Raw genomic sequence first — 72,089 nt, forward strand, 5'->3', positions numbered from 1 at the left:
AAAATTTGACTTTTGAATTTGAAACTTGCTTGACTTGGATCCTTTCGATTTATATATGGAAAACATATTTACAAATATATTTACGAAGTTGTCCCAATTTATTGATTCATACTAACCCTAGATTCTTGCCTTCGAGAAATAGATCAATGCTTTTTATTCAAGCTCCATCATGTACGATTTACATCACCCAAAAAAAAAAAAACTGAGAGTTCTATTGAAATAAAAGAAATGATGTCGAGTCAAGAGCACTTTCATTCCTCTATAATTCTTGTCTAATAAAAAATGGTGGATGTAAGAATCCATAACGGATCGTGTCCTTCAAGTCGCACGTTGCTTTCTACCACATCATTTTAAACAAAGTTTTACCGTAACATTCCTTTAGTTTGGAACCAGTATGTAATTGATTCAATTATGGAATCATGAATAGTCATTGGCTCGGTCGGTACATAGTAATCTATACTTTTTTCTTTCTATATGAAATATGAATGGCTACGTTCTAACGAATTCTCAGAACGAATTCAATTTAATCCCCAACACCCAATACATATATTTATTTTAACATATATTTTATTTCATTATTTATTTATTTAATATAATAAAATATAAATACCACGAATAGCACGAATCAAATAAAAAATTTCTTTTAGAATCTGCACCATCAAGTAACTTGATAGTGATAGGATAAATTTACCAATTCACACTTCTTAGAGTACTATGAACTCATAAGAAATCATCAAAAAGATTTTAGTGATTAAAAATTTTCCGAACTCGAGATCATTATTTGAATAACATTTTAAAGTAAGGACCACATTTTAGCATCCTAAGAGAAATCATATTTGAATTAAACCATCAACGATTAAAAAACTAGATAGCTAAAAAATCCAATTTATTTTTTTAGTGAACTAGTGGATAAAGACTGGTCTAAGGTAAGGTTGTTGTTTTTTCATACTGATTTCTAAAATTGGAATCAAAATAACAATAATACCCCTATACAGATAGACTAAAAAATTGTTACTGAAAGGAATTATAGATATTTTATGTTAAATATTTAACATTTAGGGACCATAAATGGATCCAATTATATCTACGTATAATTTGAACACGATTCAATTTGTGAAAAAGATATGATTCAGAGAAGAATTATTAAGAATACTAATAAAAATTTTACAATCCAATATTATACTCTTAAACATAAATGTATTTTATTTTAAAAGACAATCTTTTTTCTGATATATAGCATTATATATATTACAATGCTATAATGGGTTAGGCATGCTCTAGGATGGAAGGATTTGAACCTCTAAATAGTGGGACTAAAACCCGTTGCCTTACCACTTGGCCACACCCCATTTCTATTCGAACCTAATGAACACTAATATTGATATTGGTTGTTCGTCAACTCCAGTACAAATATCTATAAAATATATAGATTGTTGCTAGAATTTTAATATGTGTCGATATAGAATTAAATTGAATTTATTGATCATTACATAGAGTTCAATTAAGATATTGTATGAAAGTATGATTTATTCTATTCTCTTTTGATTTGAGAATTTAAGGATTTCTCATTGGGGAAGTTCAAATCAAAGAAGGTTTTTGGGGTCTATCTTATTTAGTTTTATTCATTTTTCCCTTCCATTAATAACTAAACTTATTAATAACTCAATCAAAATAATAAAATTATCTTCAATAACAAAAATAACAAAATATCTGCCCTTTATTCAAATGTTTTTTTCTTCGCCAAATTACGAGAGGCCTACACTTTTTTGAATCCAATCGTAAAAGTTATGCCAGTAATACCTGCGCTATTTTTTCTCTTAGCCTTTGTTTGGCATGCTGCTGTAAGTTTTCAATGAGATCTTTAATAACATCCTAGCCAAATTCATGATTGATTTGAAAAAAATAAAATGAAAATTCTAACATAATGCTTTGTAAGATTAGATAGGTTTTATAGTATGAACTCTTGATTCCAATATTGAAATTTTTGTACAGCCACAAGAAATTTGGATAAACCCATTTCCTTATTATGACCTTTTTTCCATTGAAAGGCCTTATTGGAGTACTCACAATGTCAAATTGTGGGTATGAAAGAAAATTTTTGGTAATGAAAAACTCCACTTATCCACTTATATTATAAATATTACAAATTTCTATTTGAAAAAAAAACTTTATTTCTTGGTGTCAAAATACAAAATAAAGAGTAGGGTATGCGGTCTAAAATAAAATAGCAAATCTATTCTCTTTTTTCCCTAAAAAGAATTTTGGAGATTGTGTAATGCTTACTCTCAAACTATTTGTTTACATGGTAGTAATATTCTTTGTTTCGCTCTTTATCTTTGGATTCCCATCTAACGACCTAGGGTGTAATCTTGGTAGTAATATTCTTTGTTTCTTCCTTGATTTTAAAACGTTCTTAGCTTCGTAGGATTTTATCTATTCCACACTGAACTCGCAAGAAATTTGAAAGAAAAGAACAAGACATCGATGAAAACAGAAAGAGAGGGATTCAAACCCTCGATAAGAAAAACCTATACAACGGATTAGCAATCTGATGCTTTCGTCCACTAAGCCATCTCTTCCCCAATTGAAAGGAGGTAATTACTATGTTACATCACAAAAATAAGGCTTGAAAAAAGCCCTTCTTCTTTTTTTTTAGTGTTTTTTATATTTTTTATTATTTATTATTTTATTATATATAATATATATGCAATAGTTTATATAATAGATACGGAATTATAATAATAAAGAATCAAATTCCATTTAGACCATTTAGATAAAATAAATGCATTTATATTATATAATTAGATTATACAAAATGTATGCATATATGTTATATATAATTCTATAATCATATAACATATGTATAAAGATATAACATATATGTATAAAGAAAAGACTTTAAAGTGATATCAACAATCCAATCTACACAATCTACAATAGTCCAATATATAAATCCACTATAAATGAAATAAATATAAAAAATCCAATATAAATCAAATCTAAAAATGGAATCTATATTTGTTAATATGTTTAACATAGATTTTTTAGATTTTTTGAATAGATTTATATAATTAATATATGTTTAATAGATATATTCGGTATTTTATATAATATATAAGTAGAAAAAATAATATATAAAAAGAAAAAAGAAAAAATAGAAATAATGAGAAATATATATATATTAATAATAACAATAATAAAAAAACTTCTTTGCGTTCATCCGAAAAGGCCCTTTATTTCCATGGCTTGGCCTGGTCAGTACCTAGCCAGGCTGGACCTCTTTTGTTTTGTTCAATCATAATAAGATAAAATGATTTATTTAATTTGAAAAAAATTAATTTGAAACCAAAACAAAATGGCTTGTTATTGAAACAACAAAAGTCATAAAAAGACCTATTTTGATATAGAATCAAAGCGAGATTTTAAATCTTCTTCATTTTCTTTTTTTTTTTTTTTTTTGTTACTGAGGTTTTACTGAAATAAAAAAAAATAAAAATATGTATATAATAAGAAACGGAACTATGGATTCGTGCACAATGCATTTTTTTCTGATCATATCTTTTGATTGCACCTCAGTTTCTTGTTCGACAAAAAGTCCATTTATATACAATAATCGGATTGGAGCGGGTATAGTTTAGTGGTAAAAGTGCGATTTGTTCTATTAAACCCCGAATAGTTAAAGGATCTCTCGGTTTGATTAATATTCCATTCCGAGCAAAAACTTTATGTCTTAAATTGATTAAATCATTTACCTTTCAATGAAAAATTCGAGGAAGAATATATATTCTCGTGATTTGTATCCAAGAGTCAATTAGAAATTGAAAAATTGGATTACAAATTACGAAACATAATTTTTTCTTTTTTATTGGATCAATCAATATTTCCAATTGAATGAGTATGGGTAAAGGGTCGATGGATAAAGATAGAAAGTGTATTTCTAATCATAACTAAATCTTTAATTTTTCTTTTTTGTATAGGGAAAATTGAAACAAAATAGGTAATTAAACAATGACTTTGATTTAATAGAGACATTGAAAAATTGTTTTACCTCAATGGAAACAAAATCCTTTTCCTAAAGATTCTTTCAAATAGAAATAGAGAACGAAGTAACTAGAAAGACTGTTATAATCCCCTATTTTGTACAAGGATCGTCTAGAACATAGGTAATTTTGAATGCATTCAGATCGAAAAGCTGACATAGATATTATGGGTCGAATTTTTTTTTTTTTATTTCATTGATATCTGGAAATTTATTTATCTTCCATAAAGAAGCTAAATGAAACCAAAGTTTCACGTTCGGTTTTGAATTAGAGACGTTAACAATGATGAATCTATGTCGACTATAACCTCTAGCCTTCCAAGCTAACGATGCTGGTTTGATTCTCGCTACCCGCTTTTGCTTACTTTCTTTTATTTCTATTCAATATATTTCAACATTTTTTTCTATAGTCAAAACCTATAAATCTATATATCTAATATATATTTATATATTTTGATATGTATTAAAATATCAAATTTCTAAGAAATATGTTTTATAGAAATATAAAAAAATGAATATAATTAACGTTGGGCATAGTTGAACAACCAATTCCAAAATTCTTTCACATATTCGTTTCGTCCGAATAATAAATGTGAACAGAAGATAAGTATAAAAAAAATTGGAATGCAAAGTGTCCATGGTCTAATGGATAGGACAGAGGTCTTCTAAACCTTTGGTATAGGTTCAAATCCTATTGGACACAATTTATTTCCATATATTTTTAGATTTCCAAGTCAAGAAAGATCTTTTAAATAATTTGAATAAGAGGTGTTCTTATACACTTAGAACTTGTAATATAAGTATAATCTAGTTTATATATGATTTCCATTTATATATTATTTCCATATATTTTGCATGTACTATATATGTAAATATATTATATATTTAATCTATGTTAATATATGTATTTAATATTAATATTATAATATAGAAATGTAATATATTATTATTTCTATATTATTATAGAAAATAATTACAACGAAAAACAAAAACTTTTATATTTTATAATTTTTTTATATTTTATTTTAAAATAATTAAAATAATTATTAATTATATAATAGAAAAAGTATATAATTTAATTATTATTATTAAAATTAGTATTAAATTTTAAAATTAATATTAAATTAAGATTTAATTAATATTGAATTAAGAGTGATAAAAAGTGATCAATTTCTTTTCTTTGTACTTGTTCCTGAAGTAGAAAACATTCCAGCTGTTCCTAAATAGCTACTTTCAAAATGGCTTCAGCTTCCTCGGTAAATGTCTTGGTAGAAGCTATGAATTCTTGGAACTGAGTTTTATTCATTTTTAAGTAAGTACGTAACTCAACGAGAAATTTCCTTACCTGCCCAATTTCTAGTAAATCTAGATAACCACTTGATACGAACCTAGGACGACCTGCTCCTAAACCTGTATTATATTAGCCCGGATCTTTAATTAAGTTCAAGTTCTAATTGAATGGACCTCAACCCCTAACCAACCTGTGGTTAGAAACCTTGGTATAATGTAGACGCCACAATAGGGGATGGAAAACCTATTGATAAGTCAAGCTAAAACAACCAATTCTCTAATGATGTTTTAGGTGTTCTCAAAGAACAAAGAGATAATTAATCTGACAAGTATTTTCTTAATCAACTCAAAGTTGTATTATTATTGAAAAATAAGCCTTTAAATAGGCTTGAAAGAAACAAAACAAACCATAAAAAATTAATTCAAAACCGGACTCCTATAGGAATTAGGAAACTTGACCGAATTCTAATATGTCCTAAACTAAGTTTCCTAAACTAAAATTGATTAATTAATTCCTTTATTTTGAATTAGGAATTAATTAATTTACAATGAAAATAATAAAATAATAACTTTCCTAAACTTATTTGTCCAGAAAATAAATAAATAAAAACTAAAAAGTAATGGTAGTTTCCTAAAACAAAAATTAGAATAAAATTAGGAAACTATAATACTAGCTTTTTGACTAATTTGACTTTGACCAATCTTTGACCTCTTTGAGCTTCAAATCAGCTTCTAGATGCTTTTTAGGATGCCAAATAATCTGAATATGAAGTCCCACACGTTGCCCATGCTTGGAAAAATAAGAAAAGGCTAATACAGTAAAATGCAGTAAAGCCAGCAAGCAATACAGCAAATTCGGCCAAATTGTTGATGCTGTCCGTACAAGCCCTTTTTGATTGCATTTGAGGCTGCTTTAACTTGATTCCATGACCTCTTAGGCATATGTATTGAACTCATAAAGCATTGGAACCATTTCAAGCTTCCCGGACTCAAAAAATGTACCAAAACTGTCACCCGGGTCTGTATCGGCTTCCACCATTTGGATGCTTAGAATAGGCTTTGTCACCCGGGCCTAGTCTTGAGACAAAGATTGAAGCCTTTGATGCAGCAACCTATGGTAATGGGATGGCACAAACCGCTTCCTCATCGCTCCTTTCATTTGTCGCCACGTTGTAATTAAGTCATCACCAACTCTCCTTCGGGTGCTTTGCTCATTTGTCCACCATTGGAGTGCATAATGGCCAAACTCCATTGCTGCCAACTTCACCTTCTTACCTTCCGAATAGTTGTGGCAGTCAAAGATCATCTCCATTTTTTCTTCCCACTCCAAATAAGCTTCGGGATCACTTTTACCCATAAAAGGTGGGATATTAACCTTGATATTTCCCAAATCATCATCTGTATCTTCCCTCCTATATCTCCCACGGCCAGCACTATCTTGGACAGCAAAGGTTTCGTCCATACCTTCCTCAAAGTCGCCATCGAATGGCTCCTCATCAAATTCCTCTCTCGGCCTCTCGCGACCTCCTCGTCCTCGGCCTCGTCCTCCATGGAATTCTTGCCTATTTCTTGTATTCGGCCTTCCTTGTGAGGCTTCTAGTCTTCCCACTTTTTGATTCACATGCTCAACTTGAGCACTAACCCGCTGTATTGATTCCAAGACAGCTCTCATATCCACTTGGTCTTCACTCCCGGTAGCTCGGTCATCGCCATGGAATGCTACGGACTCTTCCTCATTGATCCTCAAGGGTGGATCCCCTCTTCTTATTCTAGAATCTGCCATGTTAGTAAAATACTGCAAAAATAAAATAAATCCTCACAATATTCACTCCCTCACTTGTTTCACTCAAACAAGGTCTCGACACTCGTGTTTGCACACTAGTTTCGGCTTTTACCCTCTGTTAAGCTCTCACACTCTTGCCTTTTTCCACTCAATGAATTATCTCAAAGTTCTAATTAAAACACCCACAAAACAGCAATTAGATCACTAGTATGTTTTAGTTCAACTTATCAACAAAGCAGTAGCAAAAAGTAGGCAATACCGAAAGAATCCAACAAATCCTAATTTTTCGGCTTTCTAGACAAGAAAACACAAAATAATGGGAAAACATTGGAATATTTTAAAACTGCACCAGATGGTAGTAGATTATGAGTTCAAGAATAAAATTCCAGAAAAAGAAATTCAAATACGAACAAGAATCAAAGAGAACAAAATTATAGAAAAGTGTTGGTTGTTGTTCTTGTAATTCAAGTTTTGTATCAATTCCTTTAACTAATTTTAATCCAAAAAATTTAAGCACCCAAAATCCAAATATCCAGCAGCAAAAATAATTTCCCAGCAACTCAAATATTGAATAAAAATCAAAAAACCAGCAGCTCCAACAAATTTCCAGCAAACAAATCAAACTCCAACAAACCGAAATATTTTTCTTTTTTTCTTTTTCTTTTTTTTTTAAATTTGGCTTTACCTCTTGTTTTTTTTTTTTCTTGTTTTTTTCACTCACAGAACATAAACAACTGCAGTAGCAAGAATAATTACCAAAATTGCAATTCCAACTCCAAAACAAACACCAAACCCATGACCTCCAAATAAACACAAATGTGCAGTTTTTTTTTTTTTTTTTTAATGTTGCCGCAAACTCTTTTTTTTTTTTTTTTTTTTGAATATATGAATGAAAATTTATAAGACTAAAACAGCAAAGGAAAATCAACAAAAACCAAAATTATCAAGAACAATGATAAAAGACAACCAACAAATTAGGAAACAAAAATACGATAAAACTAGGAAACCTAATTCAACTAGGAATGAATTTTTATTTTTTTTTAAATGCAGAACGTGTATAGGATGGATGCAACCTTAACCTAATGCTAAAATTGCAAAATAACACAAAAACAAATAAGGAAAATAAAGATAGATCAAACCTGAACAAAATTTAGCTCTGATACCAAATGATACGAACCTAGGACGACCTGCTCCTAAACCCATATTATATTAGCCCGGATCTTTAATTAAGTTCAAGTTCTAATTGAATGGACCTCAACCCCTAACCAACCTATGGTTAGAAACCTTGGTATAATGTAGACGCCACAATAGGGGATGGAAAACCTATTGATAAGTCAAGCTAAAACAACCAATTCTCTAATGGTGTTTTAGGTGTTCTCAAAGAAAAAAGAGATAATTAATCTCACAAGTATTTTCTTAATCAAATCAAAGTTGTATTATTATTGAAAAATAAGCCTTTAAATAGGCTTGAAAGAAACAAAACAAACCCTAAAAAATTAATTCAAAACCGGACTCCTATAGGAATTAGGAAACTTGACCGAATTCTAATATGTCCTAAACTAAGTTTCCTAAACTAAAATTGATTAATTAATTCCTTTATTTTGAATTAGGAATTAATTAATTTACAATTAAAATAATAAAATAATAACTTTCCTAAACTTATTTGTCCAGAAAATAAATAAATAAAAACTAAAAAGTAATGGTAGTTTCCTAAAACAAAAAGTAGAATAAAATTAGGAAACTATAATACTAGCTTTTTGACGAATTTGACTTTGACCAATCTTTGACCTCTTTGAGCTTCAAATCAGCTTCTAGATGCTTTTTAGGATGCCAAATAATCTGAATATGAAGTCCCACACGTTGCCCATGCTTGGAAAAATAAGAAAAGGCTAATACAGTAAAATACAGTAAAGCCAGCAAGCAATACAGCAAATTCGGCCAAATTGTTGATGCTGTCCTTACAAGCCCTTTTTGATTGCATTTGAGGCTGCTTTAACTTGATTCCATGACCTCTTAGGCATATGTATTGAACTCATAAAGCATTGGAACCATTTCATGCTTCCCGGACTCACCCGGGTCCGTATCGGCTTCCACCATTTGGATGCTTAGAATAGGCTTTGTATCTTCAAGTATGGACAAAGTCTGCTGAGATTGATTACCCCCTGTATAAATACTCCCAGGTTTTCCTTAAATCTCTTAATTTGAGCTCTTGTGATTGGCCTAGTCTTCATCCGTGTCGAGTCAGCACCCCAGCGGGTTATCGGTTGAGCGGGCTCGGGCGGAATCACATCACCACTGGTTCCAATATAAATAGTCATTATCTATTCTTCCACCGTGAGAGAGGTTGATGGAGATTGTTTGAGCAACTTAAGTAATCGTTGACCACTTGCCAATTCATTATGAGTAGCTTTATTGAGATCAGAAGCGAATTGTGCAAAGGTTTCTAAATCTGTGAATTGCGCTAATTCCAATTTTGATTTGCCAGCTACTTGTTTCATGGCTTCAATTTAGCTTTAACCCTGTTAACAATCCCACATTATTGGTTGATAGAGAATCAAAGTAGATTAACCAATGAATCATGAAATGTTATGGTTCTTAAATATGATTTCTTAATTTATTCAGAAGTAATTCACAGAATCGTGCACCTGTTCGAGTTATGAAAAAAAGTGCGGTTGGTTGGATCCAGCCTATTCTTGAAATAAACAACTCACACACACTCCCTTTCCAAAAAAAATCAATACACCAAAGACTGCACTTAGATTTACTAGATTTGTTGCTAAAATATTAGTATAAAACTCGAAACTCCTGGCGAATGGCCAATACCCCAAGGAAAGGAAAGACTCAGTTACATTTTTCATATGATCTCCTATTTCTTATTCTTATAGATAGACTAATTATCTATGTTTTTTTATTCTATTATTTTTCTAAATTAGATAGGGATAGGGTAAAAGTTTAAAAGAAGGGATTCACAAATAAAAGCACTAACGCCACAACCAGTCCATAAATTGTTAAGGCTTCCATAAAAGCCAGACTAAGCAATAAAGTATCTCATGTTTTTAGCTCTGCTTCTGGTTGTGTGGCGATTCCCTCCACAGCTTGGCCCGTGGCAGTACCTTGCCCAACCCTAGGTCCAATAAAAGTAAGCCCGATAGCCAATCCAGTAGCAATAACGTAAGCGGCAGAAATTAGTGGATTCATGATAAATTCCTCACAAAAAATAAAGAAAATGAAGAAATAGTTAATAATACAATCAACCAATGAATTATGGCTTACTTATTCTATCGCTATGATTTATCCATTCAAAGTCACTAAAAACCCCGAATTGAAATAATAATATTCTTGAAGCAGCAGAATTGCTTCGATATTCTCCTATCCACGTAATTTTTGTTAATTCGTATGAATTTCGTTCGGCCAGTTCTTTCTTTTTTATTTTTTCCTTCCGAACCATTCTTTGAATTCTTTGTTCTTTTTCATGATTTAAATTCATTCAATATTAAAAAAAAATGACAATCAAAATGGAAGGACTTATATTGGAATCCCTATCGAAATTCATAACATAATAGTAGGGCAAATTAATATATCTTTAATTCATATATACCTAGTTAATATCGAGTATCACATATGCATGTCTTTCCCCCATAATGTAAACCAACTATTCATATCTTAGATTCACTCAGATTATAGAATCATTCTTCGAAACATACATAAGAATTGTTTTATAATGGTTAGATTACATACAACTAGTTCGACCCCCTCCCCTCCTCCTCTAACCAAACCCCTTTTTTTATAAATATCCTTTTTGTAAACCCTTATCTTCTATTTTTATTTATCATTATCCCCCATGAGTACAATTAATCTAACTGAAAAATTCATTAGACATAATCATTGCATAGAAATATCAGGATTGAGTTGATCGAAGTTCATGTAATTTATTATTTATTAATTTTTTTAGGACAATCGGTGAATTAAATGAACAAAACAATATCAATAGAAAGGGAGTATTCATTGGAGGGTGGTATGAATAAACCAAACAGGAATTTAAAGGAAATGATCTTTTAGATCTCTGTCCTTTTTTTTTTTTTTTTTTCTAAAGTTCCTTTACTTAATATCATAATATTCTTTTTACTATTACTCTAGATCGTATATACTTTATTTTTATTTCGATCTTATTTGTATATTTTTCTTCCTAAGTCTAAGTGGATTACTTTGAGACACGTAGACATGCTGCAGGCTAAGCTAAAAAAAAGACTATGTCAAAAACTAATCAATGATGACCTTCCATGGATTCACCAATGTAAGCCGCAACTAAGGTTGCAAAAATAAGAGCTTGAATGCCACTTGTAAATAATCCAAGGAACATGACAGGTATAGGGACCACTTAAGGTACTAAAGAAACAAGAACAGCAACTACTAATTCATCAGCTAATATATTTATGAAAAACATCGAAAACTAAGCGATAAGGGTTTTGTCAAATCTTCTAAGATGTTAATGGGCAAAAGGATTGAGGTTGGTTGAATGTATTTACTGAAATAACCTAATCCTTTTTTTGAAAGGCCAGCAGAGCAATATGCTACTGACGTGAGTAAAGCTAAAGCAATAATAGTATTTATATCATTTGTGGGCGCAGCTAACTCCCCATGAGGTAACTGTATGATTTTCCAGGGTAAAAGAGCCCTTGACCACTTCTAAACAAAAATAAATAAAAACATAGTTCCAATAAATGGAACCCAGGGACCATATTTTTCTCCAATCTGCGTTTTGCTCACGTCTCGAATGAATTCAAGGACATATTCAAAGAAAATCTGACTGTCAGTTGGAATGGTTTGTGGATTACAAACAGCTATAATGGCTGAACCTAATAAGATAGCAATTACGACCCAAGAAGTAATAAGTACTTGGCCATGGACTTGGAAACTTCCTATTTACCAATAGAAATGTTGGCCTACTTCCTCACCGGATAGATCGTATAACTCTTTTAGTGTGTTGATGGAACATAATAAATCATTCATATTAACCTCAAAAAGAAATAGAACTTTGAAAGGAATTATTGTGATTCAACCATCTCATTTTCAATTTGCATACTTGCATTGGATATTTTAAATACCTACTAATCGAATAATATCCTCAGTTATTTTTATCTATTTTCTGCGAGTTAGAAATAGTAACTGATTCAATAAATCTATTCTATGGAGTTCCAAAAATAATTTACTTATCTTGTTATTAATCAAGAATTTCGTATATAGCTAGAACGGCCCTAAAAAATAGCAAATACTAATTTGTTAAGAATGAATCGAATTGAAGCTATAGCTTCATCATTTGCTGGAATCAAAATATCTACTAGATCTGGATCACAATTTGTATCATTGGAATGCCCAAAGTCATGCATTCATAAAGAGCTGTAGATTATTCTTGTTGATCAACAATTATTACAATATTGGGCAATCCAGCCATATATTTAATCCCACAGACATATGTTTGCAAGTGAGATAATTGTCTTTTCAACACAGCCTCATCCCTTTTCAGAAGACGACTGAGTCTCTCGGTCTTTTGTTCTATTCTCAAGTCCCAATATTGCAGCCCGAGCCTTCATTGCACCGAGCCTTTGTTGTAGCCCGTGCTATTCAATCCGCTGCTTTATTTTTGGTACCAACAAGTAAGAATTGTTTTCCCCTACTTGCTGCATCAAAAATTAAATCATAAGCTTATGCCAAAAACTGAGTAGTTCTAGTAAGATTTATAATATGAATACCTTTATGCCTTGCAGAGATATAAGGTGCCATTTGAGGATTCCATTTCCTAGTACCATGACCAAAATGAACTCCAGCTCCCATCATCTCTTCCAAATTGATGGTCCAATATCTTCTTGTAATTTCTCCCCACATTTCTTCTCTTTTTTATTTTTTCATTGAAAAGAAAAAAGAGAAGCTAAAATAGAAATAAATAATTATTCCCACATAACCTTCTCTTCTACCGAAGATTGGCCATTGATAGACGATCCAAACCATTCATTTCTTTCTATTCGTTATTATCTTTATTTCTATCACCAAATTAAAGGACCACAACACAAATAAAAAAAAGGATGAATTTGCTTTTAGGAATCATTAAATCCTGGAAATGATTGTTCTGATATATCATTTAAATTCTTTGAAACGCAAAAATCAAATAATTCTTTGTGGTCCAACAAAATGTCTATCATTTCCCACTTGAATAAATTCTTCGTTTTTATTTCCAAAAGAATGTTGTGATGTTGCCTTGAACAGTGCACTAATCTTTTGAATCCAATCCCAATGAGTATCATCCCCCTAGAACAACATCCTCTTTCAAGCTTTTCAACCAATCGATACGACCACGTAGAGCAACTTTGGTAAAACACGAGCAGTTTCTTGAAAACTCGCTTCAGATATGAAATGTTGAGTATTTAAAGATGCTTTCGTTATTCCCAATAATATGGCTTTGTAACAAATCGCTTATTCCAAAGCACGCCCCGTTCATTCCGCTCCAAACAATTGAATTGGTTCTCCCTGTGAAAAAACATTGGACATTCCATCTTCTGAAATCAGCACTTTTGATGTTATTTGACGTACAATAATTTCTATATGTCTATTATGGATATGCACCCCCTGTGATTGATAAACCTTTTGGATCTTATTAACCAAAGAGATACAAGTTTGCACTATAGTTAGCTTAGCACCAATCAAGAATCCTTAAGGAATTCTAAGAACTCTTGTAATATGTTCGTTCCAGCTCTCAACCCTCTTTTCTAGGTTCATCGATATTGAATCAATCGAACACACTTCTAAAACTTATTCCCCTTTTGGAAGACCCTGCGTTATATCATCGAATCTCAATTTTTCATATATAAATGTAATTAATGTATCTCCTTTGGAAAGTATTTCTCCATAATGGCCATGAACAGTTGCTCCTGGAGTGGCCAAATAAGGCTTTGCTGATCTTATTATTACAGAGTCAATTTGAACAATTATAACTTCGCCTGATTTTAGGTATGGCTCTTTTTTAGCTATATATACATTTTCACAAATAAACTGCCCTAGGATAATAATTGTAGGTATTTCTACACAATAATTATGATCATAATTATGATGGAGAAAATGCCAATTTAAGTTGAATGGATGTTATTGCATGGAGCGGAATTATAAATTCTCCCATTTTCATCCATTAAACAATATTTAAGTACTTCAAAACTATATTTTAAATTGTCAAGTTCTAAATATTTAGTTACCAAGATCTGATTATGAGTATTTAAAAGGTAATTATCAATTTGAGAGGTTGTTCCTAAAGGGCCTAACAAATTCGTAATTGAAGGATCTCTTTTAATTGATTCTTTTATTACATTGTAATATTTTACATCATTAAATGGACCCATTTGAAAACAATTAAACGATGACAAAATTATCAAAGATTGAGATTCCTTACTTCTATTCAACAACGTACAAATAGTTCCTTGATTTTGGCTAAGTGATTGTTGAATCCTTTCCTTGGAATAAATATAATGAAATGGATTGGTACAGTTTGACCTATTATCAAATATAGTTCCTCTTTCTGAGATATGAAATATGGGATTTCATTAAGTTGATTCTTGGGAAATCACGAATCAGACCATTTGTCCTTACTTCAACAAAGGAAGTGTGGGCCTCTTCGATAGAACAAGTTTTTTTGTTTTGGTCCTAATTCAACACTAAACAAGTCCGAACTAATTGAATCCTAGTGCCAAAAATTCCCTGAATTGGTTTGTCATTTCCATAAAGAATATAATTTACAACTCTAAGTTCTAGGTTATCACTTTCCTACAATGGGTCCTAGGGAAAAAGTGTTTCTAAATTATATCGTCCGATATTTCATATATGATTACAGGTCGAACCAAAACAAAATATTTTTTCTTGGTATGTGTGATCCATTGGACATAGATCCAAATTTTCAATTTTTTTTATTCGTTACATTCTTTTTTTTACCATTCCCAATGGTATCAAGATGCTGCTGTCTCGAAATATCTTATCCATCTCTATAGTAAAATGGATATCTCCAGAAAAGATTTTAAGTTCAATATATTTTTTTTCTCTCCACTTGCACCAATTCGCTTGCTCAACTTCTTATATTTAAAGTGATTCATGTATCTACTCCAATGATACTATTGTTCTGTACCATTCTGGAAGAAGATTCAGGTAAAATATGCACTTTATCGGGAATGAAAAAAAAATTCGATCTACTTTCATTTGGTATTTTGGCTTAAATTCTTTGACTCCTTGATACTCAAGCAAATCCATTTTTTTTTTTTTTAGATTGAATACAACCCTATTGATGTGATTCCGCCCGAGGCCGCTCGACCGATAACCCGCTAGGGTGCTGACTCGACACGGATGAAGACTAGGCCAATCAAAAGAGCTCAAATTAAGAGATTTAAGGGCAACCTGGGAGTATTTATACAGAGGGTAATCAATCTCAACAGAGCTTGTCCATACTTGAAGATACAAAGCCTATTCGAAGCATCCAAGTGGTGGAAGCCGATACGGACCCGGGTGATGGTTTTTGATGTGATTCCGCCCGAGCCCGCTCAACCGATAACCCACTGGGGTGCTGACTCGACACGGATGAAGACTAGGCCAATCACAAGAGCTCAAATTAAGAGATTTAAGGACAACCTGGAAGTATTTATACAGGGGTTAATCAATCTCAATAGAGATTGTCCATACTTGAAGATACAAAGCCTATTCTACGCATCCAAGTGGTGGAAGCCGATACGGACCCGGGTGACGGTTTTGGTACATTTTTGGAGTCCGAGAAGCATGAAATGGTTCCAATGCTTTATGGGTTCAATACATATTCCTAAGAGGTCATGGAATCAAGTTAAGCAGCCTCAAATGCAATCAAAAAGGGCTTGTACGAACAGCTTCAACAATTTGGCCGAATTTGCTGTATTGCTTGCTGGCTTTACTGTATTTTACTGTATTAGCCTTTTCTTATTTTTCCAAGCATGGGCAACGTGTGGGCCTTCATATTCAGTTTATTTGGCATCCTTCAAAGCATCTAGAAGCTTATTTGGAGCTCACTTTGGTCAAAGATTGGTCAAAGTCAAATTAGTCAAAAAGCTAGTATTTTAGTTTCCTAATTTTATTCTACTTTTTTTTTTTAGGAAACTACCATTATTTTTAGTTTCTTTTTATTTATTTTCTGGATAAATAAGTTTAGGAAAGTTTTTATTTTATTATTTTCATTGTAAATTAATTAATTCCTAAATTCTAAATAAAGGAATTAATTAATCCAAATTAGTTTAGGAATAGGAAAGTTTCGGCCAAGGTAGAATTCTTCTTTGTGTGGCCGGTTTTTCCTAGGGTTTTTAGGGTTTATTTTGTTTCTTTCAAAGCCTATTTAAAGGCTTATATTTCATTAATACTATAACTTTAAGCTTTGATTTGATTAAGAAAATACTTGTGAGATTAATTATCTCTTTGTTCTTTGAGAACACCTAAAACACCATTAGAGAATTGGTTGTTTTAGCTTGACTTATCAATAGGTTTTCCATCCCTTATTGTGGCATCTTCATTATACCAAGGTTTCTAACCACAGGTTGGTTAGGGGTTGAGGTCCATTCCATTACAACTTGAACTTAATTAAAGATCCGGGCTAATATAATACGGGTTTAGGAGCAGGTCGTCCTAGGTTCGTATCATTTGGTATCAGAGCTAAATTTTGTTCAGGTTTGATCTATCTTTATTTGCTTTATTTGTTTTTGTGTTATTCTGCAATTTTAGCATTAGGTTAAAGTTGCATCCATCCTATACACGTTCAGCATTTAAAAAAAAATAAAAAATTTCATTCCTAGTTGAATTAGGATTTCCTAGTTTTATCGTATTTTTGTTTCCTAGTTTGTTGGTTGTCTTTTATCATTGTTCTTGTTAATTTGGTTTTTGTTGATTTTTCTTTGCTGTTTTAGTCTTAAATATTTGCATTCATATATTCAAAAAAAAAAAAAAAAAGAAGTTTGCAGCAACATTTAAAAAAAAAAAAAAAAAAACTGCACATTTTGTTTATTTGGAGGTCACGGGTTTGGTGTTTGTTTTGGAGTTGGAATTGCAGTTTTGGTCATTATTCTTGCTACTGCAGTTGTTTATGTTCTGTGAGTGAAAAAAAAAAAAAAGAAAAATATTTCGGTTTGTTGGAGTTTGATTTGTTTGCTGGAAATTTGTTGGAGCTGCTGGTTTGTTGATTATTTATTCCATATTTGGAGTTGCTGGGGAATTATTTTTGCTGCTGGATATTTTGATTTTGGGTGCTTAAATTATTTATTCCAACGTTTTCCCATTGTTTTGTGTTTTCTTGTCTAGAAAGCCGAAAAAATTAGGATTTGTTGGATTCTTTCGGTATTGCCTACTTTTTGCTTACTATTTGTTGATAAGTTTAATTAAAACATACTAGTGATCTAATTGCTGTTTTTTGGGTGTTTTAATTAGAACTTTGAGATAATTCATTGAGTGGAAAAAGGCAAGAGTGTGTGAGCTTAAAAGAGGGTAAAAAGCCGAAACAAGTGTGCAAACACGAGTGTCGAGTCCTCATTTGAGTGAAACACGTAAGGGAGTGAAATTGTAAGGTCCTATTTTATTTCTATTGCATTATTATACTAACATGATAGAATCAAGAATGAGGAGAGGAGATCCACCCTTGAGGATAAATGAGGAGGAGTCCGTAGCATACCATGGCGATGCCCGAGCTACCGGGAGTGGAGACCAAGTGGACATGAGAGCTATTTTGGAGTCAATACAGCAGGTTAGTGCTCAAGTTGAGCATGTGAATCAAAGGATGGGAAGGCTAGAAGTTTCCCAAGGAATTCCGAACACAAGAAATAGGCAAGAATTCCATGGAGGACGAGGTCGGGACAAGGAGGTCGCGAGAGACCGAGAGAGGAATTTAATGACGAGCCATTCGGTGGAAACTTTAAGGAAGGTATGAATAAAACTTTTGCTGTCCAAGATAGAGCTGGCCATGGAAGATATAGGAGGGAAGAAACAGATGACAATCTTAGCAATATCAAGATCAACATCCCTCCATTCATGGGAAAAAGTGACCCCGAAGCATATTTGGAGTGGGAAGAGAAAATGGAGATGATTTTTGACTGCCAAAACTATTCGGAAGGTAAGAAGGTGAAGTTGGTAGCAATGGAGTTTGGCCATTATGCACTCCAATGGTGGATAAATGAGCAAAGCACCCGAAGGAGAGTTGGTGATGACTTAATTACAACATGGCGACAAATGAAAGGAGCCATGAGGAAGCGGTTTGTGCCATCCCATTACCAAAGGTTGCTGCACCAAAGGCTTCAATCTTTGTCTCAAGGAAGTAGGTCCGTGGAGGATTATTACAAAGAGATGGAGATGCTAATGATGAGGTTAAACATGAGGGAGGATAGGGAGGCAACAATGGCAAGATTTCTTGGAGGGCTAAACCGAGACATTGCCAACCAACTTGAATTACAACAATACTTGGAATTGGAGGAGATGTTGCATGTAGCCATTAAGCTTGAGAACCAATTCAAGAGGAGGGGTGTTAGTACACGGTTTGGAGGAGTTTCTAGCAGTGGAAGGATAAGTTCAAGTGGCTGGAAAAACAATTCCACTTATGAAAACAAGTTGAGGCCGAAATTAGGAGAAGAATCTCCCAACCGGCCAAGAAGGGAGGTCAAGACCGAATCTGTCCAAGCACTTAGAGGTAAGATAAAATCTGATCCTAAACCTCAAAAATCTAGAGAAATAATTTGTTTTAAGTGCCAAGGAAGAGGACACATATCCAGCCAATGCCCAAATAGAAGAATCATGGTATTAAAGGGCGATGGTGAGCTGGAATCCGCAAGTGAAGAAAGTGGGGCTGAAACCGAGCAAGAGGAGGCTTGTAATGAAGATGAAACCGAACCTGTAGATACATCTAATGCCGAGTTAAGCTTGGTTTCAAGGAGAGTGCTTGCTGTCTACAAGGATGAAGAGCAGATACAAAGGGAAAACATCTTCCACACTCGCTGCGAAATACAAGGTAAAATTTGTAGCATGATTATAGATAGTGGGAGTTGTACTAATGTGATAAGTAATCTTGTAGTTGATAAATTAGGCTTGAGAACAATTAAACATCCAGAACCTTATAGATTACAATGGCTTAATGATAGTGGTGAGATGAAAGTAAACAAACAAGCCAAAGTAAAATTTAATATAGGTAGTTATGAGGATGTAGTTTTATGTGATATTGTGCCTATGATTGCCGGACACATACTATTAGGTAGACCATGGCAATTTAATAAAGATGCTACTCATTTTGGTCGAGAAAATAGTATTGTTTTCAGGTTTAAAGGGAAGAAGATCAAGCTGGAACCATTATCTCCTAAAGAGGTTTACAAAGACCAATTACAAATGCAACAAAGGAGAGAAGCCGAGAAGCTCAAGGAAAAAGCAAGTATGGCACCAATGGCCTCACCATCCTTTCAAGAAGGTAAGATTGAGGTTGCTGACCAAGGTAAGGGTTCTAAGGTTCATGTTGAGTGGAAAGACCAAGAAAAAGCTGAGAGAGAGGTGAGAAAAGAGAGTAAACCCGAAAGCATAAAAAAACCGGAAATTTCCGCCAATGAGAGCCAAACTGAGGAAAGAAAAAGAAAAGAAAGAAAAGAGAGGAAAAACCAGAATTTTTATTTGAGTTTAGGGGATATTAATAAGGTTATTGAGTGTAAGAAACCTTTGCTGGTCATGCTTTACAAAGAAAATTATTTAAATGATCAAACTAACTTTGAAGAACTTGAATGGCCAAGTTCAATGATTTCTCTTTTGAAGGAATTTGGAGATGTCTTCTCAAATGAAATTCCAAGTGGACTACCATCCAATCAAGAGGGAAAAGGTGAGCTTGCTATCCAAGGTAAGTCTTCTAATACTCAGGTTGTGTGGAAAGATTTTAATAAAACCAAGAGTGAAAAATTTGGTGCAAAAGCCGAGAGTGAGGAAGGTGAGATGGCATTGAGTGAGAAAGGAAAAGGAAGACAAGAATGGAAAAATATTAATTTTTATCTTAGCTTTGGTGATGTTAGTAAAGTAATTATGAATAAGAAATCATTGCTGACCATGAATTTTAAAGATACTTATTTAAAGATGTCTTTATTGCATAGAACTTTATCTGCATTGTTGAGAGCTTTACTTAGTGGCAATTTGAAAATTTGGGAAATATTGTTTGCTAACATTAAAAAATGTAATTTTTACCATAATGAGCATGTATTTCTAGATTTTGTTGTAATAGTGTTTGACCCAGGAGGATTGGTTTGGTTGCACTTATAAAAGAAAAGGTTTCCTAAACAAAGAAAGTCAAAGCTCACGCCGCCTATGGATGGACTTTTTCAAGTTTTGGAGCCAAATAACAAGAATGCCTACAAGCTCGATTTACCGGGTGAGTATAACATGAGTGCTGCATTTAATGTTGCTGATTTAACTCCTTTTGCTGCAGGTGATGATCTTGATTTGAGGACAAATCCTTTCCAAGAGGAGGGGAATGATGTGATTCAGCCCGAGCCCGCTCAACGGATAACCCACTGGGGTGCTGACTCGACACGGATGAAGACTAGGCCAATCACAAGAGCTCAAATTAAGAGATTTAAGGACAACCTGGAAGTATTTATACAGGGGTTAATCAATCTCAATAGAGCTTGTCCATACTTGAAGATACAAAGCCTATTCTACGCATCCAAGTGGTGGAAGCCGATACGGACCCGGGTGACGGTTTTGGTACATTTTTGGAGTCCGAGAAGCATGAAATGGTTCCAATGCTTTATGGGTTCAATACATATGCCTAAGAGGTCATGGAATCAAGTTAAAGCAGCCTCAAATGCAATCAAAAAGGGCTTGTACGAACAGCTTCAACAATTTGGCCGAATTTGCTGTATTGCTTGCTGGCTTTACTGTATTTTACTGTATTAGCCTTTTCTTATTTTTCCAAGCATGGGCAACGTGTGGGCCTTCATATTCAGTTTATTTGGCATCCTTCAAAGCATCTAGAAGCTTATTTGGAGCTCACTTTGGTCAAAGATTGGTCAAAGTCAAATTAGTCAAAAAGCTAGTATTTTAGTTTCCTAATTTTATTCTACTTTTTTGTTTTAGGAAACTACCATTATTTTTAGTTTCTTTTTATTTATTTTTCTGGATAAATAAGTTTAGGAAAGTTTTTATTTTATTATTTTCATTGTAAATTAATTAATTCCTAAATTCTAAATAAAGGAATTAATTAATCCAAATTAGTTTAGGAATAGGAAAGTTTCGGCCAAGGTAGAATTCTTCTTTGTGTGGCCTGTTTTTCCTAGGGTTTTTAGGGTTTATTTTGTTTCTTTCAAAGCCTATTTAAAGGCTTATATTTCATTAATAATATAACTTTAAGCTTTGATTTGATTAAGAAAATACTTGTGAGATTAATTATCTCTTTGTTATTTGAGAACACCTAAAACACCATTAGAGAATTGGTTGTTTTAGCTTGACTTATCAATAGGTTTTCCATCCCCTATTGTGGCATCTTCATTATACCAAGGTTTCTAACCACAGGTTGGTTAGGGGTTGAGGTCCATTCCATTACAACTTGAACTTAATTAAAGATCCGGGCTAATATAATACGGGTTTAGGAGCAGGTCGTCCTAGGTTCGTATGAGTTTTAGTACATATTTGGAGTCCAGGGAGCATGAAATGGTTCCAATGCTTTATGGGTTCAATACATATGCCTAAGAGGTCATGGAATCAAGTTAAAGCAGCCTCAAATGCAATCAAAAAGGGCTTGTACGGACAGCTTCAACAATTTGGCCGAATTTGCAGTATTGCTTGCTGGCTTTACTGTATTTTACTGTATTAGCCTTGTCTTATTTTTCCAAGCATGGGCAACGTGTGGGCCTTCATATTCAGTTTATTTGGCATCCTACAAAGCATCTAGAAGCTGATTTGGAGCTCAATTTGGTCAAAGATTAGTCAAAGTCAACTTAGTCAAAAAGCTAGTATTATAGTTTCCTAATTTGATTCTACTTTTTGTTTTAGGAAATTACCATTACTTTTTAGTTTTTATTTATTTATTTTCTGGAAAAATAAGTTTAGGAAAGTTATTATTTTGTTATTTTCATTGTAAATTAATTAATTCCTAATTCAAAATAAAGGAATTAATTAATCCAAATTAGATTGGGAAAGGAGTGAGAATTTCGGCCACCATAGAACTCTTTATTATGTGGCCTGTTTTACCTAGGGTTTTTAGGGTTTACTTTGTTTCTTTCAAAGCCTATTTAAAGGCTTATTTTTCAATATGAATACAACTTTGATTTGATTGAGAAAATACTTGTGAGATTAATTATCTCTTTGTTCTCTGAGAACATCTAAAACACCATTAGAGAATTGGTTGTTTTAGCTTGACTTATCAATAGGTTTTCCATCCCATATTGTGGCGTCTACATGATACCAAGGTTTCTAACCACAGGTTGGTTAGGGGTTGAGGTCCATTCCATTAGAACTTGAACTTAATTAAAGATCCAGGCTAATATAATACGGGTTTAGGAGCAGGTCGTCCTAGGTTCGTATCATTTGGTATCAGAGCTAAATTTTGTTCAGGTTTGATCTATCTTTATTTGCTTTATTTGTTTTTGTGTTATTCTGCAATTTTAGCATTAGGTTAAGGTTGCATCCATCCTATACACGTTCAGCATCTTAAAAAAAAAAAAAAAATTCATTCCTAGTTGAATTAAGATTTCCTAGTTTTATCGTATTTTTGTTTCCTAGTTTGTTGGTTGTCTTTTATCATTGTTCTTGTTAATTTGGTTTTTGTTGATTTTTCTTTGCTGTTTTAGTCTTAAATATTTGCTTTCATATATTCAAAAAAAAAAAAACAAGAAAAAAAAAAAAAAAAGAAGTTTGCGGCAACATTTAAAAAAAAAAAAAAAACTGCACATTTTGTTTATTTGGAGGTCACGGGTTTGGTGTTTGTTTTGGAGTTGGAATTGCAATTTTGGTAATTATTCTTGCTACTGCAAACACGAGTGTCGAGTCCTCATTTGAGTGAAACACGTAAGGGAGTGAAATTGTAAGGTCCTATTTTATTTCTATTGCATTATTATACTAACATGACAGAATCAAGAATGAGGAGAGGAGATCCACCCTTGAGGATCAATGAGGAGGAATCCGTAGCATTCCATGGTGATGCCCAAGCTACCAGGAGTGGAGACCAAGTGGACATGAGAGTTGTTTTAGAGTCAATACAGCGGGTTAGTGCTCAAGTTGAGCATGTGAATCAAAGGATCGGAAGGCTAGAAGTTTCCCAAGGAATTCCGAACATAAGAAATAGGCAAGAATTCCATGGAGGACGAGGCCGAGGACAAGGAGGTCGCGAGAGACCGAGAGAGGAATTTAATGAGGAGTCATTCGGTGGAGACTTTGAGGAAGGTATGGACAAAAATTTTGCTGTCCAAGATAGAGCTGGCCGTGGAAGATATAGGAGGGAAGAAACAGATGACAATCTTAGCAATATCAAGATCAACATCCCACCATTCATGGGAAAAAATGACCCTGAAGCATATTTGGAGTGGGAAGAAAAAATGGAGATGATATTTGACCGCCATAATTATTCGGAGGCTAAGAAGGTGAAATTGGCAGCAATGGAGTTTGGCCATTATGCACTCCAATGGTGGACCAATGAGCAAAACACCCGAAGGAGAGTTGGTGATGACTTGATTACTACATAGCGACAAATGAAAGGAGCCATGCGCAAGCGGTCCTACCATCACACTATCATAGGTTGCTGCATTAAAGACTTCAATCTTTATCTCAAGGACATGGATCCGTGGAGGATTATTACAAGGAGATGGAGATGCTTATGAAGAGATTGAACTTGAATGAAGATAGGGAAGCAACCATGGCAAGGTTTCATGGTGGTTTGAATCGTGAAATAGCCAATCAACTAGATTTGCAACAATACTTGGAGTTGGAGGAGATGTTGCATGTTGCATTAAGCTTGAGCACCAATTCAAGAGGAGAGGTGTAAGCTCATGGTTTAAAGGTGTTTCCAACAGTGGAAGGTCCAATTCAAGTGGCTGGAGGAACAATCCCATCTATGAAAGCAAGCTAAAGCCGAAAGTCAAAGAAGAAAGTTCAAACTGGCCAAGGAAGGAGACTAGAACCAAATCTGTCCAAGCACCAAAGAATGAGGTAAAATTAGATCCTAAACCTTCTAGAACTCATGATGTTGTGTGTTTTAAGTGCCAGGGAGGAGGACACATTGATAGCCAATGCCCGAATAGAAGAATCATGGTGTTAAAGGGCAATGACGAGCTAGAATCGGAAAGTGAAGAAAGTGAGGATAAAGCCAAGCAAGAGGAGGAGGACTTGGAGGATGAACCCAAAACCTTGCAAGCATCCAATGCTGAATTAAACTTGCTTTCTAGGAGAGTACTTGCTGCATACAAAGATGAGGATGAAATTCAAAGAGAGAACATCTTCCACACCCGATGTGAAATTCAAGGTAAGATTTGTAGTATGATTATTGATAGTGGAAGTTGTACAAATGTAATTAGTAACATTGTAGTTGATAAATTAGGCTTAATAACTATTAAACATCCAGAACCTTATAGATTACAATGGCTTAATGATGGTGGTGAAATAAAAGTGAATAAACAAGCCAAAGTAAAATTTAATATAGGTAGATATGAGGATGTAGTTTTATGTGATATTGTACCCATGATTGCTGGACATATACTATTAGGTAGGCCATGGCAATTTGATAAAGATGCTACTCATTTTGGTCGAGAAAATAGTATTGTTTTCAGGTTTAAAGGGAAGAAGGTCAAGCTGGAACCATTATCTCCTAAAGAGGTTTACAAAGACCAATTACAAATGCAACAGAGGAGAGAAGCCGAAAAGCTTAAGGAAAAAGCAAGTATGGCACCAACGGCTTCACCATCCTTTCAAGGAGGTAAGATTGAGGTTGTTGATCAAGGTAAGGTTTCTAAGACTCATATTGAGTGGAAAGATCAAGGAAAAACTGAAAGAGAGGGGAAAGAAAGTGGCAAACCTGAGATCTTGGAGAAGGAAGGGAAATCCGAAGGTTTGTGCCAATCCAAGGGGGAAAAAGAAAAAGAAAGAAAAGAAAGGTCAAGTAGCAACTTTTATTTGAGTTTAGGGGGTAGTAATAAGGTTATTGAGTGTAAGAAACCTTTGCTGGTCATGATTTATAAAGAAAATTATTTTAATGATCAAACTAACTTTGAAGAACTTGAATTGCCAAGTTCAATGATTTCTCTTTTGAAGGAATTTGGAGATGTCTTCCCAAATGAAATTCCAAGTGGACTACCATTCAATCAAGAGGGAAAAGGTGAGCTTGCTGTCCAAGGTAAGTCTTCTAATACTCAGGTTTTATGGAAAAATTTTATTAAAACCAAGAGTGAGAAATTTGGTGCAAAAGCCGAGAGTGAGGAAGGTGAGATGGCCGTGAGTGAGAAAGGAAAAGGAAGACAAGAAAGAAAAAATATAAATTTTTATCTTAGCTTTGGTGATGTTAATAAAGTAATTATGAATAAGAAATCATTGCTGACCATGAATTTTAAAGATACTTACTTAAAGATGTCTTTATTGCATAGAACTTCATCTGCATTGTTGAGAGCTTTACTTAGTGGTAATTTGAAAATTTGGGAAATATTGTTTGCTAACTTTAAAAAGTGTACTTTTTACCATAATGAGCATGTATGTCTAGATTTTTTTGTAATAGTATTTGACCCAGGAGAATTGGTTTGGTTGCACTTACGAAAGGAAAGGTTTCCTAATCAAAGAAAGTCAAAGCTCATGCCGCCTATGGATGGACTTTTTCAAGTTTTGGAGCCGAATAACAAGAATGCCTACAAGCTTGATTTACCGGGTGAGTATAACATGAGTACTGCATTTAATGTTGCTGATTTAACTCCTTTTGCTGCAGGTGATGATCTTGATTTGAGGACAAATCCTTTTCAAGAGGAGGGGAATGATGTGATTCCGCCCGAGGCCGCTCAACCGATAACCCGCTGGGGTGCTGACTCGACACGGATGAAGACTAGGCCAATCAAAAGAGCTCAAATTAAGAGATTTAAGGGCAACCTGGGAGTATTTATACAGAGGGTAATCAATCTCAATAGAGCTTGTCCATACTTGAAGATACAAAGCCTATTCGAAGCATCCAAGTGGTGGAAGCCGATACGGACCCGGGTGACGGTTTTACTACATATTTGGAGTCCGGGGAGCATGAAATGGTTCCAATGCTTTATGGGTTGAATACATATGCCTAAGAGGTCATGGAATCAAGTTAAAGCAGCCTCAAATGCAATCAAAAAGGGCTTGTACGGACAGCTTCAACAATTTGGCCGAATTTGCTGTATTGCTTGCTGGCTTTACTGTATTTGACTGTATTAGCCTTTTCTTATTTTTCCAAGCATGGGCAACGTGTGGGCCTTCATATTCAATTTATTTGGCATCCTACAAAGCATCTAGAAGCTGATTTGGAGCTCAATTTGGTCAAAGATTAGTCAAAGTCAACTTAGTCAAAAAGCTAGTATTATAGTTTCCTAATTTGATTCTACTTTTTGTTTTAGGAAATTACCATTACTTTTTAGTTTTTATTTATTTATTTTCTGGAAAAATAAGTTTAGGAAAGTTATTATTTTGTTATTTTCATTGTAAATTAATTAATTCCTAATTCAAAATAAAGGAATTAATTAATCCAAATTAGATTAGGAAAGGAGTGAGAATTTCGGCCACCATAGAACTCTTTATTATGCGGCCTGTTTTACCTAGGGTTTTTAGGGTTTACTTTATTTCTTTCAAAGCCTATTTAAAGGCTTATTTTTCAATATGAATACAACTTTGATTTGATTGAGAAAATACTTGTGAGATTAATTATCTCTTTGTTCTCTGAGAACATCTAAAACACCATTAGAGAATTGGTTGTTTTAGCTTGACTTATCAATAGGTTTTCCATCCCCTATTGTGGCGTCTACATTATACCAAGGTTTCTAACCACAGGTTGGTTAGGGGTTGAGGTCCATTCCATTAGAACTTGAACTTAATTAAAGATCCAGGCTAATATAATACGGGTTTAGGAGCAGGTCGTCCTAGGTTCGTATCACCTATCGTCCCATATTTAGTAATTCCTGAACTTTTTCTTCAATATTGAGGATCATCAAAATAAGTAAAAATAATATTTCTACGAAAAATACCATTTATCGATGTTTCAATCGAAATAGTGGGACGAGGCATTAGTTCTTTCTCTCGTTTTTTAATCCACTGGAATGGAATAATGAATCTATTTCATCGTCTCTTTGTCAATAAAAATAAATCAAAATTCTCATGTAGAATAGAAAAAAATATGAAATTACAATGAACTTTATATATGATTAGATTAAATGTTGAATAATCCAAAATGATACTTTCTTTTTTACCAGAACGACCCAAAACTAAAGAATTTGTGTTTTACTTGACCATTATTTATTGGATTTCCTGAAAGGCTAGAAAACATTTTTCCTTCGGCAGAAATAAAATGAACATTCGTTTGATCTTGATCTTTATGCAGTGAAAGGGGGATGACACTGGATCGGCACGAACCTCTTGAGAATATCCATAAATGACTTGTTTTTGGCAAGAAATGGACATTACTATATGTAAATTTTGGTGCATGGTATACATCGATACTCCATGGCATTTCTCCCTCTGAGTCATAATAAATATGTTTTCGAACCTTTTCTTTAAAATTTAAAGTGTATGTTCCAACGTGAATTTTAGCAATAACTTGTTCGGATTCTACATATTGATCATTTTGAACTAAAATAGAACTTTTTGGTTACATACACGTCTATATAACATAGCAAAGCGGGATGCCCATGATGTGTACATGTAGGATGAACCAAATACTCATTGAATTTTATTTTTCCATTAGAAGGGGCTCGTACATGTTCTGCAGTATTCCCTGTGAATACTCCACTGGTATGAAAAGTTCTTAATGTTAGTTGAGTGCCCAGTTCCCCAATATATTTACCCGCAATAATACCTATAGCTTCTCCCAATTTGACCAAGTCACCATGAGTAGGGCTCCAACCATAACGTAATTAGCAGATCCAAGACGTGCTCTTACAAGTAAAGGGAGTTCGGATAGATATTGGTTGTGTTTGAAAGGTAATGAATTGATTGACAAGTCCAATCCCAATATCTTAAGTTTGGATGGCAATACATCATGGGCCTATACATATATCATCTACTAATACATGACCAATCAATGTTTGGATAAAAATTCTTTCCCGCATCATCCCATTGCGAGAACTCATAGAAATACCTTGGGCGCTATTATACGTACAGCAATGTGTTGAACTACTTTAACAAGTCTGCGTGTAAGATATCCAGCAGTTGATGCTCATGCAACAGTATCCATAACTCATTTGCGGTCTCCGTAACAAGAAATGATATTTCTATTAAAGACAGTCATTCATGTAAATTGCTTTGGATAGGTAAATCAATCATTTGTCCCTGTGGATCTAACATTAACCCTCTCATACCTGCTAATTGGTGTACTTGAGATGCATTTCCTCTAGCTCTCGAAAAGGACATTATATGGACTGGACTAAAAGGGTTAGTCATACTAAAATTAGGATTCATTTCTTATCACAAATAGTCACTTGTAGCATACCATATCTCAATAGATTGTCATAATTTTTCTACCACGTGTACATTCCCATAATGATGGTGTTTTTCCAAAATCTAAACACCCAAAAAGAAGCGAGCCACATCTGAGTGAAAATTGGAGATGAAAGTTGATGGAATTTGGTGTAGGTTTATGTTGTTGTACCCTAGAGCACAATCATTCAAGGTGTTAGTCAAGAATGAATGTTGTTGGTTCTTGATTTTGTTTTTTTTTTTTTTGATTTGTTAAGGTTTTGTTTCTGGTTTTAATGGAGGTTTAGGGTTCTTCAGAAGGTTGTTAGCTTTTGGGAAGAAGAAGAAAACAAATGTAGTAGTTGAGAGAGAGAGAGAGAGAGAGCCAAAAATGTTGTTTTTCAAAATTTTTTGAATATTTCTTCCTCACATTTTCATTACAATTTTCATACTCTTAAATACATCAAAAAAGGCAATAAGACATGCTGCCATATTGAGCAATAAATACAAAAGCATTAAAAATAACCAACCAAGCCAAACTACCTCAACTAACTCTAATCAATGTGCTGGGCATGCAAGAAACCTTCTTTAATGGGCAGTTTAGCTTGTCTAAGGCATTTGAATTTGAAAACCAGCTTCATTTGAATATTGAAATGTGTTCTAGCCAAAAATTAGATAAAACAAAGTCCATTTACCCATTCAAAAATAATCAAACCCGAGGCAGTTTTGTCCAGATTTCTGGGCAACAAAACTGCACAAGGGTCAGATTGTTTGGGGCTTAACTGAGCCTTGCTGCTTCTTCTGTGTTTCTAGTTTATTATATCCAAAATTCAGATCCAAATCCCAAACATTCTTCAAACGGCATCCAAGGAAGTGGACTTATGTTGCTGGAAATACAATTCCAGCAACTAGACAAAAAGCCCCTAAGCTTAGTTAATGAGCTCAGGGCATTACAAAAAGGATATTGTTCTTAAACATTACAAGATAAAATAAAAATGCATAAACATAAATAGTGTTTGGTCTTTGATGTTGCAAAATAAAGAGTGCAAGTGTAACCGAACTACCTTGCACATTGTGGCAAGATCACCACATTTCAACACTCCTCCTTGGTGTTCTTACTTGAAATATTGAGAAAAGATACCCCGAAGTGCTCTTCATATCTAAGCACACGATCTAATAGATCCTTGTATCAAGTAGTTGGATCATAGTCTCTTACCATAAAAATGGCTGCGTGCATAGCATCACCAACTATGAGAAAGCCACCAATCCACATGTGATGTCTGAACAATGAAAGTTATATACCATAGTCAGTAGCTATATATGGATAAGGGGGCATCGAATACATATGGTGAGCTACACAACAGTTAAAGAGCCCAACATAGCTAGGTTAATAGATAATTGAGCATGCCATGATGTTGTTAGGATCTCATATAGACCTTTACGACCCTGGCTGGTAAATGGGCCTTTATGAGCCTTTAAAATATCTTTTATGCCATAACCAATGCCCTAGTTGGTCCTATACATGTGAGCTGCTATTAGGAAAAGAATTGCAATAGCTAAATGATGGTGTGCTATATCGGTCAGCCATATACCCCTGGTTACTGGATCTAATCCTCTACGAAAGGTAAGAAATTCCGCATATTTTGACCAATTCATGGTGAAAAAGGGGTTGCTCCCTTGGAAAAACTGGCATAAAGTTGAGCCAAAAGATCCAAGTGGACTCTCTTTCGGATCTACTCCAGCATTTAGAGATTGATTAATTGGTAAAGATACATGTACTCGATGCCCTGCTTAAAAAAGAGACCCAAGTCCTACTAGCCCTGTTAAATGATGATTCAACATAGATTTTACATCTTGGAACCAAGCCAATTTTGGAGCACCTTTGTACCAACCAGAAAAAAGCATTAAGCTTGTAAAAAGCAATGCACCAACTGCAGTATAATAGAGTTGTAATTCACTAGTTATTCAAGATGCTCACCAAAGCTTAAAAAAACTGGAGGTTATTTGTATTCCTCGGAAACCACCGCCTGTATCACCGTTCAATATTTCTTGACCCACTATTGGCCAAACCACATGGGCACTAGGCCTAATGTGAGTAGGATCGCTTAGACATGCTTCATAATTGGAAAAACGAGCATCGTGGAAATATTACCACTCAGCCAAAGAAAAATGATGGAGAGTTGGCCAAAATGGGCACTAAATACTTTTCGAGAGATCTCCTCCAAATCATTGGTATGGCTATCGAAATCGTGAGCATCAATGTAGGTTCCAAATCTAAGTGTAGTATCCGATCCTTTAGCTATTGTTTTTGAGAAATGACCTGATCTGGCCCATTCCTCGAATGAAGTTTTTACGGGATCCCTATCTACCAAAATTTTAACTTCTGGTTCCGACGAATGAATAACCATTGAGTCCTCCTCTTTTTAGTTAATCTATGAGAGATGTTTAGACTTACTTTTTTATCTTCTATCTCCCATCTATCTATTTTCTTTAGTTATTCACTAGAGCAATTATGATTTAGAAGTCGATCCGAGGCAAGTGTTCAGATCTATTATGACATAGTCGGGGGGCGCTTAACGGATCTTTTTAATCATATAAAATTTTTTTGGGGGGCTTTGAATTGACTCAATGTATTCATATCTAATGTATTCATATCTCAATTAGAAGTTCCTAAATGAAGAGACTTTATGTCTTATATAGAATATATTACTATTACTCTATTCCAAACCGTGTGAACAATCATTAGTCATTACTAAAAGACATACCAATATTTCTATTTAGTCATTCGAGGGTCTCTTTTACTTTTATTAGTTATTATTATTAACTGCAGAAAAGAAATATATTTTCTAACTTATCTGTATATCGTTTATCCCTACGAAATGACAGACGATATAGAATGATCTTAGAAGGAGAAAGGATATAATGAATTTTTTCGATTGGTTGTTCCTAGAGAAACGATCCATTTTATTTGACTGAAAGAGACAACAAACAATTCATTGTAACAAATAAAAAAATAGTTGGAATAAAACAGTGTTCTTATTCGAAATGCCTTGTGATCTTCAACCAATTTTGTGCTTCAATATAATTCCCAAGAGTAAGCACTATAGCCTGTTTCCAATACTCGGCAGCTTGGTTAAACCAAGCCTCCATAATTTCAAAATCTCCTTGTCGAATGGCTTGTTCTCCCCAGTCAGAATAGGTGGGCAAATTCCTTCCCTTAGAACCGTACTTGAGAGTTCCTGACCTCATACGGCTCATCAGTTATATTCTTTTAGTATCTCATTTTTTTAATCTACCATATATAATTGAATAAGATTTCTTATGGATCTATCCCATTTTTTTCTCTCAAGTTAACGAAAAGAGGTTATGAGTTTTAAACTTTAATTTTGCTTAATGATTTAAGTAGTTCTATATTTTCTCCCACCTTCATAAAGCATAGGTATTTCTGCTATCATTAGAATCTTCTGAAGGGTAACTATCTCGGTTTCATATATAAACTTATATAGAATCTTTAAAAAATACTTTCTTCATAAAAAGGAAAAGACTTACTATCTTTGGGATCTGATGCTACACCCCTGCTTAATACATTATGGGATAAACTCTATTACATAAGTACATTCCTAACTTTTATCTCATATCATGACATAAGTAAGTAGTTGTTATTGTATCGGCCCAAAATCTCATGAATTTATCTTTACGGTGCTTCCTTTTCAATTAGACCCTTTATCCATAGCATGAAGTATCTAGGCATACCAATTTAGTCATATTTCCACTTCTATAAAGTGCATTTATTTACTACAGCTGATAAAAATCGTTGTTTTGGATGCTACATAATAGAAAGCCTATTTTTTCTAGTATTTATTAACGGATTTGCTCTTTCTTTCCCTTTCTATAGTGGAGATAGTCACACGTAATGAAGATCGTGGCAATATTATTAAAAGCTTATGGTAAGAATGGGCTCCACTCTAGTGCTCGAAAATAATATTCCAAAGCTTTCATATGTTCTATGTTCGTTGTCTAGATAAGGCCTAAGTTATAAAGTATATAACTTCGATCATAGGGATCGATTTCTAGCCGTATAGCTTCATAATAATTCTGTAAAGGTTTTGCATAATTTCCTTCGGATTTAGTCGACATCCATTACGGTCGTCATTCGATTCAAAGAATCTCCATTTCAAAACCGTACATGAGATTTTCATCTCATACGGCTCCTCCTTTATGTGCATAATGAGAATAATATATGGAATCCACAAGATTGAAATGAAATAGTCTCATTATTAACTGAGTGGGGCTAATATTTTTACAAGAAATATCTAGCCAACCTTCTTGTAAAAAACATTTCCTTAACATCAACCATGTTGGTACTAGATAAAATAAAAAAGGGTGACTCCAACAATTTCTTTGTTTTTCAATGCCTCTTAATTTCTAGGAATTAGTCACTTCAACAGTCTTCGATGGTTATATGGGTACCCAAAATACGAACGAGATGGATGTTTATTGTCCCAACCATTCTTGTTACTCCTGATCCTAATAAAGGAAAGGTATAATTTTTACCACAGTTTTCATGTTGTTGATTCCTAGGAGTAGTGCCTCTTCCCCTATGCCCCATATTGGTACTAGTAGAGTAGGTTAGACCTAACCCGAAGGGTAAACTTTCGCTCAATACACTAAAATCGACAATTGAAGCATCTGAAGCTGCATTAATCGGGGATACACGACAGAAGGGCTTGTTTTATTTACAAACTTCACTTTTAACAAGCGTAGATTTATTTCAATAAATTTTTTTTTCTATTCTGAGTGCCTTTCTCCTAAGATTGACAACGGTAAAATAAAAAAGTATAAGTATAAAAAAGAAAAAATTAGAAAAAATATAAAAAATATATATATATATATATAAAATTGATTTATAACTTAATAATTGATAATTGTAATTTACTATAATTATATAATTATTTATAATTATAATAAATATATTAAATATATATAATAAATATATTATTTATTAATTCTAATTTATCATAATGTAATTAATTAATTTATAATATAATTAATTTATTATATATTTTTATAATTTATTATAACATAATATTTTATAATATAATAACCAATATAATAACTAAATAAGAAAGAAATAATAAAAAAAAACAAAGAATCAAATCGCACCATCTTGATAATAGGTGAATGCCATTTTCTCTCCTGAAGTTGTTAGAATTATTCACAATAAGATATTGGCTACAATTGAAAAGATCCTATCAATAAAATTTCCATTTGTTCCAGATCTAGACATAGGCAAGAATCCATTCTATAATATCTTTGAATTACCCTTCGTGTTGTGAGAAAATAATTCCCAAACAAATGGAATTGGACAATACAAAATAACATAAAAACAGACTCATTAAAAAAGAAGACCTACTCAAATTCTTTCTTTTCGTTTTGATAAGAGTCAATAAAAACTAAGAAATATTTGAATCCAATTATATTTCATTCAAATGTAAATATAGTAAAATATACTAATAAAAATATAGTAGTACTATAATAGTAGTAGTAAAAGAATGAAAGGAACTATTCCTTTTTCAGCGAAGTTGAAGAATCAAAGAATTGTTCCTTCAGATTTTGATAATTAGAGAAGTTTTGATCGAACTATGATCCAAAAAGAGAAGAAAAAGAAGCGAATAATCATTCTATGATGAATGAAAATAGACTAACCGTCCACTTTGTGTTGTGTGTATTGTGTGTATAATGGGTATACGCTCTACAATCAAATATAAAAGCCCCAGGATGTTTCCTAAATTTGGAATAAATCTATGGGTCCGAAGTTAGGATAAAAGGTTGAAACATCAAAAACTAGAAAGTCATTTTAGAATTTTTATGAAAATGGACAAATAATCTAACCTAAATATAATAATGATCTAAAAGTATCCCTTAAACATAGTCTCAAAAAATAGATTGCTTGGTGTATTCGTTCCAATTGAGTGATTTAATCAGGTATAAATATTATTAAAGGCTGGGTGCTGTCTTCGCAAACATAAATCTTTATCTATTGTTTTTCACAAAAAATATTATTTTTCCTCAACATCGAAGGAAGGGTTTATCTTTAATTTAATAAAAAATTTTCTATTAAAAAAAAAATAGAGTGTACATACCTATCCAAAAATCGAATATGAATAACTCAGTATTCACTTGGTTTCTAAACCATAATCGTTATGTAGGAGAGATGGCCGAGTGGTTGAAGGCATAGCATTGGAACTGATATGTAGGCTTTTGTTTACCAAGGGTTCAAATACCTCTCTTTCCGTACCCTTTACCTAATTCACCAATGTGATGTGATTCCGCCCGAGCCCACTCAACCAATAACCCGTTGAGGTGCTGACCCGACACGGATAAAGACCGGGCCAATCACAAGAGTTCAAATTAAGAGATTTATGGACAACCTTGGAGCATTTATATAGGGGGGAATCAATTCTCAACAGAGCTTGTTCATACTAGAAGATACAAAGCCTATTCTAAGCATCCAAGTGGTGGAAGCCAATACGGACCCGGGTAGCAATTTTGGTGCAAATATGGACACCGAGCAGCATGAAATGGTTCCAACTCTTTATGGAGTCAATACATATATTTAAGTGGATATGGAATCAAGTCAAAGGCATTCAAAAAGGGGTTGTACTGACGACTTCAAATTTGGCCTATTTTTACTGTATTTTGTGCTGGTTTTACTGTATTTTGCTGAGCTAGCTTTTTCTCTTTCTTCCAAGCAAGGGCAATGTCTGGGACTTTATGGTCAGCTTATTTGGCATCCTAAAAAGCATATTAAAGCTGATTTGGAGCTCAAATTGGTCAAAGAATGATCAAAGTCAACTTAGTTAAAAAGCTAGTATTTTAGTTTCCTAAATTTTATTCTTGAATCCTTAATCTCCTACCATTTGGTCTAATTCTTAACAATTCCAAAGATTTCTCCTTAATTTGCTTTACTTTGCCTAGAAAAGCCGAAAACTAGCTCTTGTTAAATTATTTCGATATTGCCTACTTTTTGCTACTGTGTTGTTGATAAGTTTAATTAAGACATACTAGTGATCTAATTGCTGCTTTGCGGGTCTTTTAATTAGAACTTTGAGATAATTCATAGAGAGGAAAAAGGCAAGAGTGAGTGAGCTTAAAAGAGGGTAAAAGCCGAAACTAGTGTGAAAACATGAGTGTCGAGATCTTGTTTGAGTGGGACACGTGAGGGAGTGGATTTGGTGAGAATTTATTTTATTTTTGTATTATTCATACTAACATGGCAGATTCAAGGGTGAGAAGACGAGATCCACCTTTGAGAATTAATGAAGAGGAGTCCGTAGGATTTAAAGGTGATTCCTGAGCTACGGGAAGTGGTGAGCAAATGGACATGAGAGTTATATTGGAGCAATCGGAGCGGATGAATGCCCAATTTGACAATATAGATCAAGGGATGGACATGATTGAAACATCACAAAGAGGGCCGAATATAAGATTGGATGCTCATGGAGGACGAGGTCGAGGGCGAGGAGGCCGAGGGTGACCTAGAGAGGAGTTAGAAGAGGAAAATTTTGGAGATGACTTTGAAGAAGGAATGGATGAAACACTTACTATCCAAGAGAGGCTAGGCCGTGGGAGGCATAGGAGAGAGGATGTAGATGATGATCTTGGCAACATCAAGGTAAACATCCCACCATTCATGGGTAAAGTGATCCAGAAGCATATTTGAAATGGGAAGAGAGAATGGAGATGACCTTTGATTCTCATAATTATTCGGAGGCTAAGAAGGTGAAATTGGCAGCAATGGAGTTTGGCCATTATGCACTCCAATGGTGGACCAATGAGCAAAACACCCGAAGGAGTGTTGGTGATGACTTGATTACGACATCGCGACAAATGAAAGGAGCCATATGGAAGCGATTCATACCATCACACTATCATAGGTTGCTACATCAAAGACTTCAATCCCTATCTCAAGGAACTAGGTCCGTGGAGGATTGTTACAAGGAGATGGAGATGCTCATGATGAGGTTAAACATGAATGAGGATAGAGAAGCAACCATGGCAAGGTTTTTTAGTGGTTTGAATCATGAAATAGCCAATCAACTAGAATTGTAACAATATGTTGAATTGGAGGAGATGTTGCATTTGGTTATTAAATTAGAGCATCAATTCAAGAGGAGGGGTATAGGCTTATGGTTTGGAGGAGTTTCTAGCAGTGGAAGATTAAATCCAAGTGCTTGGAGAAATAATCCCACATTTGAAGCAAGACAAAAACCGAATCTAGGAGAAGAAAGCTCCATTCGTCCAAAAAGGGAGTCCAAGCCCGAATCTGTTCAAGCACCTAAACATGAGGTAAAATCTTATCCTTAACCTTCATGATCTAGAGAAATTATTTCTTTTAAGTGCCAGGGACAAGGACACATCGCTAGCCAACGCCCGAATACAAGGGTCATGGTGTTGAAAGGTAATGGTGATCTAGAATTGGAAAGTGAGGATGAAGCCAAGCAAGAGGAGGAGGACTTTGAGGATGAACCCGAAACCTTGCAAGCATCCAATGCCGAATTAAACTTGGTTTCTAGGAGAGTCCTTGCTGCATACAAAGATGAGGATGAAATTCAAAGAGAGAACATCTTCCACACCTGATATGAAATTCAAGGTAAGATTTGTAGTATGATTATTGATAGTGGAAGTTGTACAAATGTAATTAGTAATCTTGTAGTTGATAAATTAGGCTTAACCACTATTAAACATCCAGAACCTTATAGATTATAATGGCTTAATGATAGTGGTGATACAAAAGCGAATTAACAAGCCAAGGTAGAATTTAACATAGATAAACATGTGGATGTTGTTTTGTGTGATGTTGTGCCTATGCATGCCGGACATATTCTATTTGGTAGACCATGGCAATTTGATAAAGATGCTACTCATTTTGGTCGAGAGAATTGTATTATTTTTAGATTCAAAGCTAAAAAGGTCAAGCTGGAGCCATTAACTCCAAAGGAAGTATACAGTAACCAATTACAAATCCAACAAAGGAAGGAGGCCGAAACACTCAAGGAGAAGGCTAATATGGCACTAACGGCTTCACAATCCATCCAAGAAGGTAAGTCCGAGCTTGCTGTCAAAGGTAAGCATTTTAAAACACAAATTGAGTGGAAAACCCATGAGAAGGCTGAAAGTGGGGTGAGAAGAATGGAGAAACCCGAGAGAAATGATGAGAAAACCAAGAGGGAGGAAAAATGTTTGGTGGCCGAGATAGAGAAAGGAAAAGAAAGGAAGCAAAGAAAAAGTAAAAAATTTTATTTGAGTTTTGGGGATGTTAATAAGGCTACCTTGGGTAAGAAACCATTTCTGGTTATGAATTATAAAGATGATAATTTAAAAATGCTTTTGTTGTATAGAACTTTATCTGCAATATTAAAAGCTTTACTTAGTGGAAAATTGAGAATTTGGGAGATATTATTTGCTAATATTAAAAAGTGTGATGAATTTGTATTTCTAGTATTTTTTATGATAGTGTTTAACCCAAGAGATTTTGTTTTGTTGCACTCAACAAAGGAGAGGTTCCCCGAACAAAAAAACAAAAAAAAAAAACTCCAAGCCTATGCCGCATATGGACGGATCTTTTCAAGTTTTGGAGCCTAATAATAAGAATGCCTACAAGCTTGATTTACCGGGTGAGTATAACATGAGTGCTGCATTTAATGTTGCTGATTTGTTCCCTTTTACTGCAGGTGATGATCTAGATTTGAGGACAAATCCTTTTCAAGAGGAGGGGAATGATGTGATTCCTCCCGAGCCCACTCAACCAATAACCTGTTGAGGTGCTGATCCGACACGGATAAAGACTGGATCAATGACAAAAGCTCAAATTAAGAGATTTATGGCCAACCTGGGAGCATTTATATAGGGGTAATCAATTCTCAACAGAGCTTGTCCATAATAGAAGATACAAAGCCTATTCTAAGCATCCAAGTGGTGGAAGCCGATACAGACCTGGTTAGCAATTATGATGCAAATATGGACACCGAGCAGCATGAAATAGTTCCAACTCTTTATGGAGTCAATACGTATGTCTAATAGGATATGGAATCAAGTTAAAGGAATTCAAAAAGGGGTTGTACAGACAGCTTCAAATTTGGCCTGTTTTTACTGTATTTTGTGCTGGCTTTATTTTATTTTGCTGAGTTGGCTTTTTCTCTTTCTTCCAAGCAAGGGCAACATGTGGGACTTTATGGTTGGATTAGTTGGCATCCTAAAAATCATATTGAAGCTGATGTGGAGCTCAAATTGGTCAAAAAATGGTCAAAATCAACTTAGTCAAAAAGCTAGTATTTTAGTTTCCTAATTTGATTTTACTTTTTATTTTAGGAAATTATCATTACTTTTTGGATTCTATTTATTTATTTTCTGGAAAAATAAGTTTAGGAAAGTTATTATTTTATTATTTTCATTGTAAATTAAATAATTTCTAATTTAAAATAAAGGAAAGGAATTAATTAATCCAAATTAGATTAGGAAGGGAGTGAGAATTTCTGCCACCATAGGAAACCACTTTATATGGCCGGTTTTCCCTTTGTTTTTAGGGTTTTATTTCATGACTTTGTAGCCTATTTAAAGGCTTATTTTTAAATAAGAATAACGCTTGAATTTTATACAGAAAATTATTTGTGAGATTGAATTCTCTTTGTTCTTTTGAACACCTAAAACACCATTAATGAATGGGTGTTTTAGTTTGACTTATCAAAAGGCCTTCTATCACCTATTATGGTGTCTTTATTATATACCAAGGTTTCTAATCACAGGTTGGTTAGGGGTCAAGGTGACCATTAGAACTTGAACATAATTAGATCCGGGCTAATATAATAGGAGTTTAGGAGCAGGTCGTCCTGGGTTCGTATCACAATGTTACTGATTGTAGTGTAGCAAATAACAATGGATACCATTATTCCAACAATTAACCCTCTCTTTGATATAGATTCTCTATTCCTAATACCAATTTCTATGGTATGGAGAATACTGTAATGTAAAGGAGGGACAAAGAATGAAAATCACCCTACTAATCTATGATACATGAAGGGGAGAAAAATCCCCGGATCAAAACTGTTACCTCGGGTCTTTTTACATAATAAGGGGGTGTCCAAACCCCTGTTCTTGTTATTTTATTTCGGTTTAGGTCTGACGAGAATAATATTCTACAACTAAGAATTCATTTACTATCTGTTATTTGATTGATCAATCCTTTACATTGAAATGGGTGAAGCATTAAATGTTTTGGCAATTCCTTGTTGGGGTGAGAAGGTTATGACCAAGAGCAAGCTAGCTTGAAGTGTTAGCAACAAGCAAGCTTTCGGTTATGCTCTTGGGAATGGTTGTGTGTGAGTTGTGTTTTTAGGTTTTGGTTATGGTGTTTTCTGGTTTTTAGGGTTCCTAAAGTGTTCTAAGGTGTTGAAGAAGAGATGAGAAGAAGGGGACCACGTTGGGTTTTGAAAATGAGGCTTGGATGACTAGCCATTTCATTCATTTTACAATATAAGCTTGAAATTACAACTAGTTCACACATGCCAAGCATGTGAGCTTACAAAATGAGTAAAGTATTTGAAATTTAAAAAGTAAAATGGTCAACACCTAACTTTTCATACACAAAAGAGTCAAAAACCAGCTGCAACATGTCTATTCCAAATATAGTAAAAAGTGGCACATGGTTTGAACTAAGTTCCTATTGTTTAACTAGTTTGGGTAAACAACCAAACTAGCTTCACCTACTTAGTTCCCCTTTGTATCTGCTTATGAAACTTGGTTTGAAGCATCCTTGGTCATCAATACATATTGTTCCAAGAGCTAGGAAAGTTCGGGAACCGGATCATGGGCCAAACAGCTCCAAAGTTGACCCATACTCTGCATACTGGGCCCATCAGATACAGCAATCTGTTTGGAATAGAAAATGGACGTTCCCATGTCATTTGGACCTGAAATGTGAACCATAGTCTTCTATATATGTTTTTAGACATCCCTCAAAATTTCAGCCCAAAAAACCATTTGCAACCTGAGATATACGATAAATAGTGGAACTATGTTGCTGGAAATTATGAATCCAGCACCATAGGCATTTCAAGCATAACATTCCTACTCTTTTGTGCATACTTTTGCCCATAATTTTGCATAGATAACTTAGGCACAAAACATTATCAAAATATACCTTGCATCAATTAAAAACATACAAAGAAATATAAACTCATAAAAGGAAAGGATTTGATACCAAGGTGTGCATGCTAGCCGATGACATGCACCATCAAGTGGCAAAATTGCCACACTTCAACACTCCTCCTTGGCAATTTTGTATGAGATATTGAGAAGTCCTCTCAATATCTCAAAGCTCTTCTTTCCCAATGGCTTGGTGAAGATATCCGCCAAGTTCTCCTCGGAAGTCACATACTCCAACTTCACTTCACCACTTGCTTCAAATTCCCTTAAGGAATGATACTTGACCGGTATATGCTTGGTCCTCCCATGTTGGACTGGATTTTGTGCAATTGCTATTGTTGAAGTATTGTCACACAATATTACCGTGGCTTCCTCTTGCTTCAAGCTCAAGTCCTCCAATAATTTCCTAAGCCAAACACCTTGATTAGCACAACTTGAGCAAGCAATATACTCGGCTTCCGCGGTGCTTTGTGCAACGGTTTGTTGCTTCTTGGAATTCCATGAGAAAGGACCATTTCCAAGAGTGTAAATGTAGCCCGATGTGCTCTTGCTATCATCCAAAGAACCAGCCCAATCACTATCACTATAACCAAGCAAAGCTTCATTCATGCCATCCTTGTACCATAGACCAAAATCACTAGTACCTTTCAAATACCTTAGGATTCTTTTTGCACAACTAAGATGATTTTGTGATGGACTATGCATAAATCTTGACAAAACAGCCACACTAAACATGATATCCGGTCTAGTAGAGCATACATATAAAAGGCTACCAATTAAACTTCTATAGATGGAAGGATTTACCTTTGGAGAATCATCATCCTTCACCAACTTGGTGCCTTCATTCATAGGTGTGGCAACGCTATTACAATCGTCCATGTCAAACTTCTTGAGCAACTCCTTCACATAGCTTTCTTGAGATATGAAGATGCCCTTGGATGATTGGACAACTTCAATTCCAAGAAAGTATTTCATCTCTCCAAGGCTAGACATCTCAAAGTTCAATTCTAGCTCACTTTTGAAATTGCTCACTTCTTTCTCATTACCACCGGTCACTAGAAGGTCATCAACATAAAGAGAAACCAACACCATACAACCATGAGTCCTAATATACAATGTAGGCTCATTAGGACTCCTCCTAAATCCACGCTTTGTTAAAAAACCATCTATCTTGGCATACCATGCCCTAGGAGCTTGTTTAAGGCCATACAAGGCCTTGTGTAGCTTGTATACCTTCTCTTCACTTCCTTTCTTCACAAAACCTTCGGGTTGCATAACATAAACCTCCTCCTTCAATATTCCATTCAAGAAGGCTGACTTCACATCAAGTTGATATACTTTCCAAGACTTTTGTGCCGAAATTGCAAGGAGAAGTCTTATGGTTTCCATCCTTGCAACCGGTGCAAAAGTCTCTCCATAATCCACACCGGCTTGTTGTGCATATCCTTTGACAACAAGCCTTGCCTTGTGCCTATTTATGGACCCATCCGGATTGTACTTGGTCCTAAAGATCCACTTCACCCCAATAGCATTCTTTCCTTTCGGTTTTGTTACCAAGCTCCAAGTGTCATTCTTGTTTATCACATCAATTTCATCTTGCATGGCTTGTCTCCACTCTTTTCTTGCCATAGCCTCATGGACATTGATTGGATCACTCAATGCCACATTACACCTTTCATAAATCTCATTAAGAGGTCTTGTGCCTCTCACACCATCACCAATCTCCAAATCAGCCCCTATGGAGATTTCTAGCTCATTCTCATCATATTCATCATCATGGGCAGCACCTTCATCATTTCCTTGTTCCTCATCGTTATCATGAGCTTCAAGCCGATTGTCTTCATCCATACTAGCCAACTCCTCCTTACCACAAACCCATTTAGCTTCCTCATCAACTTTCACATCTCTACTTATCACAAGTTTCTTGGTTTCCAAGTTATACACTCTATATCCCTTGGTCACATCACTATAGCCAACCAAGACACTAACTTGTGACCTTTCATCAAGCTTTCCTCTCTTCTCTTGTGGTACTAGGATGTAACAAATGCTTCCAAATACCCTTAGATGATCAAGAGAAGGCTTATATCCAAACCAAAGCTCAAATGGGGTTTTACTCCTCAAAGACTTGGAGTAAAGCCTATTTTGGATGTAGATGGATGTATTAACTCCTTCGGCCCAAAACTTCTTTGGCAAGCCACTTTCAAACAACAAACATCTAGCCATCTCCATGATGGTATGGTTTTTCCTTTCACATACACCATTTTGTTGTGGTGTGTATGGTGTAGTGAATTGATGAACTATACCATGATCCTTACAAAGTTGTTTGAAAGCCTCACTTGTGTATTCCCCACCATTGTCCGTCCTTAACACCTTTATAGTGCAACCGGATTGATTTTGCACTAACTTCATAAATTCTACAAATTTCTCCAAAGCTTGTGATTTTCTTTCAAGGAAATACACCCAACACATTCTTGAGTAATCATCAATGAAAGTTATGAAATACTTGCTGCCATTTAAGGATGGAACACTCATAGGACCACAAATATCCGAATGTATAAGTCCTAACTTCTCCTTTGATCTCCAAGAACAAGATTGAAATGCTAGCCTAGTATGCTTTCCTTTTTGACACACTTCACACACATGTTCTTGCTTCTCCACCAATGGCATGTCTCTAACAAGTTCATGTGTGCCTACCAATGACTTAAAGCTAGCATGGCCTAGTCTTTTATGCCAAAGTTGAGAGATGTTCTCAACTTTGGTGTTGAATGCAACCGATGCACCATTTTCATCCATATTCAACCTAAAATTCTTGTTCTTCATTCCAACACACATTAATTCATTTCCATGTGGATCAACTATAGTGCATGTCATGTTTGAGAAGTGTAATGCATATTTGTTCTCAAGCATTTGACCTACACTAAGTAAGTTCTCACATAAAGAAGGTACATAGAGAACATCATGGATAGTTTTGATACCTTTGGTGGTGTGTATCACCACATCTCCTTTGCCTTTCACTTCCATCAAGGCTCCATTTCCAATTTTGACTTTGTTGTGGCTGCTCCTATCCAAGTTTGTGAACCACTCATGCTTGTGAGACATATGGTGTGTTGCTCCACTATCAATGATCCATCCTTCATCATTCTTGATGCTACTAAAACAAGTAGCAACAAACAACTCTTCGGATTCACTATCACTTGCATTATCTTTAGCAACATTTGCTTGTTGCTTATCTTTCTTGGTTTCCTTACATACTCTCTCCACATGACCCTTTTGTTGGCATTTATGGCAAAATGCATCCGGCCTCCACCAACACCTTCTTGGATGATGACCTTTCTTCTTGCAATGGTGACAAGGTTCATAGGACTTCCTCTCGGGTTTGCTAGTTTCACCTTTCTCCTTTATGACCTTAAGCTTGTTCTTCTTTTGATTTTGTGTCTTTTGATGTTGTTTAGACACAAATGCAGCCTCCATTGATTCTTCATGTCTAATCCTCCTCCTTTGCTCCGTAGCTTGCAAGGCATTCACCAACTCGGTCAAGGAAATTTCATTTAGGTTCCTTGACTCCTCCAATGAAGATATCTTAGCTTCAAACCTCTCGGGCAAGGAGACCAACACCTTCTCTACAATCCTTTGGTCACTTAATCTTTCACCTAGCACCCTAATTTGATTCACCACATTAAGAAACCTTGTGGTGAACTCCTTAACCGTTTCTTTGTCTTTCATCTTGATGGTCTCAAACTCCCTCCTTAGGTTAAAGATTTGCATTTGCCTTGTCCTTGCACTCCCTTGGAACTCATCTTGAAGTTTGTCCCAAGCTTCTTTGGCACTCTCACATGCCATTATCCTTGAGAAAATGGTATCACTAATACAAGAATGAATGGCGGTGAGAGCCTTGAAACCTTTAGCCAATTCCTCCTCATGGTGCTTGATTTGGTTGACCGTTGCCCCTTGTCTCAAAGGCTCGGGTTCTTGGGAATTTATGGTGACCTCCCAAAGACCATAAGCCTTCAAGTAGGCTTGTATCTTGATACTCCAAATGTTGTAGTTCTCCCCATTGAAGATAGGAGGAGAAGGAGTTGAAAAACTTGAAGAAGCCATGTGAATGTTGCTTTCTAGTATGAAGGAATATGAAAATATATTTGTGCTTTCAAGTATCTCTTCACTCTCAAGGAACGAACCAGCCCAAAAACCTCACAAATCTCACAAAAATGTGCCTTGCTCTGATACCACTTTGTTGGGGTGAGAAGGTTATGACCAAGAGCAAGCTAGCTTGAAGTGTTAGCAACAAGCAAGCTTTTGGTTATGCTCTTGGGAATGGTTGTGTGTGAGTTGTGTTTTTAGGTTTTGGTTATGGTGTTTTCTGGTTTTTAGGGTTCCTAAAGTGTTCTAAGGTGTTGAAGAAGAGATGAGAAGAAGGGGACCACGTTGGGTTTTGAAAATGAGGCTTGGATGACTAGCCATTTCATTCATTTTACAATATAAGCTTGAAATTACAACTAGTTCACACATGCCAAGCATGTGAGCTTACAAAATGAGTAAAGTATTTGAAATTTAAAAAGTAAAATGGTCAACACCTAACTTTTCATACACAAAAGAGTCAAAAACCAGCTGCAACATGTCTATTCCAAATATAGTAAAAAGTGGCACATGGTTTGAACTAAGTTCCTATTGTTTAACTAGTTTGGGTAAACAACCAAACTAGCTTCACCTACTTAGTTCCCCTTTGTATCTGCTTATGAAACTTGGTTTGAAGCATCCTTGGTCATCAATACATATTGTTCCAAGAGCTAGGAAAGTTCTAGAACCGAATCATGGGCCAAACAGCTCCAAAGTTGACCCATACTCTGCATACTGGGCCCATCAGATACAGCAATCTGTTTGGAATAGAAAATGGACTTTCCCATGTCATTTGGACCTGAAATGTGAACCATAGTCTTCTATATATGTGTGTAGACATCCCTCAAAATTTCAGCCCAAAAATCCATTTGCAACCTGAGATATATGATAAATAGTGGAACTATGTTGCTGGAAATTATGAATCCAGCACCATAGGCATTTCAAGCATAACATTCCTACTCTTTTGTGCATAATTTTGCCTATAATTTTGCATACATAACTTAGGCACAAAACATTATCAAAATATACCTTGCATCAATTAAAAACATACAAAGAAATATAAACTCATAAAAGGAAAGGATTTGATACCAAGGTGTGCATGCTAGCCGATGACATGCACCATCAAGTGGCAAAATTGCCACACTTCAACATTCCTTAGGGGAGGCTGAATCAAGATAATTTTGAACCAGAGCTCTAGATTTTTGTTCATCCTTTACTATAATAATATCTTGGGATTTGCAGCGATAACTTGGTATATCTACTATACAACCATTAACTAAAATATGTCTATGGTTAACCAATTGGCAGGCTTGGGGAATAGTCAAAGCCATACCAAATTGAAAAAGTATGTTATCCAAATGCATTTCCAGTAACTATAGTAAAACCTGGCCCGTTGACCTTTTGGCTTTTGCCATGATACGAATGTATTTAACTAATTTTTGTTCTGTAAGACCATAACGAAGTGCAATTTTTGTTTTTCTTCTAAATGAATACGATATTTGGATTTTTTACCGAGGCATGATTGGATTCTAAGATGGCTTCCGTCTCGAGGTTTTTGAGCCATTAGTCCCGGCAAAGCCCCCAGATGATGTATTTTTTTGAAACGAGGTCCTCTGTAATGTGACATAAAGACTCCTTATTTTATTGAAATTTCATAAGCCTAAATGAAATTAAAACTAAACTAAATGATAAATGAAGTGAAATTTACTAAATTCTTGGACTACAAAGAATATTAAATGAATTGTATCAATATCCAGACTGTATTGTATTGTATATATAATATATTTATATATAAATATTATTTATTATTGTGTATAATTTTTATACAATACAATAATATATTTTATAAAAAAATATAAATAAGCAATATATAAATAAATAATAAAGATTATTTTCTTGATTGATTTGTTTTACAGAGATCGAACTTCTATTTTTTATTTTTTTTAAATAATTGGGAGTTTCTATGGGATAATAGAGAGATAATAGATCGGCGACCCTTGGTAAGGTAAAATGGTAAGAAGCCTTTTCAATATTCTTATTATCTCAACATTTTTATTATCAATTTTTAAAAAAAAAAAAAATCAAATAGATGGAGAAAAGCCAGCTATCGTGATACGAACCTAGGAGGACCTGCTCCTAGACCCGTATTATATAAGCCTGGATCTAATTATGTTCAAGTTCTAATGGTCACCTTGACCCTTAACCAACCTGTGATTCGAAACCTTGGTATATAATGAAGATGCCACAATAGGTTATGGAAGGCCTATTGATAAGTCAAACTAAAACACTCATTCACTAATGGTGTTTTAGGTGTTCAAAAGAACAAAGAGAATTCAATCTCACAAATAATTTTCTGTATAAAATTCAAGCTTGATTTCTCATTGAAAATAATCTTTTAAATAGGCTAAGATTACAAGCAAAAACCCTAAAAAAATTAATTCAAAACCGGACTCAAAGTGTGGAGAAAAAGAAAGTAGAGAAAAGGAAAGTGCCTAATTTTTCCTAGTTTCTTAAACTAATTTGGATTAATTAATTTCTTTATTTTGAATTAGGAATTAATTAATTTACAATTGAAATACTAAAATAATAAATTTCCTAAACTTATTTGTCCAGAAAATAAATAAATAAATAAATATCAAAATAAAAGACTAATTTCCTAAAACAAAAAGTCAAAATCAAATTAGGAAACTAGTTGACTAGTTTGACTACTAAGGTATCTTTGACCAATCTCCAGCTTTTTTGGGCTCCAAATCAGCTTCCAAATATCATTTAGGATGCCAAATATGATTAATAATGATTCTTACACATTACCCCTTGATTGGAATAAGTCAAACAAAAAGAAAAGTCAAAGTCAGAGCCAAAACAGCACATTTTCGGCCAAATTGATATGTTGTCCATACAAGTCCTTTTTAGATGCTTTTGATTCTACCTTGGCTGGATTCCATGTCCTTTTAGTGATATTATTTGAGTTCATAAAGTGTTAAAACCATTCTTTGCTACTCGGACTCCATAAATGCACCAAAACCGCTACCAGGGTCCATATCGGCTTGCACCACTTGTTTGCCCAAAACAGGTCTTGGATCTTCGGGTATGGACAAGTGTTCTTGAGAATGAATTACCCTTGGATAAAAGTGGCAAGTTTTTCCCTAAACATCTTAGCTTGAGCCCCAGTGATTGGCCCGGTCTTCATCCGTATCGTGTCAGCACCCCAGCGGATTGTGGGTTGTACGGGCTCGGGCAGAATCACATCATGTCGGAATCGAACTGATGACCATCGCATTACAAATGTGATGCTCTAACCTCTGAGCTAAGTGGGTTTACATAACACAAATCATACATGCATAGGAATTTAGTAAACTACGGGGATCTTGAACTTTTGATTCAAAATCATGGTGTAACATGTATCCCCCCCATTCCGGTCATGGAATAGATGAAATAAATCGAAAAATGGATTTTTGTTTAAGAATTAAATCTTATTAAAACTATCCAGTTCATCCTTCGGAACCATATCACATCTGCGATATGATGAATTGATAAGGTATTTTATAAATATGTAATTATCTTGAATATATTAACTATTTCTTTATTTTCCAATCGCCTTGAAAGGATAAAAGGAGCATCTTGTTCTTTCTTCAACAATTTTTGATCTCTAGTAGACCTCTTAGTAGGATTCGAACCCAAATGATGTTTTGACCATCTATTAGAGAAAAAAGAACAAATGGATCTTGTAGGATTCCTAAGAAATTCTTCGATTTCTTCCAGAAACAGATGATTACATTTCGTGAAAATCCAAGACATTGAGGAATATCCAAAGAGGCATTTAGGGAATCGGTTTGATTTGATCTTTGTTCGTTCCGTTTGAAGAAAGGAAGGGTCCCAAAGAATCGATATTTCTTTTAGTTGTTGAATCTCTCTTTGATTGATCAATGTGTGATATTCTGAATCCTCATTACTAATGGAATCAAAATGATCTCTAGATCGATCAGAAGATCCTTTGAATTGGCTAGAATCCGTTACTTGAACAAAACTGGATTTTGTGGAAACATATTGAATATTGGATGATACATTCCGTACCTTGCTAAAAAACTGGTCCTTGTTTACCAACCATATATTGTCTAACCAAATCCAATTCTTTCTCGATATGTTCCTTAAAAAATCAGATTTGTACGGATTCTTCCCCCAACTAAGGAAAAGATCTTGGCGGAATTGCCACATATGAAATTGAGCACAATTTTACAAAGAAATAGCCCACTTGTTTCTCTAGAAGAGATGGGAATCATGGTCAATATCATTTCATTGAATAGTTGACCCAGCTCCTTGTTGTTTGAAGAAACCCTCCGCTTTAATTGGTATTTTCTCACGAAAAGCAACCATGAGATAACAAATCTAGTCTTTCACTAAGATTTTGAATAGCTGTCCCGAATTCAAGTTGATTATGTTTCGCCTCTTCCTCAGAGGAAGACGATAAAACAATTCCAAATCATGGTCTTTGCAGATCAGATCATCCATAGAATATACAAAAAGAAACTCTAGATATTTGATATCTTTCTCTTTGAATGAGATCTTAATTCCAACGACAGTTTCATTAAATATCTTACAACTAGAATCCTTCTTTTTTCTGATCCAGTTCCTCCACCACCCCGAACTCCCGTTAGATTCAGGCATGATACACTTTTTAGTTATTAGGAGAAGCCAAGTACTCTCTTTTGGATCCAGGAAACAGCTCTCAGAGATCTTTTTTTTCCTTTTGGAAGATACAGGAGCGAAACAATCAATCTATTGATATTGGAAGACCCAAAAGATTCTTCCAATGTATCATTTATGGGTCCAATGAAATTCATATGTATAGGAAGAAGCCTCACCAAATAAAGATTTTTTCTTTTGACCATCTTTCAATTGTTAATATGATATATAAGGACGGCTACTACAAATAGTACTACACCCTTGATTGTGAAATATCAATTACTTGTTGAACCATGTAAATGTGAACTGCATGAAAGTAGGATACTCCAAATTTGGGAGTCCAAGAGTTTTATAAAATGTTCTTGATGGAAAAAAATGTGAATGAAAGATCCCACAGAATTGAATTGGGTCCATGAATCTAAGAAATATTGAGAATTCTTAATCTCTCTCAATATGTCTCTTACTTCAAAAATCTAGGACTTGAATTGATGTTCTTTCATTGAGTCCTCCTAAATTGCATTGATTTATCCTAAAGATTTCATTTGAATTGGAATTTGGTTATTCACCATGTACGAGGATCCCCGCTAAGCATCCATGCCTGAATGGTCAAAGTGCCCAAATCATAATTGGCTAATTCGTAGGTTCAATTCCTACTGGATGCATGCCAATGGGACCCTCCAATAAAATAAGTCTATTGGAATTGGCTCTGTATCAATGGAATCTCATCATCCATACATAACGAATTGGTGTGGTAAATTCATATCATAACATATGAACAGTAAGAACTAGCATTCTTATTGAGACTATAACTCATAGGGAAGAAAATAGATTTATGGATGGAATCTAATATACAGTATTTACAGACAAAAGTATTCAGTTATTGTTGAAAAATCAATATACTTTTAATGTCGAATCAGGATCAACTAGGACAGAAATAAAGCATTGGGCTGAACTCTTCTTTGGTGTCAAGGTAATAACTATGAATAATAGTTATCGACATACAATGCACTACAGATGTATGATCATTACCCTTCAACATGGTTATTCTATTAGACCTGTTAGAAAGAAAAGAATTTAAATCAAAATACTTAATAGCATGCCGATACATTTATAAAAAACTTTTACCCCGAGCACATGCAAAGGAGTCGTAAGCAGTCAAGTGAAATCCAATCCATGAAATAATTTGATCTATGGGCAACACCGTTGTGGTAAAGGTCGTAATGCTAGAGCAATCATTACAACAGGACATAGAGGGGGAGGTCATAAGCGTCTATACTGTAAAATCAATTTTCGATGGAATGAAAAAGACATATATGGGAGAATCATAACTTTACAATACGATCCTAATTGAAATGCATACATTTATCTCATACACTATGGGGATAGTGAGAAAAGATATATTTTACATTCCAAAGTGGCTATAATTGGAGATACCATTGTTTCTGGTACAGAAGTTCCTGTAAAAATGGAAAATCCCCTACCTTTGAGTGCAGTTTGAACTATTGATTTACGTAATTGGAAGTAACCAATTAGGTTTACGATGAAACCTAGAAATCGATCACTAATCCAATTGGAGTACCTTTATAGGACAGAGTTCAATAGAAAACTGAAGAGTAACAGCAACAAGTCATTGAGTTCAGTAGTTCCTCATATAAAATTATTGATTCTAGAGATATAGTAATATGGAGAAGACAAAATTGTTTCAAGCACCAATAGAATTGGAAGCACCCTTTGTTTCAAGAGAGGAGGACAGGTTATTCACATTTCATTTAATGGTCAGAGGTGAATTGAAAGCTAAGAAAAATAGAGATGTCTCCTACATTACCTGTAATATGTGGAAGTATTGACTCAATTTCATAGAGTCATTCGGTATGAATGTTACATGAAGAACATAAGTGAGATGAAGGAACGAGAAGACCTAGGATGTAGAAGACCATAACATGAGTGATTCGGCAAATTTTGATTCCTATATATCCATTCACGTGGTGCTTCATTATATGATATATACAAGAATTATACGATATATATAAGATCCATCTGTATAGATATCATCATCTACATCCATAAAGTTGTATTCTTTGAAAGAAGCTTGTACAGTTTGGGGAAGGAATTTGATTGATCAAAAAGAAGAATCTACTTCAACTGATATGCCCTTAGGCACGACTATACATAACGTAAAAATCACACTTGGAAAGGTGGACAATTAGCTAGAGCAGCAGGTGCTGTAGCGAAACTGATTACAAAAGAGGGGAAATCGGCCACATTAAAATTACCTTATGGGGAGGTCCGTTTGATACCCAAAAACTACTCAGCAACAGTCGAACAAGTGGGGAATGTGGGCGTGAACCAGAAGAGTTTGGGTAGAGCTAGATCGAAATATTGGCTAGGTAAGCATCCTGTAGTAAAAGGAGTAGTTATGAACCCTGTAGACCATCTCCATGGGGGTGATGAAGGGAGGGCCCCAATTGGTTGAGAAAAACCCGCAACCCCTTGGGGTTATCCTGCACTAGGAAGAACAAGTAGAAAAAGGAATAAATATAGTGATAGTTTGATTCTTCGTCACCATAGTAAATAGAATTTGTTTCTTGGTCTTTACAAAAAAAATAAATAAATAAATAAATAGAAGTAATTAATTGTGACACGTTCACAAAAAAGAAATGCTTTTGTAGTAAATATTTATGAAGAAAAATAAATACGCTTAACACAAATGCAGAAAAAGAAATAATAGTCACTTGGTCTCGTTTAGTTGATACTTCAATTTAAATTTTAAATTTTTTCTTTATTTAGTCTTTATTTAGTTAATATCTATAGTATATTTAGTTAATATATATAGTATATATAGCTAACTATTTTATTATTTTTAATATTTTTTTGTTTCTAATTTAAATATATATATATATATATATGGGGGAATGACGGGAATTGAACCTGCGCATGGTGGATTCCCAATCCACTGCCTTGATCCACTTGACTACATTGTGCAAACCATATTGAAGCTGACTTGGAGCTTAAATTCGTCAAAAATTGGTTAAAGTTAACTTAGTAAAAAAGCTAGTATTTTAAGTTTTCTAATTTGATTCTACTTTTTGTTTTAGGAAATTACCATTACTTTTTGGGTTTTTATTTATTTATTTGCTGGAAAAATAAGTTTAGGAAAACTATTATTTTATTATTTTCATAGTAAATTAATTAATTCCCAATTCAAAAAAAAAAAGCAAATTAATTAATCCAGATTACATTAGGAAAGGAGGAGACTTTCGGCCATAATAGGAATCTACAACTCATGGCCGGTTTTACCTTTTGTTTTTAGGGTTTCATTTTGTTTTTTTTTTTTAGCCTATAAAAGGGCTCGTTTTTGAGGAAGAATACATCATTAATAATATTCAGAATTTATTTTGTGAGATTGAATTTCTCTTTGTTCTTTTGAACACCTAAAACACCATTAGTGAATGAGTATTTTAGTTTGACTTATCAATAGGATATCCATCACCTATTGTAGCATCTTCATTATATACCAAGGTTTCTAATCATAGGTTGGTTAGGGGTCAAGGTGACCATTAGAACTTGAACAAAATTAGATCCGAGCTAATATAATACGGGTTTAGGAGCAAGTCGTCATAGGTTCGTATCATTTGCTATCAGAGCCGAATTTTATTCAAGTTTGATCTATCTTATTTGCTCTATTTGTTTTTATGATAATCTGCAATTTTATCATTAGGTTAAGGTTGCATCTATCATCATATATGTTTTTCATGTTTGAGGAAAAAAAAAAGAAAAAAAAAAGAACAACCGAACAGAATAAAAAAAAAAAAAACTGCACTTTTGTATTTTGTTAGAGGTCACGGGTTTGGTGATTATTTGGTGTTGGAATTGTAATTTTTTTATTGATTCTTGATACTGAAGTTGTTTTATGATCTGTGAGTTTAAAAAAAAAAGAAAAAAAGAAAAATAAAAGAAGAAGGGTTTGCGAAAAAAAAACTGCACATTTGTTTTTTGTTGAAGGCCACGGGCTTGGTGAGATTTTGCTATCAGAATTGCTATTTGATTGCTAATTTTTGCTACTGGAGTTGTGTTTGATATTTAGTGAAAAAAAAAGAAGAAAAGCCAAATATAAAAAGAAAATAAAAAATTTCGGTTTGTTGAATTTGGTGTTGAAGTTTATTGCTGGAAATTTCTTGGAGCTACTGTTTTGTAGATTATTTATTCAATATTTGGAGTTTCTAGAAAGTTATTTTTGTTGCTGGATATTTGAATTTTGGGTGCTTAAATTAGTTGGATTAAAATTAGTTAAAGGAACTGATACAATATTAGAATTACATGAACAGCAACCAACACTACTCTTTAATTTTGTTCAAATTGATTCTTGTTTGAGTTTGAATTTCTTTCTCTAAAATTTCATTCTTGGATTATTAATTTCTTACCATATAATCCAGTTCTTATTAATTCCAAAAGTTTCTTATTTCTTTGCCTTATTTTGCTTAGAAAAGCCAAAAACTAGGTTTCGTTAATTCATTCGGTATTGCTTTCTTTTTGCTATTGTTTTGTTGATAAGTTTAATTAAAACATACTTGTGAGCTAATTGCTGTTTTGTGGGTGTTTTAATTAGAACTTTGAGATAATTCATTGAGTGGAAAAATGCAAGAGTGTGTGAGCTTAAAAGAAGGTAAAAGCCGAAACTAGTGTGAAAACATGAGCATCGAGACCTTGATTGAGTGAAAGATGTGAGGGAGTGATTTTTGGTGAGAATTTATTTTATCTTGCATTATTTATACTAACATGGAAGATTCAAGGGTGAGAAGAGGAGATCCACTTTTAAGAATTAATGAAGAAGAGTCCGTAGGATTCCGTGGTGGTTCCCGAGCTGCGAGGAGTGGTGAACAAACGGACATGAGGGCTATATTGGAGCAATTGTAGCAGATGAATGCCCGATTTGATAACATAGATCAAAGGATGGACAGGATAGAAACATCACAAAGAGGGCTGAATATAAGGATAGATACGTATGGAGGTCGAGGTCGAGGTCGAGGAGGCCGAGGGTGACTAAGAGAGGAATTTAGGGGAAGTAACTTTGTAGATGACTTAGATGAGGGGTTTGATGAAATTTTTAAACCTCAAGAAAGGCCAATCCATGGGAGACTAGCAAGGAATGAAGATGATGATCTAAGGAATATTAAGGTAAACATTCCACTTTTCATGGGAAAAAGTGATCCGGAGGCACATTTGGAATGGGAGGAGAGAATGGAGATGATTTTTTATTGTCATAATTATTTGGAGGCCAATAAGGTGAAATTGGCAGCAATGGAGTTTTGTCATTATGCACTCCAATGGTGGATCAATGAGCAAAATACTCAAAGGAGAATTGGTGATGACTTGAGCACTACATGGCGACCAATGAAAGGAGCCATGAGGAAGCGATTCGTACCATCACACTACCATAGTTGCTGCATCAAAGGCTTTAATCTTTATCTCAAGGAAGTAGGTCCGTGGAGGATTATTACAAGGAGATGGAGATGCTTATGATGAGGTTAAACATGAATGAGGATAGAGAAGCAACCATGGAAAGATTCCTTGGTGGTTTGAAATGTGAGATAGCCAATTAACTAGAATTGCAACAATATGTGGAATTGGAGGAGATGTTGCATGTGGCTATTAAATTAGAGCATCAATTCAAGAGAAGGGGTGTAGGCTTATGGTTGGGAGGTGTTTCGAACAATGGAAGATCAATTCTAAGTGGCTGGAGAAACAATCCTACCTATGAAAGCAAGCCAAAGCCGAAGGTGGGAGAAGAAAGCACCAATTGGCCAAAAAGGGAGCCTAAAGCCAATTCTATCCAAGCACCGAGGAATGAAGGTAAATCTGATCTTAAACCTTCTAGAACTCATGATGTTGTGTGTTTTAAGTGCCAAGGAAGAGGACACATTGCTAGTCAATGCCCAAATAGAAGAATCATGGTGTTGAAGGACAATGGTGAGTTGGAGTCCGATAGTGATGAAGCTGAAATTGAGATCGAGCATGAAGAGAAAGAAATTGAAGATGAAGCCGAAACCCTAAAGGCTTCAAATGCTGAATTAAGCTTAGTTGCAAGGAGGGTCCTTGCTGTGTACAAAGATGAGGATCAGATTCAAAGATAAAACATCTGCCACACCCGATGTGAAATCCAAGGTAAGATTTGTAGTATGATTGATAGTGGAAGTTGTACCAATGTAATTAGTAATCTTGTGGTAGATAAATTAGGTTTGACAACAATTAAACATCCAAAACCTTATAGGTTACAATGGCTTAATGATAGTGGTAAGATAAAAGTGAATAAACAAGCCAAAGTAAAATTTAGCATAGATAAATATGTGGATATTATTTTGTGTGATGTTCAGCCTATGCATGCTGGACATATTCTATTAGATAGGCCATGGCAATTTGATAAAGATGCTACTCATTATGCTCGAGAGAATTGTATTGTTTTTAAATTGAAAGGTAAGAAGGTCACGCTGGAGCCATTGACCCCAAATGAGGTTTTTAGAGACCAACTATAAATGCAACAAAGGTGGGAAGCCGAGAGGCTCAAAGAGAAGGCTAGTATGGCACCAACGGTTCTGATGTGATTCCGCCTGAGGCCGCTCAACCGATAACCTGTTGGGGTGCTGACTCGACACGGATGAAGATTAGGCCAATCATAAGAGCTCAAATTAAGAGATTTGAGAACAACCTGGGAGTATTTATACAAGGGGTAATCAATCTCAACAGAGCTCGAATTTGCTGTATTGCTTGCTAGCTTTACTGTATTAGCCTTTTCTTATTTTTCCAAGCATGGGCAACGTGTGGGACTTCATATTCAGCTTATTTGGTATCCTAAAAAGAATCTAGAAGCTGATTTGAAGCTCAAAGAGGTCAAATATTGATCAAAGTCAACTTGATCAAAAGGCTAGCATTTTTAGTTTCCTAATTTGTTTTTACTTTTTGTTTTAGGAAACTACCATTACTTTTAGGTTTTATTTATTTATTTTCTAGAAAAAATAACTTTAGGAAGGTTTTTATTTTATTCTTTCCATTGTAAATTAATTAATTCCTAATTTAATAGAGAGGAATTAATTAATCAAACTTAGATTAGGAAAGGAAGTATAGTTTCGGCCAACTAGGATTCTTTATGCGAGTGGCCGGTTTTACCAAGGGTTTTTAGGGTTTATTTTTGTTTCTTTCAAAGCCTATTTAAAGGCTTAGTTATCAATAAGAATTAACTTTTATTTGATTAAGAAAATACTTGTGAGATTAATTATCTCTTTGTTCTTTGAGAACACCTAAAACACCATTAGAGAATTGGTTGTTTTAGCTTGACTTATCAATAGGTTTTCCATCCCCTATTGTGGCGTCTTCATTATACCAAGGTTTCTAACCACAGGTTGGTTAGGGGTTGATGTCCATTCCATTAGAACTTAAACTTAATTAAAGATCCGGGCTAATATAATATGGGTTTAGGAGCAGGTGGTCCTAAGTTCGTATCATTTGGTATCAGAGCTAAATTTTGTTCAGGTTTGATCTATTTGTTTTTGTGTTATTCTGTAATTTTAGCATTAGGTTAAGGTTGCATCCATCCTATACACGTTCTGCATCTTAAAAAAAAAAAAAAATTCGTTCCTAGTTGAATTAGGATTTCCTAGTTTTACCGTATTTTTGGTTTCCTAGTTTGTTGGTTGTCTTTCATCACTGTTCATTTAATTTGGTTTTTGTTGATTTTTCTTTGCTGTTTTAGTTTTAAATATTTCCATTCATATATTCAAAAAAAAAAAAAGAAAGGAAAAAAAAAAGAAGTTTGCGGCAACATTTAAAAAAAAAAAAAGAAAAAAACTGCACATTGTGTTTATTTGGAGGTCACGGGTTTGGTATTTGTTTTGGATTTGGAATTGCAATTTTGGTACTTAATCTTGCTACTGCAGTTGTTTATGTTCTGTGAGTAAAAAATAAAAAAATAAAATAAAAAGAAGAGGTAAAGTCGAATATAAAAAAAAAAAAAAAACTATTTCGGTTTGTTGGAGTTTGATTTGTTTGCTGGAAATTTGTTGGAGCTGCTCTTTTTTTGATTATTTATTCAATATTTGAGTTGCTGGAGAATTATTTTTGCTGCTGGATATTTGGATTTTGGGTGCTTAAATTATTTGGATTAAAATTAGAGAAAGGAATTGATACAAAACTTGAATTACAAGAACAACAACCAACACTATTCTATATTTTTGTTCAATTTGATTCTTGTTCGTATTTGAATTTCTTTTTCCAGAATTTTATTCTTGAACTCATAATATATTACCATCTAGTCCAGTTCTTCAAAATTCCAAAATTTTCTCATTAATTTGCTTTATTTTGTCTAGGAAAACCGAAAATAGGTATTTTCATTCCGTTTGGTATTTGTTTATTTTTGCTTACTGTTTTGTTGATAAGTTTAATTAAAACATACTAGTGATCTAATTACTTTTTTGTGGGTGTTTTAATTAGAACTTTGAGATAATTCATTGAGTTGAAAAAGGCCAGAGTGTGTGAGCTTAAAAGAGGGTAAAAGCCGAAACTAGTTTGCAAACACGAGTGTCGAGACCTTGTTTGAGTGAAACACATGAGGGAGTGAATATTGTGAGGGTTTATTTTATTTTTTGCAGCATTTTACTAACATGGCAGATTCTAGAATAAGAAGAGGAGATCCACCCTTGAGGATCAATGAGGAAGAGTCCGTAGCATTCCATGGCAATGCCCGAGCTACCGGGAGTGGAGACCAAGTGGACATGAAAGCTGTTTTGGAGTCAATACAGCGGGTTAGTGCTCAAGTTGAGCATGTGAATCAAAGGATGGGAAGGCTAGAAGTTTCCCAAGGAATTCTGAACACAAGAAATAGGCAAGAATTCCATGGAGGACGAGGCCAGGAACGAGGAGGTCGTGAGAGACCGAGAGAGGAATTTGATGAGGAGCCATTCGGTGGAGACTTTGAGGAAGGTATGGATGAAACTTTTGCTGTCCAAGATAGAGCTGGCCATGGAAGATATAGGAGGGAAGAAACAGATGACAATCTTAGCAATATCATGATCAACATCACACCATTCATGGGAAAAAGTGACCCCGAAGCATATTTGGAGTGGGAAGAAAAGATGGAGATGATATTTGACCACCATAATTATTCAGAGGCTAAGAAGGTGAAATTGGCAGCAATGGAGTTTGGCCATTATGCACTCCAATGGTGGACCAATGAGCAAAACACCCGAAGAAGAGTTGGTGATGACTTGCTATATCAAATACTTCAATCTTTATCTCAAGGACATGGATCCGTGGAGGATTATTACAAGGAGATGGAAATGCTTATGATGAGATTGAACTTGAATGTGTTGAAGTGTGGCAATTTTGCCACTTGATGGTGCATGTCTTCGGCTAGCATGCACACCTTGGTATCAAATCCTTTCCTTTTATGAGTTTATATTTTTTGTATGTTTTAATTTATGCAAGGTATATTTTGATAATGTTTTGTGCCTAAGTTATGTATGCAAAAGTATAGGCAAAATTCTGCACAAAAGAGTAGGAATGTTATGCTTGAAATGCCTATGGTGCTGGATTCATAATTTCCAGCAACATAGTTCTACTATATATCTTATATCTCAGGTTGCAAATGGAGTTTTGGGCTGACATTTTGAGGGATGTCTACAGACATACATAGAAGACTATGGTTCAAATTTCAGGTCCAAATGACATGGGAAAGTCCATTTTCTATTCCAAACAGATTGCTGTATCTGATGGGCCCAATATGCAGAGTATGGGTCAGCTTTGGAGCTGTTTGGCCCATGATCCGGTTCTAGAACATTCCTAGCTCTTGGAACAATATTTATTGATGACCAAGGATGCTTCAAACCAAGTTTCATAGGCAGATACAAAGGGAAACTAAGTAGGTGAAGCTAGTTTGGTTGTTTACCCAAACTAGTTAAACAATAGGAACTTAGTTCAAACCATGTGCCACTTTTTACTATATTTGGAATAGACATGTTGCAGCTGTTTTTGACCTCTTTTATGTATGAAAAGTTAGGTGTTGACCATTTTACTTTTTAAATTTTAAATACTTTACTCATTTTGTAAGCTCACATGCTTGGCATGTGTGAACTAGTTGTAATTTCAAGCTTATATTGCAAAATGAATGAAATGGCTATAGATCCAAGCCTCATTTTCAAAACCCAACGTGGTCCCCTTCTTCTCATCTCTTCTTCAACACCTTAGAACACTCTAGGAACCCTAAAAACCAGAAAACACCATAACCAAAACCTAAAAACACAACTCACACACAACCATTCCCAAGAGCATCACCAAAAGCTTGCTTGTTGCTAACACTTCAAGCCAGCTTGCTCTTGGTCATAACCTTCTCACCCCAACAAAGTGGTATCAGAGCAAGGCACATTTTTGTGAGATTTGTGAGGTTTTTGGGCTGGTTCGTTCCTTGAGAGTGAAGAGATACTTGAAAGCACAAATATATTTTCATATTCCTTCATACTTGAAAGCAACATTCATATGGCTTCTTCAAGTTTTTCAACTCCTTCTCCTCCTATCTTCAATGGGGAGAACTACAACATTTGGAGTATCAAGATGCAAGCCTACTTGAAGGCTTATGGTCTTTGGGAGGTCACCATAAATCCCCAAGAACCCGAGCCTTTGAGACAAGGGGCAACGGTCAACCAAATCAAGCACCATGAGGAGGAATTGGCTAAAGGTTTCAAGGCTCTCACCGCCATTCATTCTTGTATTAGTGATACCATTTTCTCAAGGATAATGGCATGTGAGAGTGCCAAAGAAGCTTGGGACAAACTTCAAGATGAGTTCCAAGGGAGTGCAAGGACAAGGCAAATGCAAATCCTTAACCTAAGGAGGGAGTTTGAGACTATCAAGATGAAAGACAAAGAAACGGTTAAGGAGTTCACCACAAGGCTTCTTAATGTGGTGAATCAAATTAGGGTGCTAGGTGAAAGATTAAGTGACCAAAGGATTGTGGAGAAGGTGTTGGTCTCCTTGCCCGAGAGGTTTGAAGCTAAGATATCTTCATTGGAGGAATCAAGGAACCTAAATGAAATTTCCTTGACCGAGTTGGTGAATGCCTTGCAAGCTACGGAGCAAAGGAGGAGGATTAGACATGAAGAATCAATGGAGGCTGCATTTGTGTCTAATCAACATCAAAAGACACATAATCAAAAGAATAACAAGCTTAGGGTCATAAAGGAGAAAGGTGAAACTAGCAAACCCGAGAGGAAGTCCTATGAACCTTGTCACCATTGCAAGAAGAAAGGTCATCATCCAAGAAGGTGTTGGTGGAGGCCGGATGCATTTTGCCATAAATGTCAACAAAAGGGTCATGTGGAGAGAGTATGCAAGGCAAACAAGAAAGATAAACAACAAGCAAATGTTGCTAAAGATAATGCAAGTGATAGTGAATCCGAAGAGTTGTTTGTTGCTACTTGTTTTAGTAGCATCAAGAATGATGAAGGATGGATCATTGATAGTGGAGCGACACACCATATGTCTCACAAGGATGAGTGGTTCACAAACTTGGATAGGAGCAGCCACAACAAAGTCAAAATTGGAAATGGAGCCTTGATGGAAGTGAAAGGCAAAGGAGATGTGGTGATACACACCACCAAAGGTATCAAAACTATCCATGATGTTCTCTATGTACCTTCTTTATGTGAGAACTTACTTAGAGTAGGTCAAATGCTTGAGAAAAAATATGCATTACACTTCTCAAACATGACATGCACTATAGTTTATCCACATGGAAATAAATTAATGTGTGTTGTAATGAAGAACAAGAATTTTAGGTTGAATATGGATGAAAATGGTGCATCGGTTGCATTGAACACCAAAGTTGAGAACACCTCTCAACTTTGGCATAAAAGACTAGGCCATGCTAGCTTTAAGTCATTGATAGGCACACATGAACTTGTTAGAGACATGCCATTGGTGGAGAAGGAAGAACATGTGTGTGAAGTGTGTCAAAAAGGAAAGCATACTAGGCTAGCATTTCAATCTTGTTCTTGGAGATCAAAGGAGAAGTTAGGACTTATACATTCGGATATTTGTGGTCCTATGAGTGTTCCATCCTTAAATGGCAGCAAGTATTTCATAACTTTCATTGATGATTACTCAAGAATGTGTTGGGTGTATTTCCTTGAAAGAAAATCACAAGCTTTGGAGAAGTTTGTAGAATTTATGAAGTTAGTGCAAAATCAATCCGGTTGCACTATAAAGGTGTTAAGGACGGACAATGGTGGGGAATACACAAGTGAGGCTTTCAAACAACTTTGTAAGGATCATGGTATAGTTCATCAATTCACTACACCATACACACCACACCAAAATGGTGTATGTGAAAGGAAGAACCGTACCATCATGGAGATGGCTAGATGTTTGTTGTTTGAAAGTGGCTTGCCAAAGAAGTTTTGCTCCGAAGGAGTTAATACATCCATCTACATCCAAAATAGGCTTTACTCCAAGTCTTTGAGGAGTAAAACCCCATTTGAGCTTTGGTTTGGATATAAGCCTTCTCTTGATCATCTAAGGGTATTTGGAAGCATTTGTTACATCCTAGTACCACAAGAGAAGAGAGGAAAGCTTGATGAAAGGTCACAAGTTGGTGTGTTGGTTGGCTATAGTGATGTGACCAAGGGATATAGAGTGTATAACTTGGAAACCAAGAAACTTGTGATAAGTAGAGATGTGAAAGTTGATGAGGAAGCTAAATGGGTTTGTTGTAAGGAGGAGTTGGCTAGTATGGATGAAGACAATCGGCTTGAAGCTCATGATAACGATGAGGAATAAGGAAATGATGAAGGTGCTGCCCATGATGATGAATATGATGAGAATGAGCTAGAAATCTCCATAGGGGCTGATTTGGAGATTGGTGATGGTGTGAGAGGCACAAGACCTCTTAATGAGATTTATGAAAGGTGTAATGTGGCATTGGGTGATCCAATCAATGTCCATGAGGCTATGGCAAGAAAAGAATGGAGACAAGCCATGCAAGATGAAATCGATGTCATAAACAAGAATGACACTTGGAGCTTGGTAACAAAACCGAAGGGAAAGAATGCTATTGGGGTGAACTGGATCTTTAGGACCAAGTACAATCCGGATGGGTCCATAAATAAGCACAAGGCAAGGCTTGTTGTCAAAGGATATGCACAACAAGCCGGTGTAGATTATGGAGAGACTTTTGCACCGGTTGCAAGGATGGGAACCATAAGACTTCTCCTTGCAATTTCGGCACAAAAGTCTTGGAAAGTATATCACCTTGATGTGAAGTCAGCCTTCTTGAATGGAATATTGAAGGAAGAGGTCTATGTTATGCAACCCGAAGGTTTTGTGAAGAAAGGAAGTGAAGAGAAGGTATACAAGCTACACAAGGCCTTGTATGGCCTTAAACAAGCTCCTAGGGCATGGTATGCCAAGATAGATGGTTTTTTGACAAAGCATGGATTTAGAAGGAGTCCTAATGAGCATACATTGTATATTAGGACTCGTGGTTGCATGGTGTTGGTGTCTCTTTATGTTGATGACCTTCTAGTGACCGGTGGTAATGAGAAAGAAGTGAGCAACTTCAAAGGTGAGCTAGAATTGAACTTTGAGATGTCTAGCCTTGGAGAGATGAAATACTTTCTTGGAATTGAAGTTGTCCAATCATCCAAGGGCATCTTCATATCTCAAGAAAGCTATGTGAAGGAGTTGCTCAAGAAGTTTGACATGGAGGATTGTAATAGTGTTGCCACACCTATGAATGAAGGCAGCAAGTTGGTGAAGGATGATGATTCTCCAAAGGTAAATCCTTCCATCTATAGAAGTTTAATTGGTAGCCTTTTATATGTATGCTCTACTAGACCGGATATCATGTTTAGTGTGGCTGTTTTGTCATGATTTATGCATAGTCCATCACAAAATCATCTTAGTTGTGCAAAAAGAATCCTAAGGTATTTGAAAGGTACTAGTGATTTTGGTACATGGTACAAGGATGGCATGAATGAAGCTTTGCTTGGTTATAGTGATAGTGATTGGGCTGGTTCTTTGGGTGATAGCAAGAGCACATCGGGCTACATTTACACTATTGGAAATGGTCCTTTCTCATGGAATTCCAAGAAGCAACAAACCGTTGCACAAAGCACCGCGGAAGCCGAGTATATTGCTTGCTCAAATTGTGCTAATCAAGGTGTTTGGCTTAGGAAATTATTGGAGGACTTGAGGTTGAAGCAAGCGGAAGCCATGGTAATATTGTGTGACAATACTTCAGCAATAGCAATTACACAAAATCCAGTCCAACATGGGAGGACCAAGCATATACCGGTCAAGTATCATTCCTTAAGGGAATTTGAAGCAAGTGGTGAAGTGAAGTTGGAGTATGTGACTTCCGAGGAGAACTTGGCGGATATTTTCACCAAGCCATTGGGAAAGAAGAGATTTGAGATATTGAGAGGACTTCTCAATGTCTCATACAAAATTGCCAAGGAGGAGTGTTGAAGTGTGGCAATTTTGCCACTTGATGGTGCATGTCTTCGGCTAGCATGCACACCTTGGTATCAAATCATTTCCTTTTATGAGTTTATATTTTTTGTATGTTTTAATTTATGCAAGGTATATTTTGATAATGTTTTGTACCTAAGTTATGTATGCAAAAGTATAGGCAAAATTATGCACAAAAGAGTAGGAATGTTATGCTTGAAATGCCTATGGTGCTGGATTCATAATTTCCAGCAACATAGTTCTACTATTTATCTTATATCTCAGGTTGCAAATGGAGTTTTGGGCTGAACTTTTGAGGGATGTCTACAGACATATATAGAAGACTATGGTTCAAATTTCAGGTCCAAATGACATGGGAAAGTCCATTTTCTATTCCAAACAGTTTGCTGTATCTAATGGGCCTAGTATGCAGAGTATGGGTCAGCTTTGGAGCTGTTTGGCCCATGATCCGGTTCCAGAACATTCCTAGCTCTTGGAACAGTATTTATTGATGACAAAGGATGCTTCAAACCAAGTTTCATAGGCAGATACAAAGGGAAACTAAGTAGGTGAAGCTAGTTTGGTTGTTTACCCAAACTAGTTAAACAATAGGAACTTAGTTCAAACCATGTGCCACTTTTTACTGTATTTGGAATAGACATGTTGCAGCTGTTTTTGACCTCTTTTGTGTATGAAAAGTTAGGTGTTGACCATTTTACTTTTTAAATTTCAAATACTTTACTCATTTTGTAAGCTCACATGCTTGGCATGTGTGAACTAGTTGTAATTTCAAGCTTATATTGCAAAATGAATGAAATGGCTATAGATCCAAGCCTCATTTTCAAAACCCAACGTGGTCCCCTTCTTCTCATCTCTTCTTCAACACCTTAGAACACTCTAGGAACCCTAAAAACCTGAAAACACCATAACCAAAACCTAAAAACACAACTCACACACAACCATTCCCAAGAGCATCACCAAAAGCTTGCTTGTTGCTAACACTTCAAGCTAGCTTGCTCTTGGTCATAACCTTCTCACCCCAACAGAATGAAGATAGGGAAGCAACCATGGCAAGGTTTCTTGGTGGTTTGAATCATGAAATAGCCAATCAACTAGAATTGCAACAATATGTGGAATTGGAGGAGATGTTGCACGTGGCTATTAAATTAGAGCATCAATTCAAGAGGAGGGGTGTAAGATCATGGTTTGGAGGTGTTTCCAACAGTGGAAGGTCCAATTCAAGTGGCTGGAGGAACAATCCCATCTATGAAAGCAAGCTAAAGCCGAAAGTCAAAGAAGAAAGTTCAAACTGGCCAAGGAAGGAGACTAGAATCAAGTATGTCCAAGCACCAAAGAATGAGGTAAAATTAGATCCTAAACCTTTTAGGACTCATGATGTTGTGTGTTCTAAGTGCCAGGGAGGAGGACACATTGCTAGCCAATGCCTGAATAGAAGCATCATGGTGTTAAAGGGCAATGACGAGTTAGAATCGGAAAGTGAAGAAAGTGAGGATGAAGCCAAGCAAGAGGAGGAGGACTTGGAGGATGAACCCGAAACCTTGCAAGCATCCAATGTTGAATTAAACTTAATTTCTAAGAGAGTACTTGCTACATACAAATATGAGGATGAAATTCAAAGAGAGAACATCTTCCACACCCGATGTGAAATTGAAGGTAAGATTTGTAGTATGATTATTGATAGTGGAAGTTGTACAAATGTAATTAGTAACATTGTAGTTGATAAATTAGGCTTAATAACTATTAAACATCCAGAACCTTATAGATTACAATGGCTTAATGATGGTGGTGAAATAAAAGTGAATAAACAAGCCAAAGTAAAATTTAATATAGGTAGATATGAGGATGTAGTTTTATGTGATATTGTACCCATGATTGCTGGACATATACTATTAGGTAGGCCATGGCAATTTGATAAAGATGCTACTCATTTTGGTCGAGAAAATAGTATTGTTTTCAGGTTTAAAGGGAAGAAGGTCAAGCTGGAACCATTATCTCCTAAAGAGGTTTACAAAGACCAATTACAAATGCAACAAAGGAGAGAAGCCGAAAAGCTTAAGGAAAAAGCAAGTATGGCACCAACGGCTTCACCATCCTTTCAAAAAGGTAAGAATGAGGTTGTTGATCAAGGTATAGTTTTTAAGACTCATATTGAGTGGAAAGATCAAAAGAGAGGGGAAAGAGAGTGGCAAACCTGAGAGCTTAGAGAAGGAAGGGAAATCTGAAGGTTTGCGCCAATCCAAGGGGGAAAAAGAAAAAGAAAGAAAAGAAAGGTCAAGTAGCAACTTTTGTTTGAGTTTAGGGGATATTAATAAGGTTATTGAGCGTAAGAAACCTTTGCTGGTCATGATTTATAAAGAAAATTATTTTAATGATCAAACTAACTTTGAAGAACTTGAATTGCCAAGTTCAATGATTTCTCTTTTGAAGGAATTTGGAGATGTCTTCCCAAATTTAATTCCAAGTGGACTACCATCCAATCAAGAGGGAAAAGGTGAGCTTGCTATCCAAGGTAAGTCTTCTAATAATCAGGTTGTGTGGAAAGATTTTAATAAAACCAAGAGTGAAAATTTTGGTGCAAAAGCCGAGAGTGAGGAAGGTGAGATGGCATTGAGTGAGAAAGGAAAAGGAAGACAAGAAAGGAAGAATATAAATTTTTATCTTAGCTTTGGTGATGTTAATAAAGTAATTATGAATAAGAAATCATTACTGACCATGAATTTTAAAGATACTTATTTAAAGATGTTTTTATTGCATAAAACTTTATCTGCATTGTTGAGAGCTTTACTTAGTGGCAATTTGAAAATTTGGGAAGTATTGTTTGCTAACTTTAAAAAACGTAATTTTTACCATAATGAGCATGTATTTCTAGATTTTGTTGTAATAGTGTTTGACCCAGGAGAATTGGTTTGGTTGCACTTACGAAAGGAAAGGTTTCCTAAACAAAGAAAGTCAAAGCTCATGCCGCCTATGGATGGACTTTTTCAAGTTTTGGAGCCGAATAACAAGAATGCCTACATGCTTGATTTACCGGGTGAGTATAACAAGAGTGATGCATTTAATGTTGCTGATTTAAATCCTTTTTCTGTAGGTGATGACCTTGATTTGAGGACAAATCCTTTTCAAGAGGAGGGGACTGATGTGATTCCGCCAGAGGCCACTCAACCGATAACCCATTGGGGTGCTGACTCGACACTTCACAATGGCATTGGTGTTTTTCATGGAACCATAGCTAGAATGCCCAAGCCTTTTATGCCAAAGTTGAGAAATGGACTCCACTTTGGTTTTTAAGGCTTGGTCATTCTTAACTAGGTCCAATCTATAGCTTTTGTCCTTCAATGGTACTTTAAACAGCTCATTACCACAAGCATCATATATGATACATCCATCTTTTGCAAAATTTAAAGCAAAGCCTCTTTCTACCAATTGTGCTACACTAAGCAAGTTTTCACATAAACTAGGAACATATAGCACATCTTTTATAATTTTGGTACCTTTCTTGGTGTTCAAGCACACATTTCCTTTGCCTTCGGTACCCTTGGTGTTCAAGCACACATCTCCTTTGCCTTCTACTTTCATGAACCGGCCATCACCAATCTTCACTTTGGTTTTGTAGTTTCGGTCAAGCTCCATAAAGCCATCCTTTTGGAAACTCATGTGGTGTGAGCAACCACTATCCACAAGCCAACCGAGACCACTACTTGTGACTTTAAGGCATGTGGCCACAAATAGGTTCTCGGCTTCTTCATTAACCACATTGGCTTGTTGTCTCCTTTGCTTGCATACTTTGGCAATGTGGCCTTTTCCTCCACATCTTTCACAAGATGCATCCGGCCTCCAAAAACACTTGGATGGTGGATGTCCAAGCTTCTTGCAATGAGGGCAAGGTGGATGCCCTCCACGGTTTTGATGGCTTTGTTGTTGTTGTTGTTGATTCCATCCATTTTTGTTGTTGTTTGTGTTGTTGTTGGTTGTAAAACCGGTTTGGTTGGTGTTGTTGCTCTTCCTTCCTTTGTTCTTCTTTTTGTTGCCGTGGCCACCATAGAATGCACTCTCTATGGTCTCCTCCTTTCTAATGGCTCTCCTTTGTTCGGCTGCTTAAAGAGCATTGATGAGCTCATTCATGTTTATTTCACTAAGATTTCTAGATTCTTCAAGGGAGGAAATCTTAACTTCAAACCTTTCGGGTAAGCTCACCAATACTTTCTCTACTACCCTTTGATCGGTCAATTGCTCACCAAGGACCCGAATTTGATTTACAACTTTGAGCATCCTTTCCATGAAATCCTTGACAAGCTCATTCTCCTTCATCTTCAAGGTCTCAAACTCTCTTCTTAGGTTTAAAACTTGCATTTGCCGAGTTCTAGTATTTCCATGGAACTCCTCTTGAAGCTTTATCCAAACCTCTCTAGCACTTGTGCATGACATTATCCTTGTAAAAATGGAATCACTCATGGAGGAGTGCAAGACAGTGAGGGCCTTGAACCCCTTGGCAACTTCGGCCTCATGTGCATTTCTTTGTGCTTGGGTTGCATAGCTCTCAGCTCCTCCACTACATAACCTTCTTCTATGACTTCCCATAAACCAAAGGCTTGAAGGTAGGCTTTCATTTTTATACTCCAAATGGAATAGTTTTGGCCTTCAAACTTAGGTGGTGTTGGGGTTGCAAAGGATTGTGAGGCCATTTGAAAAAATGGATTTTGAAAAGTTTTGAAAAATGGACACAAGAACAAGCTCTCGGGTGGTGGTGTTTTGGTTTCAATTGGAAGGCTTTAGGTGGGGGATCCTCTCACAAATAAAATGGTCTAGGTTGAAAGTTCACAAGGTCCTAAGAAATTACACTATGCTCTGATACCATGATGGAATTTGGTGTAGGTTTATGTTGTTTTTCAAAATCTGGTTTTTTGAATATTTTCTTTCTCAACGTCTTTCATTACAATTTTCATACTTTTAAATACATCAAAAAGACAATAAGGCATGCTGCCATATTGAGCAATAAATACAAAAGCATTAAAAGTAACCAACCAAGCCAAACTACCTCAACTAACTCTAATCAATGTGCTGGGCATGCAAGAAACCTTCTTTAATGTGCAGTTCAGCTTGTCTAAGGCATTTGAATTTGAAAACCAGCTCCATTTGACTTGAAATTTGGAGGGAAGCCTTTTTGAATATTAAAATATGTTCTACCCAAAAACCAGATAAAAGAAAGTCCATTTACCCATTCAAAAGTAATCAAACCCGAGGCAGTTTTGCCCAGTTTTCTGGGCAACAACACTGCACAAGGGTCAGATTGTTTTAGGCTTAACTCAGCCTTCCCAGCTCCAAATTGAGCCATTCTTTTTGTTGCTGCTTCCTCTGCATATCTAGTTTATCATATACAAAATTCAGGTCCAAATACCAAACCTACTTCAAACGGCATCCAAGGAAGTGGACTTATGTTGCTGGAAATACAATTCCAGCAACTAGACAAAAAAGGCCTTAAGCTAGATAATGAGCTTAGGGCATTACAAAAAGGATATTGTTCTTGAACATTACAAGATAAAATAAAATGCATAAACATAAACAATGTTTGGTCTTTGATGTTGCAAAATAAAGAGTGCAAGTGTAACCGAACTACCTTGCACATTGTGGCAAGATCACCACATTTCAACAATTTATTGTGTTCGGAATTCCTTGGGAAACTTCTAGCCTTTCCATCCTTTGGTTCACATGCTCAACTTGAGCACTAACCCGCTGTATTGACTCCAAAACAGCTCTCATGTCCACTTGGTCTCCGCTCCCGGTAGCTCGGACATTGCCATGGAATGCTACGGACTCTTCCTCATTGATCCTCAAGGGTGGATCTCCTCTTCTTATTCTAGAATCTGCCATGTTAGTAAAATACTGCAAAAATAAAATAAATCCTCACAATATTCACTCCCTCACGTGTTTCACTCAAACAAGGTCTCGACATTCGTGTTTGCACACTAGTTTCAGCTTTTACCCTCTTTTAAGCTCACACACTCTTGCCTTTTTTTCACTCAATGAATTATCTCAAAGTTCTAATTAAAACACCCACAAAACAGTAATTAGATCACTAGTATGCTTTAATTAAACTTATCAACAAAACAGTAAGCAAAAATAAACAAATATCGAACGGAATGAAAATACCTATTTTCGGTTTTTCTAGACAAAATAAAGCAAATTAATGAGAAAACTTTAGAATTTTGAAGAACTGGACCAGATGGTAGTATATTTTGAGTTCAAGAATAAAATTCTGGAAAAATAAATTCAAATACAAACAAGAATCAAAGAGAACAAAAATATAGAAAAGTGTTGGTTGTTGTTCTTGTAATTCAAGTTTTGTATCAATTCCTTTAACTAATTTTAATCCAAATAATTTAACACTCAAACTCAACTATCCAGCAGCAAAAATAACTCTCCAGAAACTCCAAATATGTAACAAACAGTCAACAATGCAGCAGTTCAAGGAAATTTCCAGCAAACACCAAATTCAAAAACCAATTTTTTTTTTTTAATTTGGCTTTTTCTTCTTTTTTTTTTTTCACTCACAAAACATAAACAACTGCAGTAGCAAGAATAATTACCAAAATTGCAATTCCAACTCCAAAACAAACACCAAACCCGTGACCTCCAAATAAACACAAAAGTGCAGTTTTTTTTTTTTTTTTTTAAATGTTGCCGCAAACTTTTTTTCTTTTATTTTTTATTTTTTATATGTTGCTGCAAACCCTTCTTTTTTTTTTTTTTTTGAATATATGAATGCAAATATTTAAGACTAAAACAGCAAAAGAAAAATCAACAAAAACCAAAATCAACAAGAACAATGATGAAAAAGAACCAACAAATTAGGAAACAAAAATACGATAAAACTAGGAAACCTAATTCAACTAGGAATGAATTTTTTTTTTTTTTAAAAGATGCAGAACGTGTATGGGATGGATGCAACCTTAACCTAATGCTAAAATTGCTGAATAACACAAAAAAAAAAAAAAATAAAGCAAATAAAGATAGATCAAACCTGAACAAAATTTAGCTTTGATACCAAATGATACGAACCTAGGACGACCTGCTCCTAAACCCGTATTATATTAGCCCGGATCTTTAATTAAGTTCAAGTTCTAATGGAATGGACCTCAACCCTTAACCAACCTATGGTTAGAAACCTTGGTATAATGTAGACACCACAATAGGGGATGGAAAACCTATTGATAAGTCAAGCTAAAACAAGCAATTCTCTAATGGTGTTTTAGGTGTTCTCAAAGAACAAAGAGATAATTAATCTCACAAGTATTTTTTCTTAATCAAATCAAAGTTATATTCTTATTGAAAAATAAGCCTTAAAATAGGCTACAAAGCCACGCAATAAAACCCTAGAACATAAAGAAAACCGGCCACCACACATAAAGAAACCTAGTTGGCCGAAACCATACTTCCTTTCCTAATCTAAGTTTGATTAATTAATTCCTTCATATTAAATTAGGAATTAATTAATTTACAATGGAAAGAATAAAATAAAAACCTTCCTAAAGTTATTTTTCCAGAAAATAAATAAATAAAAGCCAAAAAGTAATGGTAGTTTCCTAAAACAAAAAGTAAAAACAAATTAGGAAACTAAAAATGCTAGCTTTTTTATCAAGTTGAATTTGATCAATCTTTGACCTCTTTGAGCTTTAAATCAGCTTCTAGATGCTTTTTAGGAAGGAAAATATGCTGAATATGAAGTCCCACACGTTTCCCATGCTTGGAAAAATAAGAAAAGGCTAATACAGTAAAATACAGTAAAGCCAGCAAGCAATCCAGCAAATTCGG

The 72,089-nt window shown here is 35.0% G+C and overlaps 1 non-coding gene and 6 pseudogenes across 1 annotated transcript; 2 read left to right on the forward strand and 5 right to left on the reverse strand.

Annotated features, from left to right (window-relative positions):
* The first annotated feature begins 4,670 nt into the window (after positions 1-4,670).
* On the forward strand, positions 4,671-4,742 carry TRNAR-UCU (transfer RNA arginine (anticodon UCU)). Its single transcript has one exon. It is a non-coding gene; the product is annotated as a tRNA-Arg (tRNA).
* A 7,708-nt stretch (positions 4,743-12,450) lies between these two features.
* Positions 12,451-12,995, reverse strand: LOC125420926 (small ribosomal subunit protein uS2c-like; annotated as a pseudogene).
* Positions 12,996-13,407: 412 nt separating this feature from the next.
* Positions 13,408-14,290, reverse strand: LOC125419218 (DNA-directed RNA polymerase subunit beta''-like; annotated as a pseudogene).
* Positions 14,291-14,798: 508 nt separating this feature from the next.
* On the reverse strand, positions 14,799-32,024 carry LOC125419379 (DNA-directed RNA polymerase subunit beta''-like; annotated as a pseudogene).
* A 7,914-nt stretch (positions 32,025-39,938) lies between these two features.
* On the reverse strand, positions 39,939-46,713 carry LOC132799816 (small ribosomal subunit protein uS4c-like; annotated as a pseudogene).
* Positions 46,714-48,552: 1,839 nt separating this feature from the next.
* Positions 48,553-50,808, reverse strand: LOC132799947 (protein Ycf2-like; annotated as a pseudogene).
* Positions 50,809-50,903: 95 nt separating this feature from the next.
* On the forward strand, positions 50,904-52,242 carry LOC132799948 (large ribosomal subunit protein uL2cz/uL2cy-like; annotated as a pseudogene).
* The last annotated feature ends 19,847 nt before the right edge of the window (positions 52,243-72,089 follow it).

Source organism: Ziziphus jujuba, chromosome 11 (genome assembly GCF_031755915.1).
Source record: "Ziziphus jujuba cultivar Dongzao chromosome 11, ASM3175591v1".
NCBI classification, from domain to species: Eukaryota; Viridiplantae; Streptophyta; class Magnoliopsida; order Rosales; family Rhamnaceae; genus Ziziphus; species Ziziphus jujuba.